At 37.3% G+C, this 72,089-nt stretch overlaps 2 protein-coding genes across 3 annotated transcripts; one reads left to right on the forward strand and one right to left on the reverse strand.

Annotated features, from left to right (window-relative positions):
- Positions 1-15,459: 15,459 nt before the first annotated feature.
- On the forward strand, positions 15,460-16,758 carry LOC307121255 (beta-1,3-galactosyl-O-glycosyl-glycoprotein beta-1,6-N-acetylglucosaminyltransferase 3-like; the record flags this gene model as incomplete). The annotated part of the gene is made up of 1 exon (XM_079808787.1): positions 15,460-16,758. The coding sequence occupies one exon, from the start codon at positions 15,460-15,462 to the stop codon at positions 16,756-16,758; it is 1,299 nt and encodes a 432-aa protein (XP_079664913.1).
- A 1,467-nt stretch (positions 16,759-18,225) lies between these two features.
- On the reverse strand, positions 18,226-50,832 carry bnip2 (BCL2 interacting protein 2). Of its 2 annotated transcripts, XM_079809475.1 has the most exons (11): positions 49,922-50,832; positions 33,504-33,599; positions 31,637-31,710; positions 31,369-31,554; positions 29,665-29,847; positions 29,139-29,241; positions 26,522-26,653; positions 26,081-26,167; positions 25,869-25,967; positions 25,584-25,619; positions 18,226-19,387 (listed from the first exon to the last, which is right to left on the reverse strand). In XM_079809475.1, exons 1-11 carry the CDS (start codon positions 50,287-50,289, stop codon positions 19,330-19,332), a joined length of 1,422 nt encoding a protein of 473 aa, XP_079665601.1. In that variant the 5' UTR covers positions 50,290-50,832; the 3' UTR covers positions 18,226-19,329. The 2 variants fall into 2 exon arrangements, with proteins under 2 accessions (XP_079665601.1, XP_079665602.1); XM_079809476.1 differs by lacking the exon at positions 25,584-25,619.
- Positions 50,833-72,089: the final 21,257 nt, after the last annotated feature.

Genomic DNA, 72,089 nt, shown 5'->3' on the forward strand with positions numbered 1-72,089 from the left:
GAGACTTCCGCTTTTCTCCTTTGTGAAGAGACTCTTCACAAATTTGAAAGGATCTTTGTAGAAGCGTGATCTTGTTTGCACCTTCCTTCTGCGCATCCTCAGAAGGTTTTCAGCTCTCCTCAGTGTTGCTAGCCTGCTCTGAATCTCTTGCTGCAGAAGGTTTATACCTCTGTAAGAGTCGGTTTTGGTGCTAAGACAAAAGCTGAGAAACACACCCCAGCAATTGAACAATAAAAGTCACTAATCTTGAGAGAAAGATCTCACAGAAACTGTGTGACAATACCCTGACAAACATTCCTCCCCCCTCCCCATTTTGCCCTCTCCTTGTCCTGGTTTCAAGTCACCAAATCCAGATATACCAGTGATGATGTATCTTGTAAATCTATTGTTTTATCCCTTTCATGTTTGATGTCTTTTTAAAGGTCTCAGTGCGAATGGTAAAATGGTCTCAGTTTCACTGCAGTCACTGGTAGTATTAGAAAGATTGGAAAACTAATGAGAATTCAATCCTCCTTTTGAGGAATTTCTTCAAATATATCTGATCCACTCTCCCAAAACCAGGTGGGTGTGTTGCAAATATTTACAACCCTTTTGTTCTAGTTGAAGTATTTAAGGCTGGATAATCTAACTCTCAGGGGGAATATTCTGTAGTCAGAACCCCCGTGTGGTGCAAACTGCATGTAGTGTGCCAGACATGATGACTCTTTTAAATTATTTTCATATTGTTTTGCAATTGTGTTTTATGTTTTTACGCTGATCAGTTGTGTACCATGGATTCTTGTTTACTTATTTACTTTTCCTGTCTGGCCAAAATAAATGTTAATCTTGATTTATCTTGTATGATTCTGAAATCATTATTCTAGTATGGATCGAAGTATACTCCTTTCTTACCGCAAAATCTAGGGTTATGATAGATCACACCGATGACGCCACGACTGAAGCATGGGGCGCAGCGTGCGCGATATTCCGATTCCTGACTATCGCTGGATTAGCAAGTTGTAGTCCGTGAATATTACTAAAATTACACTTTTTGTTGAGTGAGCATATGCAACCATTTAAAGGTAAAATATTCACTCTGCACCCTCTGACTAATTACAGAAGTAACCATTTTGTGCCCGTGAGCGCGCGTCCAGAAGCGTCTGTCTCTCTGCGATATTGGGTCTCTCGATGAACGAATATGAAAACTAGGAAGATACAAAGAAAATAAATGATCTAAATTAAATCGCAACTAATCGTAAAATCAGCTGATAAACTCTAAATGTAGCACACTTTATGAAGTCACATAGAATTGGAGTCAGATAAAATTATTAATGGAGTCAGATTTAAAATGAGATATCAATAAATTAAGAGAACTTCACCGAAAGGCTGAAAAGGCTTACACGCAGAATTCCTTTTGACCAAGTCATTAGTATCCGGTTTTTGGGCTAATGGATGGAAATTTACACCTCCCTTCTCCTCCTCTGTGGCTTTCCTCCATTGCTTCTTCAGCTGCCTCCTCTCCTTGACTAGGCGGCCTATTTCTATCTGCCTTCTGGATTTGGTGGGGATTGATGGAGTAACTCGTTTGCCTTCGACCGTTCCGAACCGTTCCACCCCGTAGGCATAGATAAGATCCCCCATTCTTTCCAACTTCTTCATGGTTGTACCTCTGATCCCTTCCAGCATGTTGCAGAGATCAGTGTTTACCTCCTTCCACAGTGTCTTGTCACAGGCCTTTGGCCACTTGACTAATGGCCTTCTCCCCTGGATCTTCTTCTCTGCTGTTGGTCGCAATGGGTTGGGTTCAGGTTGCTCTCCTGTGCCTTGTTCTTCCTCCTCTGGGGCAGGGATGTTGATGTCCTGCAGACTGTGGTGTGTGTCCTGCTGCTGAACTTCTGTCGACTGACTCGGTCGCAACAGTATCAGCCACTATTTATAAGTATAAATAGCATCTAACTACTATTTACACTTATTGCAAAGAAAATACTGCTATATTTACATAGTGTAAATAGAATCTATCGCTATTTTCACTAAGTTTAAATAGCATAGCAAAAATGTTGCTATTTTTTCGCTTAGTGTAAATCGAATCTATTACTTCCTTCCCAGTCTCTAAGGGGCCAGCAACCTCAGCTAGTCTACAACATTTACATTACATTTACAATTAATCATCTTTTAGTCAAAGCGACAAATGAAGAGAGCAATACAAGCAATCAAACCAAAAATAGGGCAACAATATAACAAACAAAACATCTTTTTTACTTTAAAATAATGGACCAGATCACTAGTTGTCCTTGAAGAGTGACTAGGTACTTGAGTAATTAGTGATGCATTTTATGACTATATTCAGAGTAAAGAAAGACAATCTTCAAGAACTACTAGAGATCTGGACCATTATTTTAAATGTTTTTCGCTAGGTGAGTTGACTAGGCAACACTTGAGTTAGCCTATGCATTTTATGACCACGTTGAGAGTAAAAAAAGACAACTGCTCACATCTCAGACACGTTACTGTTGTGATTAGTAATTCATTTGTCATAGTTACCTATTAGTTCTTAGTGATGCCAATCTCATTCAGTAATTATTGATTACCAAATAAGGTATTATCTTAGTCCTAAATTCGATATTACTTACTGATTAGTTCAGCTTGTTTCCATATTAGTTAATAGTAGTAGCTGAAGTGTTAATGTAGTACCACCAGTCCTGCATTACTTCCTACATAGTTACCTATTAACGATGGACCATTATTCTGATACCGGATTTTGTTTTTGGATGAGCGAGGAAGATTTTACTTGAAACCCTCCCAAACAATTTGCGGTGATGTTGGTGCCGTTTGATCTGTTTGGTTTTGTGTGGGGTTTTTTTAGGATTTCTGACCCCAAGACTCAACTAATCTCTACAATTCTCCATCTGTGATCCTTGGAGAGTCTTTGGCCACTCAAACTCTCCTCCTCAACATCCATTAGGACGAAATAGACACACGTCCTCTTCCAGGCAGATTCGTAACATCTTAAGTTGATTTGAACTTCATAAATTATTGCCCTGATGGTGGAAATGGGGATATTCAATACTTAACGGACATCAAGTAAACAACATGAACGTTAGCTCCGCCCACCCGATACGCCTCCAGCCGATTGGTTTTATTCTGAAAGACTCTGTACAGCGTATCTGTCTTTTATAAATATGATAAAACTAAAGACTTTTCGGAGATATGAAGGATGCAATACTACTCTATAGGTACTCGAGATTGACAGAAACTGTGTGTGGACACCTCCCTCCCCCCCTCCTCCTTTAACAATCTTTGGGCTATATTCTTAGGTCTCATTGTGATTAATGACTACGGGAATTTGGCCTTTGTTTCCTCATATTTATACTCCTGTTAATATAAATGAGGAAACAAAGGCCAAATTCCCTTAATCATTAACCACAATGAGTAATGGCTGGAGAGTTGCATGCTCCTAGTCACCCTGGTGTGCTAAAAAATAAACTTAAATATTTCTAAGGTTAGTTTCTAGGGGTGCCAATAATTGTAGCCAACATGCATTGGTTTTATCCAAGATGGCGGCGCGAGTAGTTCGCGAGGCTCTGGGTCTCTCCAGATTCTGCAATTTTGCTGTATTTTTCCTGCTCATCTCGGGTCTGTTCGTTCAGAATAGTTGTGCCTTAACATCGTACACCCGTGGTGAGATTTTGGATATTGGTTTGCAAATTTCCGACAGTTTTATGGACAATCTTCGACTCCTTCCTGAGATCGCTAGAACACCCGAGGCTATGCACTCTGCCCGGCCGGGCGGAAGTGCTCGCAGGCGGCGCCGAGATCGTAAACAAAGGCGGGGAATACGCGGTGGTCTGAGAGCTAAGCTAAGGCTAAAGCTAAGGCTTACCCCACATCGGCTCTCTTTACCCAGTATTTTCCTTGCCAATGTACGGTCGCTAGTGAACAAAATGGAGGAGATTCGACTCAGCATCACACACAGCAAGAAACTTTTGAACTGTAACGTCCTAATCTTCACGGAAACCTGGCTAAACGGCGGAATACCGGACACCGCTATTGAGCTAGCGGGATGCCACACGCTCCGGGCGGATAGAACATTAGATGGCTCCGGTAAGACCAGAGGTGGTGGATTGTGCATTTACATTAACAAAGCCTGGTGCACAAACTCTGCTATTGTTGGGAGTCATTGTTCAGCTAACCTCGAGTTTCTCATGGTTAAATGTAGACCGTTTTATCTGCCGCGAGAGTTCACTTCCACCATTATAACTGCAGCCTATATTCCCCCGGATGCTGATGCCAAGCTTGCTATGAAAGAACTTCATGCAGCCATCAGTAAACAACAGACTGATCACCCGGAAGCTGCTTTTATTGTTGCAGGTGACTTTAATCATTCAAACTTAAAGTCAGTGCTACCCAAGTTTCACCAGCATGTTTCCTGCCACACCAGAGGAAACAAAACCTTAGACCACGTGTACACAAACATGGCGGGAGCTTACGTTGCGACACCCCTCCCCCACCTGGGACAGTCAGACCACATCTCTTTGTTCCTCATCCCCAAATATTCACCCCTCATCAACCATGTGAAGCCATCAGTGAAGACCATCAAGGTGTGGCCTGCGGGGGCAGACTCCACACTCCAGGAAAGGTTTCTACACACAGACTGGAGTGTGTTTGCTTCTCAAGCCACCAGTGGCGCTCACACGGACATTGACTCCTACACCTCCTCTGTATTGGATCATATCAATACCACCATTGACAGTGTTACAACCCAGAAACAGATCACCACATACCCAAATCAGAAGCCATGGATGAACAGGGAAGTGCGACTCCTGCTGAAGTCACGCAATACTGCCTTCAGATCAGGAGATGCACAAGCCTACAGCGCATCCAGAGCAAACCTGAAGAGGGGCATCAAAAAGGCCAAGCACTGCTACAAGCTAAAGATAGAGGGTCACTTTTCCAACTCTGACCCTCGACGCATGTGGCAGGGCATCCAGGCCATCAGTGACTACAAACCCCCCCACTCCACCCCCGCAGCCACTGATGTCAACTTCCTGAACGAGCTAAATCACTTTTATGCTCGTTTTGAAAGAGACAACAGAGAAACTGCCACCAAGCTCAAACCCTCAGCTGACCCACCAATCACACTCTCCACCACAGATGTCTGCAAGTCACTGAGCCGGATCAGCGCGCACAAGGCTGCTGGACCAGACAACATCCCTGGTCGTGTTCTCAGGGCATGTGCGGAGCAGCTCGCTGAGGTTTTTACAGACATTTTCAACCTGTCTCTTGCCCAAGCAGCTGTACCTTCATGCTTTAAACGCACGTCCATTGTGCCAGTGCCAAAACACTCTAACCCGAGGTGCCCTAATGACTACCGCCCTGTAGCACTCACACCCATCGTCATGAAGTGCTTTGAGCGGCTGGTCCTGGAACACCTAAAAGACTCTCTACCATCCACATTGGACTCACACCAGTTTGCCTACCGCAGCAATAGGAGCACAGAGGATGCAGTTTCCATGGCACTGCACTCTGTGCTCACTCACCTAGACAATAAGAACACTTACGCACGCATGCTGTTTGTTGACTTCAGCTCAGCATTCAACACTGTCATCCCAACCAAGTTAATAGCCAAACTTGGAGACCTGGGCATCAATACCTCAATGTGCAACTGGATTTTGGACTTCCTAACTGACAGACCCCAGAATGTTCGTTCAGGATCCACCTGCTCCACATCCATCACACTCAACACTGGTGTACCACAGGGCTGTGTGCTAAGTCCGTTTCTCTACTCCCTCTTCACCTCCGACTGCAAGCCTGTGTATGGATCTAATTCTATCGTCAAGTTTGCGGACGACACAACGGTGATTGGGCTCATCAGCAACAACGATGAGACTGCCTATAGGGAGGAGATCCAGCACCTGGCCACATGGTGCACCGAAAATAACCTGCTCCTCAACACCACCAAAACGAAGGAGCTCATCGTGGACTTCAGGAAGGAGTCAAGAGGCACACACGACACCATCCACATCAATGGAATGGCTGTTGAACGTGTCTCCAGTTTCAAGTTCCTGGGGATCCACATCTCGGCGGACATGTCGTGGACGACCAACACCTCCAGCCTGGTCAAGAAGGCTCACCAGCGCCTCTTCTTCCTGAGGACACTGAGGAAGAATCAGCTCTCCTCGGCTATCCTGGTGAACTTCTATCGCTGCGCAATAGAAAGCATCCTGACCAACTGTGTGGCAGTGTGGTATGGGAGCTGCTCTGTTGCGGAGCGCAAGGCACTGCAGCGGGTGGTGAAAACTGCCCAGCGCATCACAGGGACTCCACTGCCTGCCATCGAGCACATCCAGAGGAAACGCTGCCTGCATCGAGCTCGCAGCATCCTCAAGGACTCCTCTCACCCAGCCCACAGACTGTTTTCTCTCCTGCCCTCCGGCAGGCGTTTCAGGATCCACCGGACCAGGACCAGCAAACTAAAGAACAGTTTTTTCCCCAGAGCTGTCTCTTTACTGAACTCAAACCCCCGCTGATCCACTTCCCTCATATACTGATAACTCTCCTACCTCACATCCACCTTCACTTTGTTATTTGCACTACCGACTGTTTATTACAGTAACAACTGTTTACTTATTCATTTTGCACTACCACACCGTAACTGGATTATGCTCATCTGCACTGCCGACTGTATTTACAGTACCTACTGTTTACATTTGTATTTTGCACCGTACTTCTAACTGTAATATGCAATCACTTCCACTGCACTTTTACACTTTTTTTCGGATAGCTTCTGTCCATAATTTATTGCACTACCTTAATCCACTGCCATATTCCTAATTTTAGCCTAACATATCATTGTATACCTCTATCTGTAAAATTCTGTTTATAGTAATAGCCATCTGTATATTATATTATATTCATAGTACATATCCACCTGTAAATTCTGTTTATAGTATTAACCATCTGTATATTATTCACTGTACATATTCACCTGTAAATTCTGTTTATAGTAATAACCATCTCTCTATTTATAGACATATTTATATATACTCAGTACATATCCATGTCCTGCACTTATGCCACCGTTGTATATCCTGCACTTACTGCTATTGCACTTCTGGTTAGACCTAAACTGCATTTCGTTGCCTTGTACTTGTACTTGTACTTGTGTAATGACAATAAAGTTGAATCTAATCTAATCTAATCTAATTGGAGAAAAACATTTATTTCATTCAAGTGTTTTACTTCAACGAAAGGTTCGAATTTTGTGATTTTTTTTTAATGAAAGATCAAAAGGATAACCAATGCAGATTGCAGTTTTGCTCATATTTACCAAGGGTGCCAATATTAGTGGAAGACACTGTAGGTCTGAATCCTGACCTGTGAGGCCTGCCAGTTTGTCATTGTTGGCAAAAAAAAAGTTGTATTCCATTGGAAGTTAAGAGCCTAACCTCTTCATAGGAAATGATGCTCAAGTTCTGCTGTTATCCCATATGTAAAATGTCAGTTGTGTGTTAGGGTTTTGTAGGGACTGTTAAAGTTAATTATTTTGATGATTACTTTTACTCATATGCTGTGGAAAAGATGGAGGAGTACAGACATGTAAAAAATCCTTCTTGTCTATCAGAGTCCTGACCGATAGTTATCTTTTTGGATGATCAGAACTGCATTAATCCAAGATACCAAGTTATGTGTCACGTCTATGACGTATTGTATGCTCTGTATATGTTTCTGTGCCTCTTCTCTGACAGGATTAGCCCAAGGCTTAATGAGAGACTGTCGATGGTTGGACCAGAGATGAGGCCTGGGCTATAAATTCCTCCAAGTCTCACTGGAGGGCGCTCTCACTTTTTGCTCTCGTTATTTTACTTGATTGTACTTTTTGTTACTTGCCATAATCTCTTCTGTGTAACTCTCTCTTAGATCATTATTGCACATGTGTTAGTTTTGGTGTTACGCTTTAGTGACAATGCTGTTAAACCCAGTTACATTCTAACAGAGTACTGTTAACCCTTGTGAGAGCCTTATGTCCGGAACTTCAATGTCTCATGCACATGTTTGTAAACCACGAGTGAAGCTGTAGGGGGTGAGTGCCGTATTTATTTTTGTAGGTCACTTGACCACTACCCTTTTCTCCTGTTTACTTGAACAGATAATGAGTGAGGTAAGATTGCTGTATTTTGGTTTCTTTATTGTGATGCACAGGGAAGTTAGTTTATTAATGGGAAGTTAGAGTGTTGTTTGTTTATTATTTTGGCATTTGCTCACCCCTGATCACTTGCTTCAGTTCTTTTGTTTCTTTCTTTCTTTTGATTTTGTTAGTATTCTCCAATGGCTCTAAGAAAATAAAAATGAGTATGTTAACAGCCAATCCGTGTTGTGTCATTTATGTTGCGGTCCGGACCTCGACCGGGCCGTAACATATGTGATTGAAATTATGTAAAGGATTATCTACCTAATGGAATTGGAAAAATAACTGTTTCTGCAGTTTGAGTTTTGTGAATTTTATTGTTAATATTCAATGACAATTCATGTGTTGGGCTTAAAAAAAAAAGGTTTATTTTATTTTATTGTCTAAATTAATTTTGTTGTCAAAATATAGTGTGTGTGTGTGTGTGTGTGTGTGTGTGTGTGTGTGTGTGTGTGTGTGTGTGTGTGTGTGTGTGTGTGTGTGTGTGTGTGTGTGTGGCGCATATTTAAACAGTTTAGCCAAGGACGTGATATTATTGCAAATTTACACATCTTTGCTTTAACCTTCCTGACACATTCACTGTTAAAATTATTGACTCATAATTAACACAAGCATTGTCCCAAAACTCACCCATTGATGAGTCAGTTAACACATTCTTTCTATGAGTGTAAAATAAACTGAAAATGTCACATTTTAAGTGGTTAATCCTGAATGACCCTGCTTGTAGATGCATTTACACACTCTATTAGAAAGTGCACCTATGTCTACTGACAGTCATTCGAAAGTAACTGTGTTGTGACTGGTTTTCTTTTACAAAGAGCATAATCATTTAGAGATTTTCAACATATCATTGTAGATGTTTTACCAGTGCCCAAATATGTGCTGAGAGATCTTAAAAGCCTGAAATGGACCTCTGCTAAACTCCATGTACTGAAATAATTAAAAAGCTTGTTTGATAATCTGATATTATGGCGCCCTCATCTGGAGACTCGTTAAAGTAGAATCTAATTGAATAACCTAGAGCTGTAGGCTATGAGAACAAATTCTTCTACAGAATGCCTTTATGTTGAAGTTACTTTTTTTCCAAACCAAATGTGAACTCAAAGCAGCTATGTTAGTCTGTAGCCTAATTTCTTTCAACAACAATGACGGTAGCCCACACCGAGTTATGGAATTGCTTAAGTGTTACGTCCTTAGAACAGACTATAGGAATAAAATAATGACGGAATGTTGATTTTACTCACCAGTTTCTTTTAATTTCTTTCTTTCTTTAGTGAAAAAAGGTGGCCCAGTAGTGCACAACACAACAAAATTTAAAAAGCATACATAAGTTCACAACACAACAAAATAAATCCTCAACACAACGGAATGAAACCACAACACAACGAAATCAAGACACAACACAACGAAATATCCACAACACAACGAAATCAAGCCAGAACACAACGAAAAATCCACAACACAACGAAATCAAGCCAGAACACAACGAAAAATCCACAACACAACGAAATCAAGCCAGAACACAACGAAAAATCCACAACACAACGAAATAGCCACAACACAACGGAAATGCTCCCGACCACTCGGGGGCACTCGGAGCGCTGTAAAGTTGCCACTGTTCTATAGAGTCGGCAATCTTACAAAGAAATCAATACCACAATTAGTTTTAACAGTATGTAGGCTAACCATTGTTTATCTATATGAAATATTAATTTAAAATCACATCACCTACATGCATTATAGCTGCATATTTATGCTCGAGAATGCTTTGACCCGATCCCACGGCGCTAAGGGAACGTCTGCCAATTCCACCAATTGGTTGAAATGTATAATTTGTATGAATTAAAATTACTTTTAACATTTAAAAACAGACATGTTAAAATTCCACAGCTTGATTGTGTTGGTAAAATTGACTTAATAATGCACAACACAACATTGGAATTTGAAAATTAAAAAAAAAGTTAATTTAATTCATACAAATTATTTCAACTTGGTGGAATTGGCAGACGCTCCCTTAGCGCCGAGGCAGCGGGTCAAAGCGTTCTCGAGTATAATCATGCAGCTATTATGCACGTAAGTGATTTTTAATTGATATTTCATGTCGATATACAACTGTACACTTAAAACTGATCATAGTGTTTAAATATTTGTAAGATTGGCAAATCTATATAGAACATTGCAAGGAAAACTAACTTTACCGCACTCCGAGTGCCCTCTAGTGGTCGGGAGCATTTCCGTTGTGTTGTGGCTATTTCATTGTGTTGTGGCTATTTCGTTGTGTTGTGGACTTTTCGTTGTGTTGTGGACTTTTCGTTGTGTTGTGGATTTTTCGTTGTGTTGTGGATTGATTTCGTTGTGTTGTGGATTTTTCTTTGTGTTGCGGCTTGACTTCGTTGTGTTGTGTCTTGATTTCGTTGTGTTGTGGTTTCATTCCGTTGTGTTGTGGATTTATTTCGTTGTGTTGTGAACTTATGTATGCTTTTTAAATTTCGTTGTGTTGTGCACTACTGGGCCACCGTAAAAAAGGCTGTGATGTTAAGCAGATTTTCTGTAGCTACAATACAAGCGCACGATTTAAACACCAAGCATGAAAACAAGTCACAAAAGTAGTCAGTAGCCTAACCTACCTCTGGTGTGTAATGTTCTATGTCTTCTGAAGCCATAATGATTTTAGAGGGATACCCCCTCCTGAGTCTTTATTCAAGTTGTGACTGTCGCCTTCAAAATAACATTCCATTGAAAATGGCGCCTTCTTGCAGGTCACTTGACCAATGATCTCAACTGCATGTTATTTCATTCAGAGCAATGACAAAACGGACCAAATGTCAAAAACCGGACATTCATATCATTGTTAACTACTTATAGAGTAGCCTCTATTAGCCTGGGAAAACCCAGACAACTTCCGGCAAATTTAGATTTGCTCTGCAAGTAGTCTGGCAAAGAGTCCATTCAAACCCATTTCTAAACCCTAGAAATCGCGGCACCAATTAGAAACGTTGGGGCGGGCTATACACGATGACGACAGCGCAGCGACGTTGAAGCAGATTTGCAGCTGCTGTGGAGCATCACTCGTTCGAATCAGCTATCGCGTCTGTTTTAAGCGATTTAAACTTCTCCTTTTCGTTAAAACCCGAGCAAAGAACAACACTCGAAGCCTTTATATCTAAAAAAGATGTTATCGCTGTTTTACCGACTGGATTCGGCAAAAGTCGTGTGGAAAAACGAATGGGTCTTAGCAAGAGTCCTCTGGTAGTGTTAATGTTTTACAAAATATAGTTTTAAGTCCTTTTCAGGAGTGAATGAAGTTGTTTAAAGCTCAAATCTGTGGTTTATTTATAAAGAGAGCGCCTTTTTTTTAAATTTGATCTGCCGTTTTCGGAGTTGTGAGCTCCAGTGGTTCAGCGGCGCTCAAACGATTATTGAGCCCGCCGAGAGGCGCCTTTCCTCGGCCAGTCCTTCTGCCGTCTGCCGCTGGCTCTGATGTCTCTGTAGTGGTTAAACCGTCTCTTCTTGTGTAGATCTAACGGCTGATCTTTGCTCTCATTAATCTATAATTTGTTCCTAGACAGATCGTTTTATCTGAGGGCAAAGTGAAGTTTCATAACTTTATATTTTTAAGATATTAAACTTAACCGTTGTAGTCTCCTGGCGCTGACTTTGACTGAATTGCTTTATTTATTGTATAGCTTCTTATACCTTTTACTTATACTTGTATAATTGCTATTGATGATCACACATAAACTGACATTTAACAAAAAGAGACTGGGTTGTGTTTTGTGTCATATTTAATTTATTACAGTGATAATCATAGCCTATATTATGTGTGTGTGTTTTTTTTAATGTAAACGAAAAGAGGCTGGGTTTTTTATATTTCGTTTTGTTATAAACATGCATTGAAGATAATATGCATTGCGTGCACTACATATACAAATATATACTGAGTGATGCTGTCAAGAGCATAGTAGGCGGACTAGTGTCCTCCCGTCCTCGGGAGTTCGTTCTCCGGAGTCAAACTTGGTAAGTCACGGACGCAGGTCAGAAGTTCGCGTACGAATTATGTCATAAAACACCACTGCCTCATGTCATAAAAAAATAAAAATTAAACATAATAATAATAGCCACACGAATGTGGTTCAGGCAACGCGTAGCTAGGCCTACATTGATTATCTTATATATTTATAATAAAACGAAGTATAAAACACCCTGCCTCTTTTTGTTTACATTTTAAAAATAATATATTAAACATTAATATGTTGTTTAGGTAAGGTGACCAGATTTCTGAAATGGAAACCGGGGACATTTCCTATTTGAGAACACAAGTACAGAAAAGAACGCGAGAAACGGCCAGTCAGATGTTTCTCCGTCGCTCTGCATACGTCATCTCCCTCATCGCTCTGATTGGTTTTAGGTCTATCCAATTGCGCCGAGAGGCATTTGAGCGACGCCCGTTGGTGACGCCCCTTTGGAAATGATTTGTCTATGAAGCTTTGCCAGACCATAACTCAGTTACTACTGAGAATGTTCTGGTTTTAACCAGGCTAAGCCTCTATGGCATATAGTGTACTATATGGGAGGAAAAAGGGTTTGCAAATTCGAGCGATGACATAATTACAGTGTACCAAAGGGCGCGTTCGAAAATGTATGAAAACATGAGTCGTTCCTGTTATACAGTGACTTATCTGTTTCTATGATTTACTTACTCATATTTTCTATGCAAGGAGTCGCATATTTATAAGAAATTGATTAAATTATATATTTAGGTTTATCCCTTAAAAAAAGAGACATTAAAAATATGTTTTTGTATTTTACACACCTTTTTTATTGTTATATGCATTACATTTTATCATGTCCTCAGGCCAAAGTAATCAACTTCCACAAGAACTATAAACCATGACATGATTAAAAAAACCTCAAAATATATTTTTTTTATTAGGCTATGTTATAGACTATGCTAAACTACCTCTAATCACACATATCAATCATGTGAAACTATAGGCCTAGTTTTATATATTTTTTTGTTGTTGATTTTTTAGATTTTCTTAATTTACAGAGTCCTTGAAGTCATCTTCCACATATTAGCATGTACTTTCTCGACTTCCAACATAATCTATTTTTCCCGCTGGAATTCAACTGTACAAACTGAAGTAAGCTTCAACTCACATTCCTACCCTTTTTCCAAATTTAAAAAAAAAAATGTTATCCTGCTTGTCACACTCTTAAAGTTAGACTATGTTATGGAGAATGTTTGTCCGGTCAAAAAAAATTAAAAAACATATCTGACATTGTTATAAAAGTTCTGTTTATCTGTAGAAGGTTGCTAAATGTTGATCACTCAAAGAGCAATAGCTAACTTAGCTAAAAATTGTCCACCCTGTTAGGTCTATAAACCTAACAGGGTGGAAATTCTAATAGAATAAATTGTATTTAGTGTATATTGCAAATCCTATATACATATATCTATATATATAGCCTATATATGTGTGTATATATACATATTACATACATAAAACAATATTATTTAGGTGCAGCTCCACACATTACTGATGGCAAACCATGCAGGACAATGACGGAAAACTCATCCACTTAGAACCTGTTAACATTGGTGTTCCACCCGGTTATGCTCTGTTCCACCCTGTTAGTCATTTTTAAATAATAATTTAACAGCAATGTTAAATGTTTTGCATACTTATGTCTTATTTTGGGAGGTGAGGAGCATTAACAGCATGTACAGTATATGTTTTTGAGCAAATTTCTTTAATTATTTACCATCCTGTTGGCAAAAACGGGTAAGTACAGGTCTGTTCTTAATAATCAAGACATTCTATTCATCAATAATTGCTTTGCTATTGTTTCAAGAATTTAAAAATACCATGATGGCAAAAGGGACATATACTATCCAAGAAAAGCTCATTATTATTTAACATTTACATAATTAACATCTTGTGATAACTATTGTAACAGACTCAGGCCTGTTACTATGTTAACTCCTACTGAGGGTACTACTACTACAGACCACCAGAGGCACCAGTTTGGTTAGTTAAGGCAGTTATACTATGTAGGTCCCTAACATGGTGGAATACCTTCACAGCCAGTGTCTGAACAATCTACCCATAATTATTTTTTGAGTCCCTGAGCTTGACCAATATGCATTCCTAATAGTTAAACATGTCACTATTTTGGTAAAATGCTAAAATTAAAAACATGATTTTCTTTTTTTATTTTAGAATTTAAATTCCAAAATGTTACTGGATTACAGGAATGACCTAATTGTATATTTTAAATAATAATAATTATGATATTTTACTTTGTAGCCATGCATACGCCCTTTTCAGATTTGTTGTTTAATGTGTTCTGTCAAATTTAACTTGAGCAAATAAAAAGGGAACGTTCTGGGAAGGTTAAAATAAAACCTAAAAATAACCTAAAGGGAAGGGAACATTCTGGTAACGCTCTCTTTAGGTTATAAAATGTAACCTGCAGGACATTTTTAAAGGTTCTATTAGGATATAAAATGACCTGCAGGGAACTTTCTGGAAAGGTTCTCTGTATAGGTTAAAACATATAATTAACCAACAGGGAACATTCTGAGAAGGTTTTCTTGGTTTAAAAAAAATAAAAAGAACCTTCTTATCATAGAATTGTATAAAATAACCAAATGGGAACCATATGGGGACGTTCTGTGTTTGTTGGGTTGGCACATTTTAAAAGTAAAAAACAAAAAGTGGTTGATATTTTTTGTTATCTTTCCAATTTTTGTGGTTTTGTTAATAATTTTGTGATTCACTTAGTTTTCTTAGCGACTTTGTTTATAAGCCTATTCAATGACGGATTTCTTTGTAACAACTTACGTAATTTAGCTAGGCTAAAACATGTCTAACTGTTTGGGCATATGCTTTTGCCACAAAATTGGACAATAATGGTAAGATTTAAGTAGCTTTTTGTAGCTTGTGTGTGTATACAAAATTGTAATTCACAATTCTATTACAGTACTCTTTATCTTCACTTATACAATTAATCTGCATTTGACTGTATACAGACAAAATCTTATATGCATGTTTTCCCACTAATATAGTTAATAAAACGACATGTCACTTAATTTTCCCCACAGAAATGAATCAGTGGCTGGTAACCAGGGCTTCCTCCAGGGATGAGCGTTCCCTACCTTGCCTACTGTTTCCACCAGCCTTATTGCCACATCTCTGTGGTATATAAACCCGAGAAGCTGTTTCATACCTCAGTGGCACATTGGCAATACTTTCTGGAAGGTTTGGTTTTTAAATGATTCAAAAACTGAAATGGCATTTAACAAACATAGGATTCTAAAAATTATTACAATTTGTTCACTGAGTACAACGCTGTACCTCTATTTGATTAACTATTTAAGGAAGAATTGCCCTTCTAAGGGGAAACTGGAATTTAATCACTTACTAAAGCAGGATGTTGGAGAACTACAGGCTTGTTCTGCTGTAATCCAAGGAGACATTGACGGAGTGGACAAGGACATTTTCAGGAAGCTTCTGGCCTCAAAAAAAAGAGCATCCCTGCTATCCGAGTCATTCTATCTCAACGCAACAAAGGACTGTCCATCCTACATCCGAGACAGAGGGTTTCTGACGCTTTCTCTCAGTAAAGAGGAGAAAGATTTCCCCATTGCTTACTCCATGGTGGTCCATGAGAAGATTGAGATGTTTGAAAGGCTCCTAAGAGCCATTTACACTCCTGACAATGTGTACTGTGTTCATGAGGACCAGAGGTCTCCTGAGGTCTTTAAAGAAGCAGTTAGGGCCATTGTGTCCTGCCTGACCAACGTGTTTGTGGCCAGCAAACTGGAGAATGTGATCTATGCCTCCTGGTCTCGAGTTCAAGCGGACATCAACTGCATGCAGGATCTGCTCAAGTCACCTGTCCAGTGGAGGTATCTGCTCAACACCTGTGGCACGGATTTCCCCATTAAAACCAATGCAGAAATGGTTGAGTCTCTAAAACACCTGAATGGAAAGAACAGTTTGGAGTCTGAGGCCCAAGAGTATAAAAAGGTGCGTTGGCAGTATCATCACAATGTTACAAATGTTGTGATTCAGACCGATGTTAGAAAGTCACCCCCACCAATACAGAGCCTTATGTTCTCAGGAAATGCTTACTTTGTGGTTTCAAGAGAGTTTGTGGATCACATCTTCAAAAGTAAAGAGACTCAAGATTTCATGGAATGGGAGAAAGACACATACAGTCCAGATGAGCACATGTGGGCTACGTTACAACGGATGTCTTCTGTACCAGGATCCAACCCTCCAAACATAAAGTATGATCAATCGGACATGAACGCAATTGCTCGTCTGGTGAAGTGGAGCTACCATGAAGGAAATCTAAAGAGTGGGGCTTCCTACCCACCATGCACTGGGATACACAGACGGGCGGTGTGTGTATATGGAGCTGGGGACTTGAAATGGATTGTGAGGCAACACCATCTTTTAGCAAACAAGTTTGATCCAGAAGTAGATGATGTAGCAATCAAATGTATGGAGGCTTTTTTAAGGTACAAAGCTATTTATGGTCGATCATTACTAACAGTTAAAATATCTGACATTATTTTGTGATGCCAGTAATAATGTGTTCAACTGTCTTTTAAAATTTTTCTAAATAGTGTCTTTTTTTTTTTTGGGAGAGTGGGCGGATAGAAATGACGTAAGAAAGAATATCATAAATGTTTATTATTTAGTTTTTAAACTATGTAATTAATAGGATAAAAATTGATCTAAACTACTATATATTTTTTATATTAGGCTATATAAAATTGTCTAAATGTGTCACATAACAGGTGAATAACAATGATTATTCTCTTCATCACGGCACCTGTTAGTGGGTGGGATATATTAGACAGCAATTGAACGCGTGAGGATGTGAGCGAGTTTGACAAGGGCCAAATTGTGGTTGCTTGAGTAGATGATTGGGTCAAAACATCTCCAAAACTGCAGCTCCTAGGAAGGAACAGTGGTGAACCGGCGACAGGGCCATGCACGGCCAAGGCTCACTGATGCACAAGGGGAGTGAATGCTGGCCTGCGTGGTCCGATCAAACAGACGACCTACTGTAGCTCAAATTGCTCAAGAAGTTAATGCTGGTTCTGATAGAACGGTGTCAGAATTCATTGCGTATTGGGGCTGAATAGCCGCAGACCAGTCAGGGTGCCCATGCTGACCCCTGTCCACTGCCGAAAGCGCCAACTGGGCACGTGAGCATCAGAACTGGACCACAGAGCAATAGAAGGTGGCCTGGTCTGATTATTGGCGTTTTCTTTTACATCACGTGGATGGCCGGGGGAGTGTGCATCGCTTACCTGGGGAACACATGGCACCAGGATGCACTATGGGAAGAAGGCAAACCAGTGAAGGCCGTGTGATGCTTTGGGCAATGTTCTGCTGGGAAACCTTGGGTCCTGCCATCCATATGGATGTTACTTTGACACGTACCACCTACCTAATCAATGTTGCAGACCATGTACACCCTTCCATGGAAACCGTATTCTGTGGTGGCTGTGGGCTCTTTCAGCAGTATAATGCGCCCTGCCACAAAGCAAAAATGGTTCAGGAAGGGTTTGAGGAGCACAACGATTTTGAGGTGTTGACTTGGCCTCCAAATGTCCTAGATCTCAATCCAATCAAGCATCTGTGGGATGTGCTGAACAAACAAGTCCGATCCATGGAGGCCCCACCATGCAACTTACAGGACTTAAAGGATCTGCTGCTAACATCTTGGTGCCAGATACCACTGCAAACCTACAGGGGTCTAGTGGAGTCCATGCCTCGATGGGTCAGGGCTGTTTTGGAAGCAAAAGGGGGCCAACAAAATATTAGGACATAATGTTATGCCTGATCGGTGTGTGTAGATAGATAGATAGATAGATAGATAGATAGATAGATAGATAGATAGATAGATAGATAGATAGATAGATAGATAGATAGATAGATAGATAGATAGCGAGAGCACCATTTACAGTAAAAATGTATGTGTTGAATCTTCGTCATTGCGAAGTCAGTACTGTGGAATATGAAGGACAAGCAAATATAATTAGCAGTTTTCTATTTCGTTCTAAAGGAACTCATAATAGAAATACAGATACTGCCATGTGAAAAAGAAAAACACTTCATATCCTGTTCTCTGTAAGGGAAATGCTGACATAATATTGAATAACAATTGGAGCGTTGTATAGTATTCACAATGACAATGTGATTTTTGTGTGGAAGTTTACTCGCAAGAACAGAACATACAAGAACCCCACCCTCCCAAACCATTAATGAATGTGAATTGGTGAATTGTTACTGGTTCAATACATTTTGGATTGTTTCCTTATTGTCTCCTTTCCACATTTCTCCACCTTCTCAAATCAAACAAGACATTCAGCAGTAAACAATATGTGGTATAACTACGAGATGTTCAGTGAGCAGATGACAAACACTGCCAGATTGTGGCCCTAAAAAAAAACATTTCAATCATAAAAATATATTAATCTTCCTCCTTTAACACCTTTTGATATAAATATAGATATTTAAATGTAATGTAATGAAGAACATGCATCGAGTAGTTCGAAAACAGAGTGCCTTAACTAAGGGCAAGATATAAGAACTAGAACATGTTGACAGTATCTACTTATTGAAATTATACATAAAAGGTTATTAAAATGTTTAACGCACAGAAACCAGATGCCATCTGACAGGGGTTTGGCACACAAATGCAACCGGGAGAAAACGTATCACACAAAGTAACAGGCATTCGAAGCTTTCAAGGAATAGTTCACACAAAAATAAAAAATCTGACATTTACTCATGCTCATGTCATTCCAAACCTATTAAACTCTTGTGTGGAATATAAAACGAGATATTTAGCAGAATGTCCAAGTTGCTCTAATCCATTCAATGAACATGAATGGAGACCACGGCTATCGAAAAGAGCAGCTTGGAGATTCTTCTAAATATCTTCTTTTGTTGTTCCACAGGGGGAAAAAAGTCATATGGGTTTGGAATGACATGAGGGTGAGTAAATGAGTTTTCATTTTAGGTTGAAATAGTCCTTTAAAAGGCACTTTTGTGACATCAAGACTTGCGTTCTCCAGTTAAAAGAAACCCAATACATTCTTTTATTCTTCCAGCTTCTTCAACTCTTCTTCTAGCTCACTCTGGCACTGCAGCAGTTGCTATCTCCACTTTTCCATGCATGTCCTTGTCAATCCTACGAACAAGAAGAAGAAAAAATGATAACAGTATAAGGGATAAGAATAAAACCATACCAACACTTCAGTGTGATTTGAAAAGAACAGCTTTGGATTTTTTCACACAAAACAATACAGAGACAACAAAAAGATGGTCTCATAACTTCACACTCAAAGGTTTAGTTTGATCACTAATGCTGCGTTCACACCAAACACGAATAGAGCGTCAAAATCGCGTTTAAAAACATTTTGAATCCATTCGCGAATTGGTCGCGCGTATAAATTGAGCGTTTGAAGCGAAATAGACGCGCGTTCAATGCGCTCCAGGAGAAATATGTCATAAAACATCACTCTGCCTCTTTTCATTTTCATTAAAAATATATATTAAACATTAATAGCCACACAAATGTGGTCCAGGCAATGCACTGCATTATCTTCACTGCATGTATATTTAAATATCCTTAAAAAATAAAGTTATGAAACTTCTCTTTGCCCTCAGTCAAAACGATTTGCCAGACAACAAATTATAGATTCATGACACCAAAGATCGCCCGTTAGATCCACACAAGACGAACCACTACAGGACATCAGAGCCAGCGGCAAATGTCAGAAGGACTGGCCGAGGAAAGGCTGCTCTCGCCAGGGTTATGAGCTCTGAGCGCCAGGTGATCGCCTGGATCTCACAACTCCAAAAACGCAAGATCATTTTTTTAAATAGGCGCTCTCTTTATAAATAAACCACATATTTGAGATTTAAACAACTACATCACCTGAAAAAGTCTTAAAACTACCTTTTGTGACACAATAGTAGTATTTTTAAATTATGCAGGGTTTCTCATCACGTCACTTTACCACGTGACAGCAGCAAGCAGGCTCCTGATTGGTTAACGCGGCACGAATTGACGCCAAAGTTAAACATTTTCAGCTTGGGCGCCAGACGCGCATTCGCTTCAAAAGCGTGAATGCACAAAAAGCAAAATTTTTGTGTATTGCGCAAGACGCTCAATTCGCGTCATTCGCGCAAACTGGACTCGTGAATGAGGCGGAATCGTGTCCATCGCGCCGCAGGACCTCCAGACACGTGTCAACGCGCCTTTCCATTGACTTAACATCACTCAATTCGCGTTTGGTGTGAACGCAGCATAAGACAACTTTCCGATTAAAAACATTGTTATACAAACACAACAAGCAAATCAATCCATGTGAAACTTAAAGGTGCTGTATGCAAGTTTTTCACTTTACTAAAGCATAAAAATACCATAATATGCTTGCAGATATGTAGGAAACATGCTTAATTCACTTACTTGTTTATCAGAAAAACAATGCTTTGAAATATGCGTTTCGTGTCGTAATGTCTGTTTTTGTTTTGGTCAGTGCGATACTGCACGTTGCCAGTTTACCCAATAGTATTTTTCGACACCACAGGTTGGCAGTTGCCACACAGCCCCTATTGCAACCATATAGCCAGCAAACAAACTGGGTCAGAAATCGCAGATTTCCGGACCTAAAAAACCTCAGCATCCGTCTAAATATCTCTATGAACGAAAGCACATTATAACACGGATAAATTAACTTACAGTGTGGCTTTCATTATCAATTGCACTCGCTCCTGTTTCCTGTCCTCAAGCTGGCAACCCGAGTCTGGGGAGGAGGGGGCGGGGGAAAACAACGCTCTCCAATATTTTGAATTTGGACTGCAGTACACCTTTCAACCAATCCTGCATACCGCACCTTTAAGTTGATTTTGCATTGTTCATTGTACAAACTGGCTAAAAATCATTTTAGGAAGAAAATTTGAAGCTTGAGCACGTCAAGTTGGACTGGGTGGTTTTCAAGGTGTTGCTATGAAGTTCTGAGTGTTTTTAGCACGTTACGATAAAGGAAAACAATGTATATGAAGTGTATTCTGACTCTCAGTCTTGAGTTTCATACAATGCATTCTGCAATAAGTTCAGTGGGACATGCAGTGAGAATGTGCATCAGCCAGGCATGCATTAAAAAAAAAATATATATATATATATAAACCACCCGTGACTTAACTGTTCGAATCCTTCACCATAAAGTCTGATTTACTGGCATGGTCATACATACCATACTAACAGTGGCAGAACTGAGAGGACAGAACTTCAGAATCTAAATCTGCGAGACGTTCATTGCAAACACAAGCAAGTTAGTGCATTTGGCCAAAAACCTGAATGAAACTTAAAAATAGGAGTTATTGAATGACTCAGATTTGGGTATCACTAGCCTACAATGTTCCATCTAAACCACACTTCTGTTCAAAAATACATCACTGCTAACTCAAATGTAGTGAAAAAACCCAACAGAAATATTGAATCGGAGCTAAATAAGTGTTCCAATTGGATATGGCCACTTTATTAGGTACACCTTGCTAGTTCCCTTTTGCCTTCAGAAATGCCTTATTTCTTCGTGGCATAGATTCAACAAAGTGCTGAAAACATATTTTGGTCCATATTTGTCGGCTGCACATCCATGATGTGAATCTCCTGTTCCAACAAATCCCAAAGGTGCTCTATTGGATTGGTGAATGCGTCACCAGATGCGTACATCACCTAGTTTAATGCGACTATGGTTACTACGAGTATGAGCTTAAATCGCATTAGTTTGATCGAAGTATTGCGTTTACATGAGGTAAAGTTTAATCGCAATATTGTCAAAATCCTATTATAATCGCATTATGAGGGAGCATGTAAACGTAGTCATTGTCATGTTCAAAACCAGTTTGAGATGATTTGAGCTTTTGAGACATGGCATGGAAGAAGCCATCAGAAGATGATACACTCTGGTCATAAAGGGATGGACATGGTCTGCAACAATATAGCCTGTGGCGTTTAAACGGGGCTCTATCTGTACTAAGGGGCTCAAAGTGTGCCAAGAAAATATCCAACACACCATTACACTACCACCACCAGTCTAAACCCTTTAACCCTCTGAGGTTCTTCTTTTTCCAGTCACACTCAGGACCTTCGGGTCAAAAGTGACCCGACCCCTGCGATAATTATATATATATATATATATATATATATATATATATATATATATATATATATATATATATATTTTTTTTTATTTTTTTTATTAATGCTGTATTTCAGGTTAAAGTAGAGACTAGGCCTTTAGAAAACAATTTTTGAAATCAGATTGGTGCCATCTGGAGGAAGCAGTGAGCATTATCATCATGCAATATCATATTTTAACCACTAGATGGATTTACAGCTCTCTGTAGAAAGGCTTGTGAATTCTATTTGTTTTTGCACATATTTGCCTATTTTTTTTCAGGTTGTGGATTTTAATATTAATTAAAAGATGATCAAAAACTATTTTTGTCAAGTTTTTTGTTTGTTTGGTTGGTTTAAATGGTAATTTGAAGTGCCAGTTTCACTTTATAATACAGTCAAACCTGAACATTGCATTAGAAAGAGAACAAATGGAAAGCATTTTGTTACCCATTGTTTTAATTGTAACGTAGTAAAAATGCAATTCTTTCAGTCATAAAATTTTTTATGAACCTTTTATAATAAACATTTTCATCAAAATAATCTTTTGTACAATTTAATGAACAGTAACTCTTTAAAAAATTCGCTTTTGCAATGACACGTTCATTTGTGTGTGCGTGTGTTTTTATGTGTATAAGTGTGTGTGTGTGTGTGTGTGTATTTGTCTGTTTTGCACTCTTGATGTTTCAGAAATTCACCCCTTCACTGTTGTGTGCTTTTTTTCTGCATCGGGCTAATTTGTAGATTGTATGCACAAAAAAACTCTTCATTAATTTCCTCTGGGGGTCATTTTTAACCCGAAGTGACATTTACTGCAATTCATCGACTGGCCACTAGGGCTCCAGAAGGGAGCAGAATCTTATTGAGCCCCATGTTAAAATGCCAAACTTTACAGCAGAAAAAAACATGTTTACAGCTTGGTACAAATTGTGGTTTTGGTCTATACAGCAAATTTTTCCCTTCATGACAACTGTGAGGGGAGGGAATTTTTTTTATAACTCATTCGTTTACATTATATAAAGGAATAAAGTTCTGCATAATTAAGGGCGTGGCCAATTTGAGTGACAGGTGGATAGCCATTTATCTGCTGTCTGTTAGTCATCGCGTCACCTCAGCTCCGCCCACATCCCGCCTTTTTGCCCATTTTCTGTTATCCGGGAGTGACGCGCGATGATGCGCTGCCAAGATAGCAACGGCCATCTCGTCCCTACTTTATGCTTCAAAACTGCTCATCGGAATCCTATGGGTGACGTCACGGACACTACGTCCATATTTATTGGCAGTCGATGCTCACTATGCTGCAGTAATTACATTTCTGAAGAGTCAAACAAAACCCACGAGCCAAATCAATAGATATAATGACATGCGATAGAAGATTTGAAATATTATATGTCAGCATAAAGGCATCGCTATACAGGTAGTGAACACGTCTAATTAACATTTATAATTATTATTCGGCTGAAATGTTGTAAGGATATGTAACAGAACAATGCATTTAAACCGCATAAAAAATAATATAAAAAAGATATAGGTCTTGCCTGTTGTTGATTAATACCAGCGGATACATTTTACCATATTGTAGGTAGTCATGTCGCCAGAAATTGAGTAATCTCTGTCCTAATGTCTACTGAACCAGGGTCCCCACTAGTGCCCAGATCCATGTACACAATATACTGTGAGCTCGGGAACTGATTGAGACGCACCCCATGTCTACATGCCTGAATGCATTGAGTTGCTGTAATGTGATTGGCTGATTAGATATCAGCGTTAACGAGTAGTTGAAAAGGTGCACCTGATAAAGTGGCCAGTTGGGTGTATATTATCTGCATAATTTAAATCAAGAGCTTAGTAAAAAAGAAAGAAAGAAAGCAGAATTTTGTTCTTCTTCGTTTTACGTCATACCTTGACCAGTGACATTTTTTCTCCTAAAAATTTAATTAAATGTACTTTTTTATTTTTATATTAGTTGATGTGTTTTAGTTCAAAATTAAAAGGAACACGCCACTATTTTTGAAAATAGGCTCATTTTCCAACTCCCCTAGAGTTAAACAGTTGAGTTTTACCGTTTTCGAATCCATTCAGCCGATCTCTGGGTCTGGCGGTAGCACTTTTAGCAACTTTGAGCCGTACCATGGGTGCAGCAGCACAATGATACTACGCAGCGCCTGAAAATAGGCTAATTTCCGTCAACATAACCAACGTGCTTGCACAGGGAGCGTGCTGGGGACTATTTTTAGGCGCTGCGTAATATCACTGCGCCTGCTTCACCCATGGTACAACAGCAAATTTCCTTGATTATTACGCAGGAATGAGAGTATAGTTCCTAGACATAAACTATTAGCCTAAATTCAGTTGCTATTTATTTATAGATATAATAATAATAATTTTTAGTCTAGAAAATCACAACTTTTCATGTTCCGTTGGTCTTAGTACACAATGTAACTACAGAAGAGTCCAGTTTGGTGTTTGGTCATTTTTTGAGCGAGATGCTAACGGTCTAATCAGATTCAATGATCTATGCTAAGCTATGCTAAAAGGGCTACCGCCAGACCCGGAGATCGGCTGAATGGATTCGAAAATGGTAAAACTCAACTGTTTAACTCTGGGGGAGTTGGAAAATGGAAAATACTATTTTCAAAAATAGTGGCGTGTTCCTTTAAGTCAAACAAAAAAAGAAATAAACTAATAAAAATGTAGTTGTTTTTAGTATAAAATGAAGTGGAGTCTACCAAAATGAAATAAAGAAAACACATATTCTAATAAATAAACAAATAACCTTATTAAGAAATTAACTGCCTCTTGTTTGTTTTTGTTTTTTTATGGTGAACACTGGAAGGAATCTGAAACCGCAACAGGGACAGGACAAAAACTACAGGAAATATTCCTTGCCTCTGTGGATTTTATAATGAAAGGTCAATGCCAGAGCAAGTCAAAACGTTTTGCTTAGGAAATGTGACATTGTGCTCAATGTAAAGTTAAAAAGTGCAAAACAAATAATTATAGTTAGAGGGCACACAGAAGAAATGAAGCATCTTGCTGACAATCAAGGATGAAAAAAAGCTCAAAAAGCAACTTTTGGGTCAATAACCAAGTTTAGGTGGACACTTAATAAAGCCAAACGCTTAATTGTTAGTTTCGTGCAATTCAGATAAAGTCTACAGAGATCTGGCATGGATCTCTGGAATGAAAATACAGATACCTTTTACGTTTTTTCCTATTTTTTTCTTCGTCAAACCTTAGAGGAAAGGCAGGGAGAAGGGGTTAGGGCATAGAGAGTTTCTGAAGATACCACAGCCAACAGCAACTAGTACTTGCAGCAGATCAAACTTTCAATAAAATAAATATGAAGCTGGAATACTGCTGAGAGAAGAAAACAGTATGGAAGGTAATTTAGGTATTTAGCATTGTTCAGTTCAAATGTTTGCACAGTACCTATAAAAAAGGAAGTAGTGCTCTAACAGGAAGATGCATACTAAATACTTACTCTTTAATGCATTCTGGTATGGAAACATACTCCATCGGGACAAGCTCAGCTAGGTCTGTCAGGCTGTACACATACTTGATTTTCTGGCTAAATTTTGAGCTGTAATTAAAGGTTTTGCATTGAGTAAGGCTGCATTAAGATATAAGGTCATTTCAGAAAATCAATTCATATTAAAACATACAGTATCTGAAGATAACTAGAAAAGGACTGACCTTATAAAAGGTTTTGTGAGGGCCAAGAGGGTGCGAATAAACCAGGACGGGTGCACGATTATCAAAGACTTCAAATTCTTCCTTAACCTTTGACAGAACAATGTTGTGCAAACATAAAATTAGAAAAATGCATAAAGTGTATATAATAATTAATATTATGAATTTATGTATTTAAATATATAACTCAATTTAAATGATAAATTTAATTAAATACATTATTTTTTTACATTTATTCAAATGATCATCATTACTATTAAGAAATGTTTTACACATTAGTGATATTTTAAAAGCTTTAAAGTTTAAACATCTTTATGGGTCATCCATTTTTGGAACAAAATGAGGGTGAGGATAAAGACAGAATGTAATTTATCACGAGTGAACTTTTAAGTTACTCAAATGAAATTAAACTCTGTTAATAAATACTGTCAAAGAGCTTCTCACCTTCGATCTATTTGCTGATAGCACTTCCTGAGCCAGCCTACGCTGGGCATCTTTCGGCGCGAGGTTGCCCCGTTCAGGTATACAATCATATAGTTTTCAGCTACAAGCAGTTCTAGAGTTCCTATGACATACCTGGAATGATAAACAAAATGTTAGTTACAAAACTACCTTTTTGAGATTAGACATTGGGTGAGGACTTGTCTACATCAGAGAACGACGCGCTCAGCACTTATATATCACAACTATTTAAAAATACTTAAGTACTAGCAAATCAATACATTTATAGTTTGTAAAATACATACTGATGTCTATGGAAGTGGCAATAACAATCCATTCATATAAAAATTAAAGAGGTGTTATATCAGACAGAAATTATGTAGTAACTATAAAGTTAACTACAGTTTTTGGGAGAAGTGGGTGAAGATCTGATTCTCTGAACTGCAGCACAAACTAACATGACGGCGCCCATCGCCCTTTATAGATCAACATATTATAAATCTAATCATCAAGTTTTTTCAACATAAAAAAAAAACATTCACTACACAGGCCTACATGTATTTGAGAATCGGAATATCAGGTAGTTAATGACATAGCCAACAAGTTTGCCGACAACACCGATTATAGCAGCAATCCTACTGTCAACATTATCAACCAGCATATCGAAATTAAGAGAAAGATTCATCAACATGTAAGGTCATTATGATAAATATAAAAAAGGGTCAGTGACCAACTGAGAAAGCACCCGAGCGACCAGTGGGAAGAAGGAGTCTAGAGCCCTGAATGGTATGCGTATTTGGTGTGCTGTCCGAGGAGAGGGCTCCGGGCTCGGTATTTGGCCCGAACCCGAGTACTCCCCCTGTATTCCTGGATGTGGTAGAAACCAGCCAAGAGTGAGGAGTCGGGGGCCGGAGGGATGCTGAAAACTGTCAAGGAACGTAGTTGACTGTACGTAGCGAGTTGACTGTGTATACACTGTGTTCCAAATTATTATCATTTGAACGTGCTCCTCTCAAACGTTGTTAATGAAACATTATTTCGACTGTAGGTGCAGTCACATTAGCGAAATTTCAGCAAATTTTCAAATAGGTACATAGTATATTGTCAATTGTGTATTGATCAATGGTTTGAAAGCAACTTTTAAACCAAGCAGCTTTCTGTTGGTCAACAAGCCGAATCAACGTAACCCACTTGAATATTTTCCAATTGTGCGAGGATAAACATTTTGCCCTCACGCAAACTTCCAGAGTGTGTGTGGATTCCGATTGAAATGACTGGTTTTCGGATGTGAAAATTCGCCACACAATGGTAAATGTGACCGCACCTTCAAATATGTCTAGACATGTACATGTTTCAACAGAAAAGCTTGAATCATTGGTCTCCAAAACGAAAAAGAGCCTCAGGTGGCACAAGTTACGCACCATTGTATCATGTATGAGTTACTTAAAGGGTCTCCTCTCAACATCAGAAGGCATCTTCACTGGCTGCAATTTATTTTCAAATGTATACATTTTAATTACCCCAATTATTTGAGACAGTATTTGATACCATATTCTTCATCATATAATTTAAGACATTTGTCACATTACTTTTTTTTTTTACCCCTTTAGTTAAGAAAACTTCTGGACAGAAAGCATTCAGGTTTAAGGCTCCCACAGATTGGAATAACTTACCTTTAAAAGTACGATCGTTGACTTCATTTAATATGTTTAAAAAAGGTTTATTCTGTTGTTTCGAAACTTGTTGTAATTGTTTTAGATGAACGAGTTTAATTATTAATGTTTGGCAACAATTCTTATTCTTATTTTTTTGGTTAACGGAGTAGTGGTATGTCTGCTGATTAGATGACTGTTGTTATTGCTTTGTCTTGTGTTTTATTTATTTATTTTTTTTATTTTTTGTTCAGTGTTTTTTTATTGTCTTGTTTTGTGTGTTATTTAACGCTTTGTATTAGGACCCCCTTGAAAACGAGATGATGCATCTCAAGGGGTTTATCCTTAAAGAATAAATTTGTATATATACTGTATATGTATGGACTATGGGAAAAATCATGATGGATATTGTTGTGGGAAAAGGGCATTACTGCAAAAGGAAAAGGCTGCATTTAATTATCCAACAAAAAAAAAGCAACCCAAGAATTGGTTTTTTTACCAAACGCATATGAAAATGGCAGGAGTTATTGAAAACCGTAAGATCCAATCTGATTGGCTGACTTCTATGTCATGTTATATTTATTACTTCTAGGCAGTCATATTCTGAATAAAAAGGCATCTAATTTTAGTCGATGGAAATAACATTGATTGTAGTTGATAAATTACTCATGTCATTTTGTACAGATTAAAACTATACAGGTTTTTATCAGTTCAAAGGGGGACTAGGTTGCAGAGAAAAAAACAGTGGCTCAATTCGCCCAAGTTTCACAGTCCTTAAAATACATTCACAAATTGCAATTAGTGGCAACACATATTTGCCTTAATTTCATCAGTGTTGTCAGTCCAATATTTTGCAGAGACTACTGGAGAACTATTTGGCTGTAATTGGATGCTTTAAATTTCTTACTATTTTAAAGGGTTCTTAACAAGAATAAGTCATGTCACTAGAAACAACATGTAGAACTTACTTGAAAAGATTGTCCATGATATATCTGTAATTTGGTTGATTGCTCTCAGGCATAAAGCAAACAGCAAACACGATGATGGCATTCAATCCATCGCCATAGTAACCTGTGAAAAGGGGAACCATGTTTGAAAGTGTCCACTGGCAAACGTTTGAACGTTAGTTTGCACTTTTACAGCTATTAAACAAGTTGACTAATACAATCTATCTGAATCAACAGCTCAATGTGGAGTCTGTGTAATGGCTCATTATATAACAGCATGCAAAAGAGACATTTAGAATGAAAGCAACAGCTGTTGGTTTGCAAAAGGGAGGAAGTGGAAAAAGAGGAGTGACAGATGGTGACAGGCACTGGCTGAAAAGGTGATCTAGAAAAGTGAGAATGCAGCTAAATGCCACCAACATGCTTTGAATATATTCGGTTTCACCCACTGACAGTTTTGAATTAAATGGAATTCACTTCCTGAATGATGCAAAAAGAATATCACATGCACAGGACACACTGGCATTGAAAATGTGTGGTCACTGACCTCCATGGCTGATAACCCTCTTGTAGGGCTCAATGGCCTTCATGTCCACTCGGTGCTCCTGATCTCCGAAGCGGAAAACTCTCCAGCGACGGCCCTCCTCCCGTTCCTCTGTGCTGGCGTACTCCTGCACCGACTCCACTCCTTTACGCAGCAGGTCTGTGTTTTTGGGTTTTGGGAGATCATCTGACAAGGGAAATAATGGGGTGTTGTCTATTTAATATTTGTTCGGGGTTTTTTTGTGTATGTACGGCGCTTTATTTCAGGCTTCAGTTAGTTTTGACTGTATGATTGGGAATGATGCTTTACAGATTTACAATTCAGATGGAAAAAAACCCAAAAACGTTCATATAAGTAAAACCGAGAAAAATATATATCTCTCAATTATGATTTTATAACTCACAATTGCGAGTTTAGAATTGCAATTGCGAGAATTAAAAGGTCGCAATTATATATTTTTTTTATTCAGTGGCGGAAACAAGCTTCTATATAAACTTCCTAGGAACACAAAACAAGGTACAAATGAAGACTCACTTACTAGATTCCAGGCAAATGAATGAATATGAAATAAAAACCACAACTCTTATATGTGTACATGTTTCTGATATTCTTAAAAATCGCAGAAAGTCTGTCATACAAACGTTGGCCAAAAATTGCAGGTGGCATTGTCGCATAACAAATCTTTCTTCAACTGGGAATAATCCACAATCCATTTCAAGAAGCTCAATGAAAATGTTCCAAGATGGCAGACTCAAGGGAATATACATGCATTTTACTCAAGTTTGACAGAAACGACAAGGATTATTTGTGTGTGCAATGTTTTTTCTAAGCTTTTTAAAATTATGTAAGTATGTTCAACTATAATCATCACTTATTTGAACTTTTTTTCGAACATTCAGTGCAAATGCAATGATACGATGTCCTACCTGCCTGTCAACATATGTATTTCCATACCTCTGCGGACCCTTCTCCGATTTAATACAAATTTAAACTAGAATACATTTAAATTTAACTGTAAATAACAAGCAATTACGTGTCTAAAACATTCAGTTTGCACTTCTTTAAAAACATTTATTATTTTTGTAATAAGTACGCTTTTTAAAAGTATGCATGTACTTTTTTACGAGGGAAATCTGCAATGTTTTTGCCTTTAAAGTCAAAAAGTGATTTAACAAAAACTGATCAGGACACCAAAATAAGGCTGATTAACAGAATCACATCTGATGAGATTGGTGGAAAAATCATGCACAAATCAAAATCCAACCGTCAAAATTTTCCAACACAAAAACAATGGATAACCTCTGATTTGTAGTGCCATTTCATACCGTAGCAAAAGGGTGATATATCAAAAATAAAATTAAATCAATGCTTTAGGACTTGATCAGGGAGTAAACATCCAGTCAGGTAACCTTACCACAAACCGCAGGCCTGCGGCCTGTCTCAAACCAATGAGAAGAAACAATCCTTCCAGGATAGAGAGAAGAGAGCAGCGGGACAGAAAAACAAGAACATATAACACTGTTTAACTACGAGTTATTGCACAAAAGCCGGTCCATGAAAAGATCTCTGTACTGTTAGTAAGGAACATTTCTACAGGATCAGAAAGACACGAGTTTGAATGGCTGCAAAATGACTTGTCGATTAGTCGCAGTTAGGGATTATGTAATGTCAAACCACTAACATTTAAAGGTTAAACCACCATCATACCTTCCCACTCAAACTCGTTGCTGTTGTCTGAAGGGGTGTCTATATCATCCAGGTCCAGTTCTGTACTCTCATCCAGCTCATCTGACAGGACCGAGCCTTCACTGTGGTCTAGGTTTAGGCTGATGTCTGGAGCCAAAAGTTTCTTTTTAGTTTTCTTTGCGCTGTTTAGTCCGTAAGACTGCGGAGCTGCAATTTAAAATCAAAAGAACAAAAGCCATCACAATGTTTCTACATATTAAGTATATTGGAGTATATCATTATGGCTTACCAGGTGCTCCTTCACCAGAAGACCCAGTGAAAAGCTCCTCGTCAAGCTGAATATCTTCCTCCTCTGGGAGTGGCCTGGCAACCCAAATAAAACACACTCAAATTTATTGTAATACAACTTAGATGTTAGGCTTGGGCAGTATAACTGTATATACACTGCCCGTCCCAAAAAAAAAAAAGAAAAGAGTTGCTGTTTGGATTTAAATAGGCAAATGCTTAAATGTCTATGACTGAATCATTATTGCAGTGATTAGCATGTTATATGTTTGGCAACAGTTCTTCTAACCCTATTTGATGGGTTTTAATTCCTTAAACAACCATGTAGGAAGACACATCATGGCCATATTCCATGATGGCAATGTCAAGGTTCATCAGGCTCGAATTGTGAAAGAACGGTTGGGAGGGAGCATGAAGAATCATTTTCACACATAAATTGGCCTCTGAGTCCAGAATTTCACAACATTTATTTCCATCAAGAGTTGCATCAATTTTTGGTCAAGAGCTTGTATTGACAATGCAAGAGTCCAGCACTCTGTCAAGTCTCCTCCAGCACATCCCAAAGACTTTCAATTAAATTAAGGTCTGGCCGATTCATGAGTGAAAATGATTCTTCATGTCCGCTCTCAACTATTCTGTGTTTGTTTACATTGTTTCGGTATTAAAAGGTATTGTATCAATCTTATATGAACTCTTTTTAGGTTATGGGAATCTGTAGGGAGAGGGTTCCACCTTTTCTTTTTGTAATACGTTTATCCCTGTTTTTGGTTAGTCAGGGAGTGGGGGAAGCTTATGTTGTTTACTTCTTTTACCTGTACATGTCATTTAGTTCTCCTTCCAAAGGTTAGGCTAGACCCTTTCCTGAAGATTTTGTTACCTGAAATAAAAGAATTGTAATTTTGCCTAATCTAGTGGTTGACTCACATTTCTGGGACAGAGGACTGAAGGGAATCCTCCACATTTATGTTTCTCCTTTTGTATTTCATTTAGTCCTGTTACCCTCTCCCAACCCTAGACTGGTAGAGCTTGTAGCAGTTACCTTCATATTAATTATCTTAACATTGTAGTTTCAAATAAAACATTATCTTTATTCCCCAGCTATGAATTAAACATCTAAAAAAAGACATTTAGAGTGCCGTTCAAATGGGGAAAAAAAGAAAATAAATTAAGATTAAGGATCTTTCATTTGTAAATTGTATAGTCTGCAATACTAGCAATAATTGTATTCATAATATATGAATATATATTATACTAAATGATTATAATAATAATAGTTTGGTTAAGCAATATAAAAAGATGGGTGAATTTCCAGCACAAGCAAGATAACATTTTACCGAAAGATTTTTTTATGCTTCTAAAAAAGTATCTTATGCAAAACTCAAGACTGCATTTATTTGATAAAAAAAATACAGCTTAAAAATCTTTAAAAAAATATATTGTAGTAAAAAAAAAAAAACATATTTTAGTAACTAAAATGTCATTTATTCCTGTGACGCAAAGCTGAATTTTCAGCATCATTACTCCAGTCTTCAGTGTCACATGATTCTTCAGATATCATTCTAATATGCTGATTTTGTGCTCAAAAAACACTTCTTATTATCAATAGTTGTGCTGCTTCATATTTTTGTGGAAACTGTAATTTACAGGTTTTCAGAATTCTTTGATAAAGATAAATTATATATTTTTTTAAATAGACATTTGTAACAACGTGAAAGTCTTCAGCCTTGTCACTTTTGATAAATTGAATGTGTCCTTGCTAAATAAAAGTAATAATTTCTTTCAAAACTCTTAGTGACCCCAAACTTTTGAAGGATAATGAATATTGCAATACATATCATGAAAAAAAAACCCATACACACATAACAGCCTACCTGGGGAAATCCTCATCTTGCCACTCCTCCTTTAGCTCCACCCCTTCCATTCTCAGCCGCGCTTCTGTGGTCGCCACTGACTCCTGGTGCTCAAAACTGAAGGAAATAAAAATTTAAAAAAATGAATCCATTAGGCAATTGTTTTGACTTTAAAACAACTGTAGTTCATAGTGTTATTCACTCACTAAAAAAACCAATACGTCCGAGTTAAAAGAGTCCAGAAGTCAAAATCTGACTGATAGTCATTCATCACAGAGCTCAAACTGCTGCAGTTACTGAGAAATGGTTGAAAAGAGTTTTGAACTGCCTAATAAGACCACTGCACATTAAGAAGCAGTGTATAACAGCTTACAGCATTAAAAAAAAATCCATACAGGCCTCTTTGGTCCGTTAATCTCAAATACAAAGGCATGTAAACTCTTGAGGACTTCACACAACGAATTCTGTTACATACGAGATAAGCTCTTTTACAAATGGATGTAGGCGAAAGAGTTTCACCTTCTTTGGGAAAAGATTTGGGTGTTGACTCTAAAAAGGCCTGAAATTATTGGACTGCGTTCAAAGTTCAATGTTTTGCCGTAAAGAACAAACCCGCTCTAATTTCTTGGAAAAGGAGCAGATTAAGATGCCCTTCTTGCAAGAACTAAAGACATTTCACAGTGAGTTCATTGGTAGAGCGGGGCTGATTTTTTAAATATTTAAATACCAAACACTAGATCCAATGTTTGAATACATTTATGATTTAGACTGTAACAGAAGAGCAAAAACCACAGAAAAACAAATTCATCCTCATGAGATGTGTTCAGGCTGAAGCTAAAACTAAACCATCCAAAAAATACATACAACTTTTTGTTATTTAACTAGATGCAAAGGCAAAATTTACCATTTTCATTTATTTTAAATTAATTAACAAAAAAAACTAAAACTGAAATAAAAATGTATACAAACTATTTAGAAATACATAGAAAAACTTTTTTTTACATTTTTTTAAAATAAAATCTAATTCAATATATTAATAAAACTATAATGGTATCTCAATAATACTAAAATAACACTGGGCTGGAATACTAGCGCACTTCCTAGCATGCAAAAAAATGCAAAACAGTATACAGTACGCCATTTCAAACAGTAGTAGGCCAATAATATAGTAACATTATAGTTACAAAAAATAGGAATATGCTCATTTTCTATGGGATTTTCAACCCTGTTACCATAATTTGGTATGTGTCTAATAGTTTAAAACTCTTATTTCAGTGATTTTGCCCAATCGCGATCAATCGCCCAATCGTGATTTTGCCCAATCGTGATTTTGCCCAATCGCGTCTCCCCACTCTCTAGGGCGCAGCCTCCACAGCAGCTGAAGCTCATCCAGGTCCTAGTGCCCGCCCGGTAGCATGTTATATATAGCCTATTTAGTGGGGGTGCTGTTGTTATAGTAATAAAATGAAAAGTAGAATACACTAATAAATAGAAGTTTTTTCTGAATAAATAAAGCAGTAATGATGTCAAAGCACAAGCATGACACTTGTAAATTAAATACTTTTATATACAGCTTAATAATCTGAAATAAAATTATGAAATGGATGATGAAAAATAATCCAAGGAGCACTAAAATAATTGTATTTTTTTATTTATTTGAAGCTAAATACAGCATCAACTGATGCCACGCCACCCCCACTTCATGTGCACAAACATTAAAACCAAAAATAAAATATTTATAACTGCATCTGTCTGAGATGAAAAATCACTGACTTTATTATTGTTATTTTCAGCGCTATTAATATACTCTTATTATAAAAATAACTTTATTAACATTTATTTATCTTTAACAAGTATCCTTTTAGTAAGGAGACCTCAGAAATCTGAAAACAGAATGGAAAAAAAAAGTTTTTGCTCAAAATGGTGGTTTCCAAACAAAGGGAAAAAATAAACATATATCGGTATCGATATCAGCAATGGCCAAAATGAGTTGAAAAATATATGCATATCGGCAAAAATCCAATATCGTGCATCCCTAATTAAATTAACATCCAATTGAAAAAAAAGTTGTGTTATTTTAGTATTATTTATATACTATTGTGGCATTTAGCTTTTTTCATATTTTAAGTTTAATTTTAGTTTGTCATTTTTATTTATCTATTTAGCTTTAATTGGTTTTTATTTCAGTTTTAGTTATTTAAAGATGCAGTCCGTAACTTTTTGCGCTCTAGTGGTTAATAAACAGAACTCAAGAACTTTGCAGCCGGAGCTACTTCTCTCTGTTTACATCTATGCGCTCCTCCGCAGCGGTTCCTACCAGTCCGGTCTGAAATAGTGCCAATATAAACACGTATTATAAGTGTACCATAATGATTCAGGGTAAGACAAAAACACGGTTTGGAAAATGGATTCTTGTTGTACATTCTCATTAAATAATTTTTGTAAATCTTGAACACAAAAAAGTTACGGACAGCAGCTTTAAGTAGTTCAACTTTCACTTATGTTAGAAAAACGTAGAAATGCTGTCTTGGCAACTAACAAAAATAAAATGTCTAATCTGAAGTTAAGTTCAGGTTTTTCGTGTAATACTTACATTTTAGTTTCATTTGTAAAAATGAATATGATTAACTACATTTTTAAAGCATTTATTAATCTAGGTTTGATAATAGATTATATTTTTTTATGTTAAATTTTAACTTTAAAAAATGTATTAATATATGTATTTTTAACATTAAACATTTAAAATAACAATAGTAATGTATATAACCTTGTTGTAAAGTGTCACCATACTTTTTTTTTTTAAGCATAATAGTCGGACATCAGGAGACATTAAACATTTCTGCTGGTGTTCCTTCCAGTTCATTAGTCACACAGGAAATAGAGATCAGATTGATATTGCATACTGCATATTTTGGTGAATACATACATTATCCAGATATTCTATGCATTTAGAAAATATGCATACAACAAACAATATTCAGACTGCAGAAAAACAGCAGTTTACAAGTATACTGCGAACAGTCAAATGTCCTGCGTCATGTTCAATCAAAAATACGTTTTTCATAACCTAAAATATCTCATTTCCATCAACTTTGCCCTGTTATTTGTCTGCGTCTGTGTGTGTTTTGTGAGTCCAGGCTGTTATGTCTTCCGATTTTAATGAATGAGGCACGGCAAAGGAGTCATTCATCCACCAGCTGTTTAGTCATTTCAAAGAGAGGCTGGTGCTCAGATGTGAGGGGGAGACGTGGACACTGGTTAACTGTGGACCGGAGCTAATTGCCATGCCATCCATGTGGTAGCCGTCATACTCCTCCAGGGGGAATGGAGTCTTTATGCCACCCTCCCTAGAAGAGATCTGCAATGGTTCACAGTGTTGTCATGGGACACAACGCTGCATGTCTTCCCATGTCTCTTCGCTAAAACTAGTATTATGTAATTGACTTTCTTCTTTGGAACACACAAAAGAGATATTTTTCAAGGATGTTGGATGTTTTTGACCATACAATGCAAGTCAAAGGGGTCCAAAACAACTTTGAACTCTAATGACTTTCACTGTATGGACTAGGGATGCAGAATCGGCTGATAAAGGCTTAAATTTTTTTTTTTTTAAACGCCATTAGCTAATAGGAATAAAATATGTAGATATGCCTTGCCGAAATGATAACGTTTTGAAAAGCGCCTGCAATAACTCACATGTGCAAGGAGTGCTAGTGATAAGATCACAGCTGTGTGGTCATTCTTGAAGAGAACGTTTGCATGTATGATGATTATAGTCACAGTTTTCGATTGCTTCTGAATAAATAAAGCAGTAATTGATGTCATAAATCACAAGCATGACACTTATAATTTATGACACTTGCAAATTATTTTATATACAGTTTATTGATCTGTAATCAAATGATCAAATGGATGATGAAAATAACTTGAATCCAAGCAGTTTTAAAATACTTAGCAAAAGACACTATCAACTGAAGTCATGCCACCTGCACTTCAAGGGCCCTATTTTAATGATCTAAGCGCATGGTTTAAGGCGCAAGTGCACCTATGGCGTGTCCAGCGGTTAAAGTGGGATTTGGCAGGTGGGGGAACCCCCAAATTTTGTGTAGGTAAAACAGGGAAAAATGACTCACCGTGGGACAACATATTGAGTATCGTAGTATAGCAATACTTTTTGGGACAAGAGTGTCACTGTGGCACCAAGTATCACAATACTTATTTACTTGATATTTTAATGGTTTTATTTTGGTCCATCTACATCTACACTGATACGATGATGATACTACGTTAAAATAATATGCGATACAACCTTGTTTTGCACAATGTAAATTTGAAGTATAAAAATTATTAAAACCTGAATTAAGAACACATATAACCATTTGTTTTTGCTATAACAACCCCAAGGGCCCCCATAGTAGCCGATCTTGGTGCAACAAAGTTATCTACCACAGAAATAATTAGTTTTTTTAATTTTTTATTTTTTATCTTCAAAGCACAGAGATATATGAGTATATTCTGACTGAATATTCCATTTTAATATCAAGTAGGCCTATATATAAATATTCCAGGCTGCAACACATTATCAGCATAAATGCATTAACTCCAGATATGAGGTCAAAGCAAACAGGTTTTCAGAAACAACCACAACTTTTTAATATACTGCCTTAAGGAGTTTTAAAACCAGCGAGGTCCCAAATTTGAGCTATTTTGGAGGACTTGGGAAAATTTGGATTTCTTTGATCAACATATGTGCATTTTAAGATGTTTGAAGGCTAAAAAAATTATCATAAATAGCTTTCAAAACCATGTTAGTGGGCAGTAGATTATCTTGTCATATCGACTCTCCTCATTTCATCACTCTTTCTTTTTCTCTCAGTCTCCTTCTCTTCCCCTCCTAAAGCTGAACTCTGGCTGAAAGTCTATTCATTTTCGTCTGTGTCAGTGAAGAAAATAAACATAGGGTTGACTGATATTTAGCCTATATTTTATTAAAGGGGTGGTAAACCACGATTTCACTATTCTAACTTTAGTTAGCGTGTAATGTTGCTGCTTGAGCATAAACAACATCTGCAAAGTTACAACGTTCAAAGTTTAAAGCAAAGGGAGATATTTGCTTTTAAAGAAATCAGTTTCTAAGAACTACAGCAAACGGCCAGCAGGCGACTACACACATTCCTCCAGGCTTGGTGACATCAACAGGTTCAATATTTACATAAACCCCTCCTCCGAGAATATTAAATAAGGGGGGGGGGTGAGGCCATTTTGTATATCGGCGCTGTTGTGGTATAGTTAGGCTGGAGTGTTGTTGCCGTGATGCCGAGGAAATGCTGTTATTTTCATCCGGATTGCAGGTCTGGGGTACTTGCTCTGTTCAGCCTTCCTTGGGACGGGGGTGCGTTGCAGAGCGTTTAACATACAGCATGTTATATGCACATGTGTATGAGACAGCGGGGAACAGGCGCGCGGGGCTCCCTGCAGCACATCTCACGGAGGAAAACATCCACCGTCTTCGCGATTTCAATGCCTGATTTGCACAACGTCAGCTGCGTGAAAAAACACTGCCGGTGCGTGGATGCATGACGTGCGCGCTGCACATTTCACGGAGGACAACTTCCACAAACTTCGCGAGTTCAATACAGGATATGCTCAACGGCTTGTCCTGAAAGCTGGATTTACAAACAGAAGCTGTTTACGGGCCACAACCTGTAAGTCTGATTTATTTTTCATCGATGTGTTTTCCTGTAATAGGTTGTAGCAAGGAAGTAAACAGATGACAACACTGTTCTGCAAACCAGTCTGTTAAATGCTCATTCATACTTAACGTTATCCGACGAACACCTAACGTTACAAACACTAACGTTAAAATCTCAACAGCGAACCTGACATTAGTGTAAATGATTCTTTGAGTAGAGCTTTTATGTATTGTTTATCTACAGGCATGCTAAACATGGTTCTGTGTGTGATTTGGCTACTAGTAAAGCCAGTGCTTAGTGTTCGTTTTGGGTTAGTTCTTGCGACAGATATTTGGCTATAATCGTTCTAAAAATACAAAAGTTAAAGTGCCATTCAGTAGCGATTATAGATCCGCAGTCTTTACTCTTGAGGACTGAACAGGTTCTGCTCGATCATCTTCACTCAAATGTTCTGGGTCTGATTCGGGCTCATATGGTTTTATTGACGCCGTTGTTTCTAATACTGACCAAAGCACAGCCTCCGGTAAAGGTAAGGGGCATGACGTTTCCGACAAACGTGCACTAGGCGGTTAGCGAATCACAACACACTGGGCCAGCTAACCAATCAGAGCCCATCGCGTATTTTTGAGGGACTGGCTTCATACAACCCGGAAAGCATCAGACCGTTTTACAAGGAGGGACAGAGCAGTGTAGAATAAAGGTCAAATATATGAAAAATAAGGCAATTTTTTTTTAAACGAAGCATGAACACATGTTACAGTGCACCCCACAAACACAGTCAAGCCTTCAAAAGAATGTGTTTTACCACCCCTTTAAGCATTTTCTTAGACAAGTTAATTCACTGAAGGATACGAACACTATAAATACGTTTAATAAATGTATTCACAATATGTACACACACATTAATAATTTTATGCCTAATCTGGTTGAAATTATTTTACAACATTTATTATAGCTATACACCTCGGAAAAATACAGATGTCCGGAGGTCTGGACGTGGAGCTATTCAGTCTGGTTCAGCTAGTTCCGCCACAGAGCCTTTACTGTACACTTGATGTTGCGCTTGTATTCAAACGGATAGCGACTGCCTAATGCAAAATGCTGGCATATTGGATATTTGCAAGAATCCAAAATCGTGCAACTACGAGACATTTTTTAATATATCTGCTTTTTTGTTCATGACATGAGGGCAGTAGTGGCTCCTGACCGTAAATGTAGGTAGGGCAGATTCTGGGTCTTACGCTAGATTATGTTTAACATTTTCTACCTTTATTTTATAATTGCTGAACACATGCAGACACACTTTTGACAGAGGTCTAACGTCCTTGCGTTATTCAGCGCACAAACTGACCTCTGCAAAAAACTGAACATTATTTACAACATTACTAACTGTAATCCACAGCCTCGGCAAACCGTCCTGAGCGTGTTCACGACAGGCATTATTACCGTAATAATGTTGTAAATAATGTTGTTTCTTGCACAGACTGATCGCTTAATAGACCTCAATATATCGTCAGAAGCCACAGACAGGTATTCATTTTGTTTTGCCTATTTATACAAAAAAAAATTACTCTCAAAGTGATGTTAGTCATTGACTTGCATTATACGAATCACCAAGGACCAGGTTTACAGCTAAAAGTCTGTTACTGTTCTACTGAAAAATAAAAAAAAGACTTGGATGGCCTGAGGGTGAGTAAATTAACAGCAAGTTTTCATTTTTGGGTGAACGATCCCTCTAAATCAAACATGTCATTATAAATGTAGAATCACAGACTTGTAGACTGATTAATGTACTCTCTGCACACAGAGAATTACTTACGGAAAACAGACAAAGTACATGATTGAATAGACTGTACACACCTGGAGATTGTTCCAAATATAACCTGCAGGCGTACCTTTTGCATGTGACCGCACCCTTAAGTAAGTGACAATAACAGCACAGAAACAAAAGGCACTCCATGAAGAATACAGGCAGGGTGCAAAATAAAGTCTGAAAATGTTTTTTTAACCTTCAGAAAATGCTGATCATCATCTTTTTCCTATCGGGTTTTCAACACTGTGACCACAATTTGGTGTGAGTTTAAATAGTTTAAAACCCTGATTTGGGGGGCTTTTGCAATGTTCTAACAATAAACATTAAATAAGCATGGACAAAAAGGTACAAAAATGTTTAATAAAAACTACTTCAGAATTGGTAATGGGTTTGCAAATAACCAAGAATAACTAGATTGGAGCAAATGTTTGTTTGTAGTAGTGTTGTTTTAGAATTATTTTCAATGCATTACTATTGTTGAATTGGATTAGATTTTTATTTGAGTTTAAGTCTGTTATGTGCTTTTGTCTGTTATAGTTTTTTCCTAACTCCATTTAGATTTAATTTATTTTTATTTCAGTTTTAGTCATTTTAGTCATATTAGTACAGCCTATTTCAGTTAATTACAAGACAACATTTCTATTTTTGTTTTTCATCTAATACTTGTTTTAGTATACTTTAAATATTTTGTTATTTCAGCTTTATTTTAATTTCAGCTTTATTGAAATTAATGAAAATATTCTAGCTGAGCCCCCAGCAGAGTTTAAGACGACTATTATTTTAGAAAAACATCACCTTATTATTTCATTGGCGTGTCACGTGACACACCACAGCCACAATAGTGCTGTATGACAGATGTATCACTTTTATTTCGTTTTTCTTTTTTGTTCAAAATATTCACAAACTTGTGAACTTAAGATTGTTTTGTTGTTTAAACACCTTTATAATGATCGTGTTAGCTGATCTATAAAGTGCAATGGGTGATGACATGTTAGCTGTAATGTAGGAAGCCATGTTTGTTTAATTTTCTGTATAGTAATATGCAGCCATGTGCCTGTGAACACTGTTTGAGTGAATGAGAATGACAGCCGCTCAGCCACCTAATGAAACCAAACATGGCTATGTGCATCAGATGACAATGTTGATATATTCATTGTGCTTATATGCCCTATAAACTTTTGTTGTGGTACTTCTGTGACAATTTAAAAGTCTGTGATATAAAAAAAACACATTATGTGCCTGTAAACACTGTTTGAGTAATTAGTTATGTGAAGATGACAGCCGCTTATTCAGCTCGCCTCTCTCTGTGTTGGCGCGAAAGCAGTATGTGACGTCCCTGTACATTCTAAAATCCCATATGTTGGACTGTACTCCCAAGGGCAGAGAAATAACATCCCACATGTGGGACCGTACCGCTCAAGCGGTTAATAGTTTTAGTTAGGGCTGCGCGATTAATCAAAAAATTAAACCGCATGCCAGTTGGAAAAGACTGAGATTTTTTTTTATGCGCAGCTTGTCAGTGAAGCACAGCTCAGTGATCAATAGTAAATGTTGCTCCATCTGAAACCCAGAGGGCGCTCTCAAGCAGAAACTCCAAATATTCCCTGCAGAAGTACGATAAAGCACAATCTAGGGATGAAACGGTATGGAAATTTCACATCACGATTATAGTGACCCAAATTATCACGGTTATCATTATCATCACGGTTTTCTTCAAATGAGATGAAAGTGTTCAAAAAGAACTGATGCACACACTTAAAACATTTCAACAAGTTTTATATTTGAAAATCAACAAACAACAAATAAATCAAGCAGCTCTATGCACTTTTTTAAGATAGATTCTGTGGGATTTCCTTCCAGTGGCCGTCGTCAATAGCAACACATAACGCATAAATGATAATTTGGTGTAAATATAATATCTAATATTATCTCTGTAAAGATATTCTCATCAGTGTTCTATCAGCTATGGCACATTTAAATCTAGCATATTTTGTGTGAAATAAACTCAAATCATATGAAAATATGGATATGCATTATTTTATTAAATATCAAAAATACCTGACACCTAGATGAACACTTTACAGCTGGTTTTATGACTGCAAGTCATTTTCTTCAAATGCTATAGAAGTTAGAAACGTAGATACCAATCTTGTATGCAACTTTAGAGACAGTCCCTAAATTCTCGAATCTTGAACGTAAAGCCAGTGTTATGCCAGTATATCAGATGCGCTGTGGTTCTGCTGTGTTTGTTTGAAACTATTTTCGCTGCTGAAATAGAACAAAAACAGTCAACCACTGTATGATGAGTGATTCTCCTGCGTACATTGCACGTTTTCAGTGAGTGAGAGCGCTCTCTGAACAAAACTCTGGCTAATCTGAACGCCTCTGATTATTAGAAACAAGTGTGGTTAGTTATAATGTGCAACGCGATTATAACAGATATCTTTTGAGAAGACTATAATAAGTTCAACCGCCAAAGAGGCTAGTGTGAGTGTTAGTAATACCAGATGTAGTTTTGGTATTGAGGTCCAAGTCCACTTGCCTTGCGTTCGTAGTTTTGAAGTGTTTCCCCTATTACAGCGACTTTATTCTGGAATGTTCTACAGACAGGGTGACCATCTTCGATTAAGTTTCCCTCAGGACTTTTGTAAAAGCCAAAATATGACCACACCTCACATTTGGTCCTTTTAGAAGGCTGAACAATCTCCCGAGTGTTGTCACTGCCTTCTGCCATTTCTTCTCATTCAAAAAACAGCGTTGCGCCTGGACCAGACTGATGCTGACTGGACAGGATTTACCGTGCGTTTTCAAAATCGTTTTTTAAACAATATTACTAACCGTCAGTACATTTTATCGTGAAACCGGTAATCGTTCCATCCCGAGCACAATCTAGGAAATCCCTATGGCCATCATATTATCGCTGGAGCTAATTAAAGAGAAGATTGAAACGCTTTGATTAAACATGACTAATAAACACACGACTGCAACAATATATGGTTTATCTTTATTCTTCAAGCCTTCTCAGATATTTTCATGATAATAAAGTATATTTATACTTCAATGCTAATCGACATAGCCTTTGTCACTGTATAGAACACTATGAAATAAGACTCACAGAAGGACGCTTTACTGTTATGAAGTGAGTTTGGAGTAAAAACATGTTATTAGATGTTGTCTTTTGTTGGACAAGAGGTTCATAAATGCTTCTCATGTTTGGAAAGATGTTTGACGTGTGTTGCTTTTTCAAATGCACATTATAAGTGCCTAAAACTCGCAGTGCTTTCAGATGGAGCAGCATTTACTACTGATCACAGAGCCGTGCTTCACTGACAAGCTGCGCATAAAAAAATTCTTGCAGCCTTTGTGATTTCATAAACGCAATAAGCCACATTTGTTTAAGCACAATTCTAGGTTAATTGCGATTAATCGTGCTGCCCTAGTTTTAGTTTTGGTTACAATTCAGATGTACCGATGTACCGGCCGACAGAGCAATTATCAGCACAATCAGACATCGGCCGATTGATTAAAAGCTGTAGCAACTCATAATAAATAACTGTACATAATGTAAAATCTACACATAATGTAATAAGTATTACATTATTATTGTAATAAAATGTTCATAATGTATTAATTTTCTCAAAACGTAATACAATCTTGAGATCATAATGTAATAATGTAATTATAATAACAATGTAATACTGTGTGTGAAGAAAACATCTCTTGAATTTTTGTTTTTTTAATAGCGCCATTATTAATGCAGGTTCTATTTGACCATACTGTATGAATCATCCATAGTTCAAGCCAGGGTTGCCAAATCCATGGTTTTCCCCTTCACCTAACATTACTTGTAGAGCACTCCATCCAATAATTGTAAAGTGAGCTATATTTGAGTGTGATTATTATATCTTAAAATAAAAAACAGAAACTTCAAACAGTACAGCACAAAAGCTTGACATTACCACCAAACTAACATTATAGCATTGGCAAATGTCATTCTGAAAAATTGGATATCGATAATTGGTAACCCTTGTTACAATAACTACAGTCAACTCTACAATGTGCAAAAAATAGAGAAAATGTACAGATTTGTCCAAATTATGTAACCTTTGGTGTGGAGAAATTTAAGCGAAACTTCTTATTAATAGGAGGAAAATTATACAGTAATAGGGTGGAGTACAAAATGTGCACTCACTAAATATATTCGCCACATTACACATTCATTATAATTTTTTATGTTCTTCAATATTAATGCAAGTTTGAATAAATCTGTCAAGTTTTTATGACTGCCACTATTTAAATGTGTATATATCAAAAACAAATTAGAGTAGAAATATGATCGCGTAATTGTAAAGTTAGAGTTATAACTTTATTATTATAAAAACATCATTGAGTGTAGCTTGTGTATATTCTAAGACAAAGATTGTTTTAGTGACACAGTATGTTTTTAGTAATGTTTAAATGGTGTAATATATGTGAATTTGATTATGTACTTATCCATTGCGAGTGCCGTCAAGATGAATCTCTGGTGCAGTGCACTTGCTGCGAGAGCCCGCCCACACGCTGTTCTGATTGGCTGTGGTTTTTGATTGATTTTTCGCATCTCGCAGTCGCGTCTCGTCTGGTGTGGACAGCCAAGTTGCTTGTCGCTGAAATCTTTTAGGACACGGTGTAACCCTAGTACCCTACCCATAACCCTATCTCTCCACCCATTAAACAGGTTAAAGTCGGTGTGAAACGGAAGTTGAGATTGTCTTTTTCTCCTTATTGTGACGTATATCCGAGTGAAACGGCTTCTGAAATTTGAAAAAATGTAGGGCGAGGCTTGATTTCGTTCTTCGGGAACTGATTGGATCGTTGGAAGTTGGGCGTTGCTAACAAAATGGAGGCAGATTTGAATGCCAGTTTGCACTCAGTTGTGGAGAAAAACTCGATCTATCTCTTAAATAAATGTATTTTCTCTCTAAATCTTTTCTACATATGTTACTGAGCATATTTCCTCAGTTTTTGCTGGTTTATGCTACAGATTTAACTTATTTTAAGCCTTTTATGTAAAACTTTATTTCTGTAAAACTTTTTTCTAGGGATGCACCGGTTGACCGGCCAAAAACCGGAACCGGCCGGTTTTTGCTTCTAGCGCGCGATCGGCAACCGGACGGTTTTCTTTGTATTTTTCTGCCGATTTTTCCAGAAGTGCGCCCGCGTGCATATACGCCTATATTGCAATCATTCGAACATGTCACTTGTGTGTTACAAACGGAAACTGGAGAACTGAGGGAAGAGACGAGATACGCTGAAGGGAATGAAGAGCCGCTTTCCTGCGCAAGCTGAAGTTGCGCGAGCTTACCTCTCCGCGCCCTGCACAAGCGTAGAGAGTGAGCGTTTGTTCAGCTCAGCTTCTCACGTGTTGGATCGGATGAGAACGAAACAGACTAACTTGTGACAAAGCCGAAATACTTATTTTTGTAGCCTAAAGAAGAACATGCATGCACTTTTGAAATGAAATACTATCAGTTCTGTAGCCTATAGGATGATCCTTTTTATTTTACCTTAAAATAACATTGACTTAATTTGATTTAAAAAGCACCTGCTGTAGCATCTTAGTTTTTTTCGTTGCACTAAACATAATTTGATTTAGCATTTTGGAACAATTATATACTTTGGTTTAATTTATTTTCACTGGTAAAGACTTTTATTCTTTACACTGAATTTAAAAACAATTGTTGATTTAAGTAACATCTTTGTTTGGATTGCAGAATATGCAGTTGTTGCCTTTAAAGCTACACTATGTAACTTTTCCGTCCACTAGAGGTCGCCTGTTCAAAACAAAGGCGTAGTTTGATGACGCCACGTTTGAGCGCAGAATCTTGGGACATGTGGTCTTCACCTCACAGCCGGTGGAAAAGAGTCAGGATAGGACTCAGAAATCAGAAATCATGTTCATGGATGTGATTATTAACATTACTGTAGTATGAAGCAGAGCAGGACCGAGTGTTGTGGATAGGGTTGGGAATCGTGAGGAATTTTCCGGTTCCGGTTCCGGTTCTGGTTCTGCCTAACGATTCCGGTTCCGATTCCGGTTCCATTAAAATTATTAAACAAATAGTGGTAAAGGAAAAAGGCACAATACGCAACTCAAACAATCCTTTTTGTGTTTTTACTTGCTCTAAAATTAATTTACAGGTTGGCAATGTCAAAAAAGTCCTGTACTGTACATATATTACAGTATTAATTAAGCCATTCTTGCAACACATTTTATTTCAAATGAACACCTCTGAAATTGTCTTATTACATTTTATCTCTCTGTCTCTGAATAAAACCAAGTTATAAATGATATTTATTAGTTATATTTATTAATTAGTTGTATATTAATTTAATAGTAGGCTAATTCAGTTATTCAGTGAACTTGTAAATGATAAATTGCAATTCAGCATTACAAACGTAATTGTGCCTAAACGCTTACCTAAACCATGGTGACTCAACGGTTGACAAATATATATATATATATATATATATATATATTCACTATAAATCTGGTATAAGCCCTGTGGCACTCTGTGCTGTAGCAAATGTTTTGTCAAATTGCTAGTGCAGCCTCCTTTGCATGTTATTAACTTTTCACATGTTACATTTTGCTTCATTATCATTCATTCTTTGGAAATGAATCCATACTTGTGACTTTCTCTTCGCCATGCTGATGGTTAAGGAGAAAATATCTGACGCAAAACCGTAAATGTGTAGCGCGAGGGCTTTCAGTGCTGAACTGCTGCACTCCTGGAAGCGGCAGGCAACGTAATTAATATTCATGATGAGGTGAGCCAGGGTTGCCAGGTTTTTACAAAAAAAACCCCACACAATTGCACAATCGCTTCAACCCGCGGACATGAAACACAGCCCGCGGCAACAGTGGAAAGCAGGAAAGCGGGAAAACCACGGACTTGGCAACACTGGCTGTCACTCGCTATGAAAGGATACGCTTCCAGCGCTTCGCACACACATTGCACCAGAACCGTTTTCGGAACCGAAACTTAGGAATTTCGCGCGGTTCTGGTATTTTTCAAAAATCAGTTTCGGTTCTGCATAAGAACCGGTTCTCGGTTCCCAACCCTAGTTGTGGAGCTGAGCAAGGCCGCAGGAGCGATTGAAGAGCGGGACTGTTATTATGGCATAGTCACCGGCGGGACTTTTATTATGACACGGTCGCCGGCTCCACTTCCTCTTTTCCAGTCATGAGTATTAGGTAACGCAACTCTGTTTATCGTATTAGATATATGAGTGTGTTGAAAAGGAAGTTATGACGTTCGCTCTGCGGCTGCTATGACACTTGTTCACACTGCAGTGAGAACTGCATTTTTATTTGCATTATTTGTCTTCTAAATAAAACCGGAAACCGAGGGTAACGCAGATATGACGCAATCGACAGGCGACCCTCAAACGCATAGCTCACACGTCCCGGTTCCTTGGTTAAAATTGCAATTTCTCACGATTTACAAATAGTTGGAAACATTTGGGATATTCTAAGTACTCAACTAAACAAAATATATAACACTGGCCTAGTGGTTTTTGGATATTTTACTGCAAAAATCTTACATAGTTCACCTTTAATTTCACCTTTCAGCCTTTTAATTTCCAATTCAATTTCCCGTTAATTTCGGGATTTCGTTGATTGCGGACTTGTTTTCATTAGCCAAAAGCCAATTTAGCCTGTTAAATACCAAATAAACATCTTGTTTATGTATACTTTAGTTATTTTATTGTGTAAAAAAAAAAAAATGGAAATCGGAATCGGACAGTTTTCTTGAAAAAAAATCGGTATCGGAATCGGCCATGTAAAATCATGATCGGTGCATCACTACTTTTTTCTCAGCTCTCCCTTATAAGGGGGGCACACACGCTGCATTCCTAAGTGCGAGCCGTCACGACAAGCTGTTCGTCCGACTATATTGAGTAATTTTTACATAAAAAAAGCTTTTATTTCTCATATATTTCTCTCTTTTTGCTTCAAGTCCTTCCTGAAGAAGGTATTGTGTACACCAGGGGTGTCCAATCCTGATCCTGGAGGACCACTGTCCTGCAAAGTTTAGCTCCAACCCCAATTAAACACACCTGAACCAGCTAATCAAGGTCTTATTAGGCATACTAGAAACTTCCAGACAGGTGTTGAGGCAAGTAAGAGCTTAACTTTGCAGGACAGTGGCCCTCCAGGACCGAGTTTGGACACTCCTGGTGTACACCAAGAAAAATGCACCGAACCACCATATAGCTACTATCAGTGACAGGTTTCTGAGAGGCGTTGCAGAAACAAAACAGGGGGCGCCCTCGCGCCATAGCACATGACCAGGACAGAGGAGAAGTCGTTTCGATGGGGGAGGGAAAGTTAACGTATTTGATTAAAGATTATAAGGGTAAATTAATTTTTACAAATTAATGAAGTGCACAGGTAAATCAGTTATAGTAAACACTACAATATTATATATAAAAATACAATTTGTAAAATTTTATTTCATGCCGACTTTAAGCTCCACCCTTGAGCTCCAGTATGCTCCGCAGCGAGCACTACTTGGAATTGGTACGCAGCGAGAGAATGTTAAATTCGGCATGAAACGTAAGTTACAGTAGTCTTTTCTTCCCTAATGTGATGTATATGTGTCAAACGACTTCTCGAAAAATAATAAATGTTGGGCAGGACTTGATTTTGGTCATGGGGATTGGATGGTTGTGGTTTGCTATTTTCGCGTGAGTGACAGGTTGTCCCGCCCTCACGGCAGTAAACACGTCATCATCATAGATCAGATGTAGTTACAAGAGGGAGAGGAAGTTATTTTGATTAAAGATTACGATGGCACGTGAATTAAAAAAAAGTGCAGATAAACCATGTAGAACAAAACACTGCTGTATTCCACATTTTGTCAATTTCACAGTGACTTTAAAATTACCTTCCATTGTGTTCAGGTGGTGAAGAGAGTGCGTGCGGCGGTCGCACGGGAGTTGAAGTCCTCACGCCTTGTTTTTGTCTATTGTCTGGAGTCGCTGCTTCCTGCGGCGGATCTCCTGTTCGGATCCCACGGTTTCCATTCGACAGTGAATTCCCTGTTATGGAGTCATCAGGTAGTTCTTCCGCACAATGAACTGCCAATGGTGATGACGATAGTGATGTTGGGCTACTTATATTTCTGTTTTCTTGGGTCTCAGATGTCCAGTTGGGTGTGCCTGATTCGGGATTAACGTTACTTTTGTTAGCGTTCATATCACTCGAGTCTCTCTGATTTGAGACTTCTTCAGTCGCTATTACATCTGTGGCCATGATCGATGACGACGGGGGTATGTGATCGATTATTATCGATCAGCAAAACACAAGAAAAACAATCCTTTGCACAACAAAAACAAACCGTAATATTTTAACCAATCAGGACTTTACATAGTCTTATATATCTCTGATTAATAGTAATACTTATAATAGATTATGTTTAAAATACGAGCATTTATGAGGCTATCAAGTAACGTTACGTAGAAAAACAATCTTGCCCTTTTAAGTTAAACTCCCCGATGAGTGTGGAGTTAGTGCGCAGTCAGTCCCTTTTCCTCTCCTGCTTCCTTCCTACAGCACAACTGCTGTCAGTTTAACGGTTTTACCGGTGAGTTCATATCAAAACACATGCATATAACGCTTAAAATGGTCGATAACGGTCTAGGGGACAGTTTTAGTTGTTGACAAACTCTGCAGACTCATCTCATCTGTTGCTTTAACCGGCCGTCATTCTTCTTTTAGAAGTGTCGGGTAAATTAAGTTGAAGTCTGACTCAATAATACCAAAACGTCCGGTCCATATTTTGGCTTCATTCAAAGTAAAAGTCTTCCGGTTTCTTAACTAAAAGTCACGAATGAGCTCAGAAATAAACATATTTATTTCTCTAGATTTTTTAAAGTGGATTTTTTTAAATGTATTTAGTGTTTATTAGATTAATGCGGGATGTGATATTGTGTTGGCATTTATTTAAACACTTTTTACTAGAAATCACATTAAAGGTAGTTCACCCGTAAAAGAAAAGTACCCCATGATTTACACACCCTCAAGTCATCCTAGATGTAACTCTTTCAGACGAACACAATCAGAGTTATATTAAAAAATGTCCTGGCTCTTCCAAGCAATGACAGCCCAAAATTTGACGCCCAAAAAAGTGCATCCATCCATTATAAAAGTAATAAACATGGCTCAGGGGGGTTAATAAAGGCTTTCTGAAGCAAATCAATGAGTTTGTGTAAGTAAAATATACATATTTAACACGTTATAAAATCAAATATCTAGCTTCCGGCAGACCGCCTTCCGTATTCAACTTACAAAAAAAGAGTAACTGGCACGACAATGACGTTGGAAGTAGCGTAAGCTTTTTAAATTAGGCTACAAGAGGCGTTACACTTTCTTCGTAAATTGAAGGCGGTCTGGTGGATATTTTAGTTTATAACGTTTTAAATGTGGATATTTTTCTTACACAAACCAATCGATTCACTTCAGAAGGCCTTTATTAACCTTCCGGAACCATATGGATTACTTTTATAATGGATGGATGCATTTTTTTTGGGCTTAACATTTTGGGCTGCCATTTACTGTCATTATAAAATATGGATTAGTAGTTTTCCATGGCATCATAATGTATTTTTCTGCTTTTAAATGTGTTTTTAAATGTTATTGTTTTACCCATATACTGTAAAAAACAACAACAAAAAAACAATATATATATATATATATATATATATATATATATATATATATATATATATATATATATATATATATATATATATATATAGATATATATATATATATATATATATAGATATATATATATATATATAGATATAGAAATAGATATTCGACTCATTACAGATTACAATTAAGATTACAATATATATATATATTGAGTAAAATGATCAGAAATCTTAATATTATTAACCTATTTTAATTTAAAATTTAAATAAACTATGAACATCATAAAAACTATGATAGTCTAATCGAAGAGTGATCACAACCATATTGCCACAATATATATTTGTTTCTTTTCAAAAGTTAGTTACCAAGGACTCGGAGTCAACAGCGTCAGTGAAGAGTTTGAGATGAAATAGGCTAGACATGATGTCCGAAGAAATTAAAGGTAACGTTAGGCTAAATATAACTTTTGAAAATGTATTCCAATCATTTTGTCAAATTATGCGAAAACTGCAAAACTTTCACTTAATTTCGTGTGTAGGCTAACGTTATATAGGATACATAGAATGCTAGCAATGAAATTAGCTTTAGCAAGACTTTCCATTACGGAGTTCTGATCAAATTATATATATCGTCGTGCAAATGACACTGGAGGAAATGTTTGTGTCGAAGTGCAGTAGTTAATGTATTTCGCATAGACTAGTTATTAAAACTCGATATGCAACCGCCAGTGGATTGGGAGAGCGGGGCAGAACCTAACGCTTTTTGACTGTCTCAGTGTGTGTAAATCCACTTGGAGTTCAGAGTATTTATTTTTTTCCCACATTCATTTCACACGTCTAGTACAATTATGTGGTTTTGTTTCATTGTGTATACTTTATTCTTGATTTACCCCGAAAGAATGGAAGTGAAATGTGACAACATAACATGTGAGGGGGTACATTATAATAATTAACTAAATAATGACATTTTTTTTTTGAGTTTGACAATAAACACAACAAAACACAGCTATACAGTTCAAAACATAATCATTTATCATTTCTGAACATTGACTCTCAGTCTTTATTCACCTCTTTTTCATGGTTTCTCAATAGAATTCATAAAAGTATATTGTGTAACGTTACATGCCCCACCTGTGCAACTGGGATTTAACACCGGCTTGTGTCTTCTGCTGGTTAGATCAGCATTAAAGAACTAACTCAACTGTTAAATAACATATACGATTACAATAATATCATATTTCTCTTTTAAATAAACACAAAAAAACCTGAGATTTTCCGTTAGAAATGTTGCTATGGTTAAATAAATGTTCAGTGATATCTTCCAAAGAAAAAAAAAATTGGCACAATTTTCTTAGTGTTGATATGGCAACTAGTAAGGTAAATACACTAAGTTTCGTCATGCTGGCATGTGTGGAACGTTTTAAACCATGTGTGTTACAACTAACCCCGCTCACCCCTATAGAGTTGTGAGTCTGACCTAATGAGTCGAATAGAGAACCAGGGCCTGGTTTCACAGACAGGGCTTTGACTAAACCAGGATTAGGCCTTAGTTCAACTAGGACGAGTGGCTTTTATAAACGTGCCTTAGAAAAAAAAAACATTACTGGTGTGAATCTTGAGACAAAACAATGGCACTTTCATATTTTAAGAATTCGTGCCAGTGCAAGTTGCATCGTTTAAAACAGCTCAAACATGCATTTTAATCTGGACTAGTTGTCTGTGAAACCGGGGGCTGATGTCATAACATAAGGCTTTCAAGTATTGATCTATTCAATAGTAACACACTAGATGGCGACAGAACATTATATTAGAAGGGGGTTTGAATGGAGGTTTAGTAAACAGAAAATATACAAGTTCATTTTTCTTTTTTGATGCCTTCAAAATCTGGACAAAATGTAATATTTAAAAGACTGTTGTCTTTTTTTATATACATATTTGACTACTACTACAATACAGCTGATTATAATTGAAGTCATGCAGAATCCATGTCTACAGAATCGTCTTCAATCATTATAGTTGTTAGCTTCAATCTTAAGACTATTTAAAAAATATGTTGTCTAAGTAAAAGTAAAATATGTATACACCTATATGTATGTGTGTATGTGGTGTGCAAATGAATACACAAATGACATTTCAAAACAATTTCAATCGTGTGTGTGCGTTTATCTCTGAAATTATTTTGAAATGTCAGAATGTTTTATGTCAATATAGAATATTATAAGAATATTTTCGAAACATAAAATAAAAACCACTGAAAATGTCCATTTTCAAAATGAGCAATTATTATGAGCAAAACCCCACTTTTATCATAAACTATAATTATGTAAATAATTCGAATAACTTATAGGTGGATAAATATTTTACTTGTACTTTTTTGACCATAACAAAAACAATTAGATAAAACAATCAATATTCCCCCAGGAAGTGATTCATTTAATGATGAAGTCCATGATTTATTGGTCTTGTCTTATTATCAAATGAGGTTACTTCACACTGCATGATGAGAACGAGCAATTAGCGTATGCAAATGAGAGAGGACTCGCTAATTTTGTGACAGAACAAAGAAAATTTACAGAGCTTATATCTAAAATGCAAAATAGTCACATAAAAAAAAAATCTCAGCTGTACCCAAGATATTTTCAGATTTTCATTGCAGCATCATATTAACATATATATATCCGGAGATGGATGCTGTATAACGTCTTGGTTGCTTCTGGCTATGGGAGACTGATAAACGTACCACAGATATCTGCGATGTGTGCTCAGGATCATTGAGTATAATCACTAATTAACATACTGCTATTTGCTCTGTCTGATCGAACGGTCTCATTAAGTAACAGATAATCCCACAATATTCAAAGTTTACAGTACCTTTTTGTTTCTGCTCGCTGAGATGTTTGCCGAGGCTCCTTGCAGGCGTCATACACAAATAAAGAGCAGATGCTGACTTTGATGTGTGAATTTGTGCACAAAAAGTGCATATCTGGACCATCGGAATTATCCTGGATGTGACGGTTAGTCCTGGATTTCTCATTAACCAAAGTCAATTTGCTTAACACATTAAATAGGTTGCAAACAAGATGTTTTAAAGTTTTACTCCTTTTTTAATTATCAATGTTTGTTGTCTGATATTAAAAATGTCTTCTTTTTCCCCATGCAGATGGACTGAGATATTTGTGGCTTAAATATTAACATCTATGGATGGTGATACAAGAGTAAACTCGTGGGAGGAATAAAATATTGATTTGCTTGTATGCAAATGAGCTCAAATATGCTCATTCCTCACAAATAACCTCTCCCCTCCTCAAACATTTGGAAACCTGTGTGTGATCAGGAGTGGGCTTGAGAAACAGATGTGTGTTTGACATCCGGGGTGAGTACCCGATTCCCTTTCTCTCCCGTCAGTGTTGTGAATGTTTCAAAAGCAAACTTTCTTTTTCCTGAGTCGGGGCGCGAGTTCCGCGCAGAGATGTTTGATGTTTTTCCTCTTGTGGAGCGCGACGAGATGAAGTGAGTTCTTAATTTATGAGGACATAACAAGGAAGCTATTAAGCAAACATATTTCCCTGCTCCGGCTGGCATGAAAGAGCCACTCAGGGCGAGAAAGCCAACGCTTTGGTTGTGCGAAAAGATAATTGCCTAAATGTTTACAAGTTAGCAAGAGTTTAAAGCGGTTGCACTAACAAAGCATCATTCAAGATGACCGCATGTGAAGGCAACAAAAGGAATTAAAAGTCGTCTTTCGCTGTAATACCAAGAGGCTATAACCAATTTAACCGATGATATTGAGGGATACGGCATCCAATTTCCACAAGTGGGGCAGTGGGAAGTGTTTAGGCTAGTTGAAGTACACGTCTTAATGAGAAAAGACAAAAAAAGAAGTCATGTGCATGATTTATGCAGTCTGTTTCTAGGAGCACATGCATAATTATTTATGATCGCTGAGCCCGAGAAAGTGGTAAAAAATTCAAAAGCAGAAGAAGTTAAATGAATATTTAAGGGACGATGAAATATTTAGGGGAAACAAATGAGAAAAACATTTAAAACAGCATGATAAATAATAGTGGGAGTTGTCGGGGTGGAAAAAAGGCGGCTGCCACGAGGCCTTAAACATGGTGTCTGATCCTGGCCTCGGCGATTTGTTTTCCATATGCCGGTCGTTATGGGGGCACCGTCAGCGGACGAGGGTTGGCGCGTTGCAGGGGGATATTAGCTTTTTGTTGAGAGCGGTTGGATGGATGCCATGGGCTAGACACAATTTAATGTGTCGACTGGTCTGGTACAAGTGGAGGGCAGGACACTGGCATTGACGAGAGGGAGGAATTATGTTTTATGCCAGAGGACCGGCGTTCTGACGAGTAGTCCGACAAGGAGAAATGCTACCCATCAGATTGTGCTACCAGCATCACATTCATGTGGTGTGATGTGGTTTAAGGCTTTATTGGCATCCTAGCCCTTCCCTACCCTTAAAACAATGCAAATAGTGTCGGTAACACAATTTGGTGTACACTCTAAAAAATGTGGGTCAAATATGGACAAACCCAACTGCTGGGTTCAATTTAACAAAAAAATGTAACCCAACGATTGGGTTTGTCCATATTTGAAACAAATTAGGGTTGAAACAACCCAGCATTTTAAGAGTATACCTATTCAGAATTTCAGGATTCAAGTAACTTGTGTACTGCAACGACAATTTTTGTATGTTGTCCAATATTTCCATATAAAAGTCAAAATTTTAAACAAAATCAGTGTAAGAATTCAGATTTAGGCCTATTTCAAGTATTTTGCAGTGACTGAAATGGTAATGGTAAACTTATCATACAAGAGTGATCAAAAATATTGTTTTAATATTACAATAAATATTGACCAAATCATATGCAAAATTATCAACGTGACGCAGGCTGAATTGGGTAATTGACCTATTTTAATGTTTTGAAGATCATTTGATGTCATGGCCAATATGTGATCATGGACCATGAAATCAGCTATAAGGTTTTTTTTTTTTTAAATTGGGATTTATACATCATCTGAAAGCTGAATAAATAAGCTTACCGTTGATGTATGGTTTGTTAGAACAATATTTGGATGAGATACAACTATTAAAAGCTGGAATCTAAAAAAAAGCTGGAGAATATTGGGAAAATCGCCTTTAAAGGTTGGCCTTAGCAATGCATATTACTACCCATAATACGTGTTTGATATATATGGTAGAACATTTACAAAATATCTTCATGGAACATGATCTTCACTTAATATCCTAATGATTTTTGGCATAAAAGAAAAATCGATAATTTTGACCCATACAATGTATTGTTGACTATTGACACAAATATACCCGTACGACTTATGACTGGTTTTGTGCTCCAGGGTCACATATGTGGAAGCATATTCACATCCTTTTTAAAGTTTATATACCCATTTATTTGTATGATTATATGGTTTGTAGCATTTTATTATTTGCATTTAGCATCGATTTTTTTTTAAACAGAACATGGACCTGTTACCCAATGTTGCATTTCAGTGTAATATACATTATATACACTGAATATACAATATACTCAATATAGAATATTGTAAAGAGTGTAACTGGAATAAGCAGAATAAAGAATAAAAATAAGAAAGCATTTTTTTCATTGACCAAGTACTTTAGTCAAATATTTCCTGTATACATCACAAATAAAAAAATTCTTTCCTATTCTTTTAGTCAAGTAAAGTCACCTTAATTTATGAAGCGCTTTTTACAGTACAGATTGTTTCTGCTTTTAACCCAAAGATTGATGTGGCACCATATTATGCATCTTAAAATTCAAGATATTGGCTAGGTAATCAAATTTGAGAGATCTATAGATGTTTTAATGTTGACTTTTTTTCTTTTTAGAAAGAGTTGGTAAGTACATCATTCGTATGGTTCTGTTTTTTTTTTTGTTTTTTTTATTGGCCGTCATTGGCCTCTTGTTTAATTTCCAGTTTTCCAGATCTGAAAATAATTAAATCAGCAAACAAATAATTAATTGAGTCAATGAGAACAATTAGTTCAAAGACGCCTTTGAGAATTGGCCGTGCATAGTGAATTGGTTAATTATCATACTAGAAAATAATTGAGTGGAGGAGCTCTATGCGTGTGTGATGCTGCGTGTGAGTAGTATTGACTTGTTTTGCAAATGAGAAGAAATGGAAAGGTTCTGTGGATGTCAAAGGCTCTTCATTGAACCATTGAAGAGTATGTGCAGCTTTTTTTCCCCATTTCTTTAAGCTTTACAGTCCCCATCCACTTTAATTACATGGAAAAGAGCAGCATGAACATTTGTCAAAACATCTTCATTTGTGTTCCACAGAAAAAAGAAGGTTATACAGGTTTGGACCAACATAAGGGTGAGTAAATTATAACTGAATATTCATTTTTGTGTAGTTACATTTTTGTAACTATTTATACAGTAATTGGCATTCTAGAAGCTGATCATTATTTTAAAGGGATGATAGTTCACCCAAAAATTCAGTCATTAATTACTCACCCTCCTGTTGTTCCAAATCCACAAGACATTCATTCATCTTCAGAACACAAATTAAATCTTTTTGATGAAATTTGAGAGATTTCCCTCCATTGATAGCTATGCAACTACCACTTTGACGCTTTAAAAAATTCATAAAGAGATTGTAAAACAAATTTAGGTTTAGTCCAAATTGTCTGACGAGACATGTTCGCTTTATATGATGAACAGATTTAATTTAGGCTTTTATTCACATTCAACCTCATTGGTTCTTGCTGAATCTCAAACGTGATGCGTAAAAGGAGAATGAACCTCATTGGTTCTTATGGAAGCTCAAACGTGATGCATAACACAAGAATGAAACTCATTGGTTCTCGCAGAAGCTCAAATGTGCTGCGTAACACAAGAATGAACCTCATTGGTTCTCGCAGAAGCTCAAACGTGCTGCGTAATACACGAGAATGAACCTCATTGGTTCTCGCAGAAGCTCAAACGTGCTGCGTAACACAAGAATGAGCCTCATTGGTTCTCGCAGAAGCTCAAACGTGCTGCGTAACACGAGTGAACCTCATTGGTTCTCGCAGAAGCTCAAATGTGCTGCGTAACACAAGAATGAACCTCATTGGTTCTCGCAGAAGCTCAAACGTGCTGCGTAATACACGAGAATGAACCTCATTGGTTCTCGCAGAAGCTCAAACGTGCTGCGTAACACAAGAATGAGCCTCATTGGTTCTCGCAGAAGCTCAAACGTGCTGCGTAACACGAGTGAACCTCATTGGTTCTCGCAGAAGCTCAAACGTGCTGCGTAACACGAGTGAACCTCATTGGTTCTCGCAGAAGCTCAAACGTGCTGCGTAACACAAGAATGAGCCTCATTGGTTCTCGCAGAAGCTCAAACGTGCTGCGTAACACGAGTGAACCTCATTGGTTCTCACAGAAGCTCAAACGTGCTGCGTAACACAAGAATGAACCTCATTGGTTCTCGCAGAAGCTCAAACGTGCTGCGTAACACAAGAATGAACCTCATTGGTTCTCGCAGAAGCTCAAACGTGCTGCGTAACACAAGAATGAACCTCATTGGTTCTCACAGAAGCTCAAACGTGATACATAACAGGAGAATGAACTTCATTGGTTCTTCCAGAAGCTCAAACGTGCTGCGTAACACAAGAATGAACCTCATTGGTTCTCGCAGAAGCTCAAACGTGCTGCGTAACACAAGAATGAACCTCATTGGTTCTCACAGAAGCTCAAACGTGATACATAACAGGAGAATGAACTTCATTGGTTCTTCCAGAAGCTCAAACGTGCTGCGTAACACAAGAATGAGCCTCATTGGTTCTCGCAGAAGCTCAAACGTGCTGCGTAACACGAGTGAACCTCATTGGTTCTCGCAGAAGCTCAAACGTGCTGCGTAACACAAGAATGAGCCTCATTGGTTCTCGCAGAAGCTCAAACGTGCTGCGTAACACGAGTGAACCTCATTGGTTCTCGCAGAAGCTCAAACGTGCTGCGTAACACGAGTGAACATCATTGGTTCTCACAGAAGCTCAAACGTGCTGCGTAACACAAGAATGAACCTCATTGGTTCTCGCAGAAGCTCAAACGTGCTGCGTAACACAAGAATGAACCTCATTGGTTCTCTCAGAAGCTCAAACGTGATACATAACAGGAGAATGAACCTCATTGGTTCTTCCAGAAGCTCAAACGTGCTGTGTAACACGAGAATTAACCTCATTGGTTCTCACTGAATCTCAAACGTGCTGCGTAACACAAGAATGAACTTCATTGGTTCTCGCAGAAGCTCAAACGTGCTGCGTAACACAAGAATGAACCTCATTGGTTCTCGCAGAAGCTCAAACGTGCTGCGTAACACAAGAATGAACCTCATTGGTTCTCGCAGAAGCTCAAACGTGCTGCGTAACACAAGAGTGAACCTCATTGGTTCTCGCAGAAGCTCAAACGTGCTGCGTAACACGAGTGAACCTCATTGGTTCTCACAGAAGCTCAAACGTGCTGCGTAACACAAGAATGAACCTCATTGGTTCTCGCAGAAGCTCAAACGTGCTGCGTAACACAAGAATGAACCTCATTGGTTCTCTCAGAAGCTCAAACGTGATACATAACAGGAGAATGAACCTCATTGGTTCTTCCAGAAGCTCAAACGTGCTGTGTAACACGAGAATTAACCTCATTGGTTCTCACTGAATCTCAAACGTGCTGCGTAACACAAGAATGAACTTCATTGGTTCTCGCAGAAGCTCAAACGTGCTGCGTAACACAAGAATGAACCTCATTGGTTCTCGCAGAAGCTCAAACGTGCTGTGTAACACAAGAATGAACTTCATTGGTTCGTATGGAAGCTCAAACGTGATGCATAACACAAGAATGAACCTCATTGGTTCTCACTGAATCTCAAACGTGCTGTGTAACACAAGAATGAACTTCATTGGTTCTCGCAGAAGCTCAAACGTGCTGCGTAACACAAGAATGAACCTCATTGGTTCTTCCAGAAGCTCAAACGTGCTGCGTAACACAAGAATGAACCTCATTGGTTCTTCCAGAAGCTCAAACGTGCTGCGTAACACAAGAATGAACCTCATTGGTTCTCACAGAAGCTCAAACGTGATACATAACAGGAGAATGAACTTCATTGGTTCTTCCAGAAGCTCAAACGTGCTGTGTAACACGAGAATTAACCTCATTGGTTCTCACTGAATCTCAAACGTGCTGCGTAACACAAGAATGAACTTCATTGGTTCTCGCAGAAGCTCAAACGTGCTGTGTAACACGAGTGAACCTCATTGGTTCGTATGGAAGCTCAAACGTGATGCATAACACAAGAATGAACCTCATTGGTTCTTCCAGAAGCTCAAACGTGCTGTCTAACACAAGAGTGAACCTCATTGGTTCTTGCTGAATCTCAAACGTGCTGCGTAACAGTAACACGCAAGTCTTACGGGTTTGGAACTACATGAGGGTGAGTAATTAATGACAGAATTTTCATTTTTGGGACAACTATCCCTTTAATGGCTGAAACCATCTCTTTTACAGGTCATCAAAACCTGGATTGATTTTTTATTTACTCTAATCATTGCTCATAACTGTCCTGCACTGGCCCTTGACAAAAGTAATGCAATGACACCCATGTTAAACTCCATTATAATGCGTACTGAAGGTTGTGACACTAATCTCAGTGACCTACACGGCCCATACATCAAAGTGTGTCTATCTGCTGACAGCGTGCTGTATCTGGGGGCCTGTGCTGCCGGTGGGGCCGCGAGGCAGAGCGATCGGAGCCGTTGCTGTAACCCTGTCCGCAGTCGGAGATCATTACCTCCGTGACTGATGTGCGGGGCGGGCCCGGAGTGAGCACGTTTATTTCCCTATGCAGTGGTGGGTATCTCGGCCCCATGAGGAGGACAGCCCTTCACGTTTTGTTAGCGTGGTCATGGCTCTCGCGTACAATCGAGGCCCTCTAGCGCACATACGCCTCGGCTTATCCTCCATCCTTATTTCAAGAATCAGCCGTCTAGATGCTGTGCTTAATTTTATGAAAGAACAGAAATATTGCTGTCATTTTGACTCATAATAGCTGCTAAGTATAAAGGAAAATGTAAAGTTAGCTGGTCATGATTGCAAAATAAAGTTTATTTTGTTCGAATTACCAGCTGACTGTATGTTAGTCTGCTTATTACAGCATTTTTAATACATTAAGTGAATAAATATACATGTAGTATTGACTTAATAATAATATATATATATATATATATATATGTATGTATGTATGTATGTATGTATATATATATATATATATATATATATATATATATATATATATATATATATATATATATATATATATATATATATATAGACTTTTTAATATAATATATTTTAATAATATATATACTTTTTAATATAGCTGTCCATTACACTGTAAAATATTATGATCAATAAGTTATGACGAATGTTTTTACATTGCTTTAAATCATCAAAATAAGTTAAGCAATTTTCAACTATACTTGTATAACTAATTATAAAAGATTCAACAAATTTTTTTAAGTCAGTTGAAATTACTAAAACATCTAAGTTGATTGTACTTAACTTTTTTTACAGTAAGCATTTTTATAAAGTTATGTTTTATATTATAATATTAATAGTAATATTATTAATACAATTATATTATATTTTAAAGTATTATAATATTTATATTTTCAATAATAATATTTTATATTTTTATATATAGTAGCATGTTGTACATAGTTAAAAAAGGTAAGAAAAATTAGACAAAAAAAGAGTTTAATGAATTTAATTAATTCTCAAAACAGTATCAAAACAAGGCAGGTTTATAGCTATATTTGTTATACTTTATTTGGTAAACCATAATATTAACTACTATTGTAACTGTTCTGAAATTAAATTAATTGTTTCCTTAATATGTCAAGTGCTGCTGTTCTACGGTGGCTGCATAGGATCAAGTGATTGTTCTTTTTACCATAACAGTGAATCTCACTGTAATTTACAGCCCAGGCTGGATATAAACCTTAAGTCAGATTTTACTACTAAGGTGAAGTGTGGCATTGCACGTTACAGTGTGGTATTTTCAGACAAGCTCATAAAGCAGAATAATAGTAGTGTTTGCGTCTTGAAGACGGCTGCGCATGGCCCAGATAGATGACCTGGCTTCACTTTTACAAAACTAACGACCAGAGCAGACCGCTGCAGCTTTGCCATCCAAAAACTTCATTTCACACATTCAGCGTTTTATAAATGCACTCTTTAATATTTCCATTTATGGCCCCGTGATTAAAATCTCTGGCCCTGTGACCTAAGGGATCGTTCTGAGGGATAATGAATGGGATCAGGGCAGAAGCCTGGAAAAGATGGCATCTCGACACATCTTCAAGGTTAACAATGGAGAACAATGGACTGTGTCTTGTACCCTAAAGTGATGAATGAACTGTTTCAAGCATTTCAATAAGTGCCATTATAGGACAGTAATATAACAACTAGCATTTCGCTTGAAAGCATACATTTTTGCTTATAAAAATGTTCTTTAAAAAAAGTGAAATTAGTCTGCATTACATTGTTACTTCAGTAGGCTACATGACGACAACAATCGACTCTTTGTAACCGTTTCATTGAATCATTCACTCAACCAATCCATTTAAGACTGCTGATTCATTCTGGAACAAAGCGAGTGAATGTATTATGAATGAACCACTGAATCATTCATCTAACAGATTTGTTAAAAAATACTGATTCATTCATGAACAAAACAAGAAGCATTGTTTGGACATTTCTAGCATATCGTGAACTTACTTGATATTATCATCACTTCAATTAAGCGCTGAAGGAAAACAATATCAGTCAAAATTATTTATTTAATTCAGTTTATGTCGGAAGTAATTATAGGCTACCTTTTTAAAATTGCACTGTAAACTCAAAAATAATGAATTGGTTTGAGTAGGGTAAACTTGAACTTTTATGGGCATTTAGAACTTTCTTTTTCACAAAAATGACACAATGTAAGTCATTTCATTGTTTCATTGTTTTGAGTTTTATGAACTTTAACTTTAAACTGAACTTTAATTCAGACTAACTTAATTTCCCAGCATGCTTTGCCATGACATTCAAAAGGGACAGTAAATGCCTAAATGAAGTGCAAGATTAACGTTAAGTGAGAGATTTAGTAGTGTTTAATGTTTTGTTATGCTAGTTTAGAAGCTAGCATAACAAGTTTCTGTTATGTAGGGTTACCGTATCATAGTCTGAGAACAGATATGCGCTAAATGTATTATATTACTGTCCTCAAGCAATATAATAACAAGTGCTATGCTATGCTAATGCTACAAAAGCATTGTGTGATCAATTAGCAAGGTGGCATTTATTGAATTAGCTAGTTAAGCCAAGTCAAGTTTCCTCTACTTAAAAATGTGAAATGGCATGATATTCTTAAGTTAAATGTATGAATTAGCTTACTCAAATATTTCAAGTTCAGAGCAATTAAAATGTATGATTACAAAATAAAAATATGCAAGTTCTGCTGACTTTAACTTTAAATTTCTTAACAACTGATTGCCTAAATGTTTTTGAGTTTTGCCAACGTATTCAGGTTTACAGTGTTTATGTTGCCGTACTCATTCAGCAGTTGCTATGCTAATGCTATCAAAGCATTGTGTTACAAATGAGCAAGTTAGCATTTACTGAATTAGCTAAAGCTAGCCAAGTTTCCACTACTGAAAAGAGTTATTGAGATTACATGATCATTTTAAGCTTACTCAAATATTTCAAGTTAAGAGTCATTAAAATGTACAAAAACAGACAAAATTTTGCCAACTTATTTGGGTCTACAGTGTATACAGTTTTTTTCAAAAACTTTGAAAAGACTCGCTGATTAAATGTTTGCCGATACGAATGCTGCGAATTACTCTTTAGAACAATGTAATCCTCTTTGACAGTTATCGTCAATGGAATATTACCCTCAAAATATTAGTTCATCATAAATTGTAGTTATTTTAGGTGCTTGACATGGCAAATGCAAAGCAAAATTAAATATAAATTGGAATATAAATACGTAGAACATGAACAAAGCCCCTATGAACAAGATTTGGGGGAAAAAACAAGAAAAAAAGCAACGTTTGTTCCCATCGATCTCAGCGGTTTGTCTGTCTGTCAGAAACGCAACTCGGACGCGCGAGCTGTCAGTGCCTCCCGTTTGATGTTTCCTTGCTTTGACTTCAAAATTCTCCGGATATAAGCACGAGCTCTGTTTGAGCTGTGTGGGAAAGGCCTATTGACAACCGTCGATCCATTGATCTGTAGCAAGGGACAGAATCTGATGGTGCTGCAGCTAAACTTATAATTGCGTTCGCTATCATAAATGTTTAACCGATTACCGGTGCGTGGCGGCAAATAAACAACACCAGAGAATCCGCAAGTAACTACCTCACTATCCTGGTTTTCCTGTCCCATAAAGAATTTAGCATCTCCCTCACGACTACAAAAATACTTCCCCCTTTCTTTTCTTTTTTTAAAGAAAAGAGGAAAAAGATGAAATATTTTCTCTGTGGTTACTGAGACCTCTCTGTATTTCAAGTGATACTGACCTAAAAAGGTTGATCAAAGCCAGTTGGAACTGTGCAGCCTGCAGCAAGCAATAAATTGGACCATTCGATGTTTTTGCACCGACAAATTATTCTCCTGAGTCCTAACATTCTTGGTAGCAACTCAATTAGCTGGAGACAGATGTAGCAAGTATTCAACATTTAATGTTTAATAGATTTTTCAATATTTTAACATTGCTAGCCCTAGTTAGAATGGAAATGCTCCATTTCATGAAAATAATAACTATTTGCTTATAATCCCCACATAAACGGTGAGTTTGCGCGGTGTACGTGACAGCATCCATATCTGCCTGAGACGGTTCTCGCTCTGTTTAAATCCCCGCAGGCTATTCTGTCGTGTTGAAGTGGCTCACAGCATCTCTCCTTTCATGTGGCTGTTAAAAGACAATATTTCTCCTTTTTTGTGGAGGATAGACTTTCTCCAGACACCATCCCTCCTGCTTTAGATGATGCATATGATGGGGATGGGGGGGGGGGGGGGGGGGGGGGGGGGGGGGCATTTGACTGAGAGATGGATGGAACAAACTGTACGACCTCTGAAATCACATATTAACTCACATTTGCTGCACATTTATTCACCTCAGCATGATTATGTTCGCTGTTGTGCTTTAGTAACAGTTTCATATTAAATCTAAAAGGGGAATTTATTAGACTATGTCTGTCATAAGCTGTCAAATGCGGCTTTGCTGAGCTCAACGGCTCTCCCCGAGCTATATGATATAAACAAAACGCTATTGGCTATTTTAAAAAGGGGGGAGGGATCTGCTTGATATGCCCTGCCCTGTCAATGCTGTGTCTTTCAAAGCACTTCAGTGGGCCTTTAAAGAAATAGTTATCACAAAAAATGTATCTCCTGAAAGGACTCAAACCAAGCTAACACAATCTCAAAACTTTACGCCAAGGTTTTCTCAAAGTTATGACCAAACGTTCTTCCAGTAATGTTAGAATGCTTGATTAAAGTTATCTGGTCTTTAATAATGCTTTCAAATCTTTAGGCACAAACACGTTATTCGTGGAACTTTTTCTGAAATGTTTCAGTTCATCTAACGCTTCTTTAAACGTAGACCTACTACTTGTTTCAGAATGTTCAGAGAACATTTAAAAGTAACATTCCCATAATGTTTGCAAGATTATCAAATGGAATGTTCCCTTAACTATGGAAGCCCGTTTTCGCCACAGAAAAAAAAAACATTTAAAAAGATAATTGCAACTTTTTATCTCACAATTGCGAGTTTATATCTCGTAATTCTGAATTGCGAGATGTATAAACTGGCAATTGCATGTTATAAAGTCCGAATTGCGAGTTATAAAGTCATAATTGCGAGATATAAACATGTAATTTATATCACGCAATTCTGACTTTTTTCTCGCATTGTGAGATATATAAACTTGCAATTGCGTGTTATAAAGTCAGAATTGCAAGTTAAAAAGTCAGAATTGTGAGTTTATACAAGTCAAAATTGCGAGATATTTACATGTAATTTATATCAGGAAATTCTGAATTTTTTCCCGCAATTGCGAGATATATAAACTTGCAATTGCATGTTATAAAATCAGAATTGTGAGAAATAAAGTCAGAATTGCGAGATATAAAGTCAGAATTGCGAGATGTATAAACTCGCAATTGCATGTTATAAAGTCCGAATTGCGAGTTATAAAGTCATAATTGCGAGATATAAACATGTAATTTATATCACGCAATTCTGACTTTTTTCTCGCATTGTGAGATATATAAACTTGCAATTGCGTGTTATAAAGTCAGAATTGCAAGTTAAAAAGTCAGAATTGTGAGTTTATACAAGTCAAAATTGCGAGATATTTACATGTAATTTATATCAGGAAATTCTGAATTTTTTCCCGCAATTGCGAGATATATAAACTTGCAATTGCATGTTATAAAATCAGAATTGCGAGAAATAAAGTCAGAATTGTGAGAAATAAAGTCAGAATTGCGAGATATAAAGTCAGAATTGCGAGATGTATAAACTCGCAATTGCAAAATCAGAATTGTAAAATCAGCATTATAAAATCAGAATTGCGAGATATACAGTAAAGTCAGAATTGCGAGATATATAAACTTGCAATTGCATGTTATAAAATCATAATTGCGAGATATAAAGTCAGAATTGCGAGATGTATAAACTCGCAATTGCATACAAGTGTAATTTATATCACGCAATTCTGACTTTTTTCTCGCAATTGCAAGATATATAAACTTGCAATTGCATGTTATACAATCAGAATTGCGAGAAATAAAGTCAGAATTGCGATATAAAGTTAGAATTGCAAGATGTATAAACTCGCAATTGCATGTTATAAAATCAGAATTGTGAGATATAAAGTCAGAATTGCGATTGCATACAAGTGTAATTTATATCACGCAATTATGACTTTTTTCTCGCAATTGCAAGATATATAAACTTGCAATTGCATGTTATAAAGTCAGAATTGTGAGATATAAAGTCAGAATTGTGAGATGTATAAACTCGTAATTGCATGTTATAAAATCAGAATTGTGAATTATAAAGTCAGAATTGCGAGATGTATATACTCGCAATTGTATGTAATAAAATCAGAATTGCGAGATATAAAGTCAGAATTGCGAGATGTATAAACTCGCAATTGCATGTTATAAAGTCAGAATTGCGAGATGTATATACTCGCAATTGTATGTTATAAAATCAGAAATGCAAGATATAAAGTCAGAATTGCGAGATGTATAAACTCGCAATTGCATACAAGTGTAATTTATATAAAGTCAGAATTGCGAGATATATAAACTCGCAATTGCATGTTATGAAGTCAGAATTGCAAGTTATAAAGTCAGAATTGCGAGATATAAATTCAGAATTGCGAGATAAAAAGTCGCAATTACCTTTTTTATTTTTTATCCTGTGGCGGAAAAAAGCTTCTACATAAGCTCCCACACTTAACGACCATATAACCTGGAAAAACGTGGACATTTTGAACGTTCAGAGAACATCTTAATAGGAACATTAGCAAAACGTTCTTAGAACATGTTTCTGTTAGCTGGGAATGTACCGTAAAAAAATTATGACAATTTTACAACTCTTCTGAAGTCGTATATGACCACGAGGAACAGGCAGAAATATAAGTTCTTATTCACTGATAATCTCCCAATGGAACGACATGAGGGTGAATAAATGATTTTAGTTGTTCTAAACAGATAATGGCTTGTATTAGCAGCGACGCCGGGCCTGTCCTTTGTCATTAAATGGCTTGCTAGAGAGCGGTATCATGGGAAGACCTAAATATATGACATGCTCTCGCTGAATTATGGGGCCACAAAAATAATCACATCAAGATGTATGTGTCTGTATAACATATCTGCTTCAACCTGCCCCATCGATCACTTCATCAAAGAGCCAAGGTTCTGGAGTGACAGGAAAATGTGCTTAAACTCTCATTGTTTTGGAGAGGGCATGTCATATTAACCCTTGGAAATGAAGTTGTACCAGTGAGCTTGCAGCCAGATTTTTAACGGTGACTGATCTGAGTGCTTTTCAAGCATCATTTATCACAAATGGCTGGACGGCCATCAGTTATGACATGAAGATGTAACTGATCTTCATAACTAGACAACTGGAGCGATTCAGTTTTGGCCAGCCTAGTCTTGTCAGGACAGTGGCACCATTTAACATATAAATGTGGATCTAATTAGGTTTCGCTGATGTCATTTGAATTTAATTAGATTAATAAACAAGCTGTTCAAAGCATTCCATCAAATCTTTTCAAGGAAATGTTTAAATAGTGAATTGTTTTAAATAACAAAACGTATTAAAAATTAACAAGTTACATATTATTATATATTGTTTAAATATTTAACCAATATTTTAAATGGTAAACAGTTTTTGAAATAACATAAAAATAATATTAACATAATAATGTTATGGATAAATCATATTTAAATATGATTGATTATAAAAATGTTTATACAAATAATTTTTTTATTATTAACTTGTAATTTAAATAGTCAATAGTTCAAGTACTGTTTTTATTGCCTTGTTATGAATATGAATATTTAAATGTTGGGCATTATCAATAAGCATAATTTTTATTGCATTACTGACTAATTATAAAAAAATTATAAGCTGTCGGCTTAAAAATCAGCTCTGATGCCACTAAACATTGGCGCTGCTATTAATGTTCAATGTTGTGTTACAGATGAAAGCCAGGTTTTTATTGACAGAATTTATCTTTAATTACATTTTTTAATTAATTCTCATGGTTTATTTGTTTTAATGTCGGTACATTTCAAAAGTGGCACCGTCAATATAGATGTGTGCTTCTGGCGTAACGTCAAATTTAATATGCATCAACATTCAGTATATGTGTGGAAAATATTCAGTTTTTAGGATCACTAAAGCACCGAAACAGTCGATTGAATTAGCGAAGCACACACAGAGACATAAATAACATAAAATAGAGTCTGAGTGAGTGAACAACCCATTTACCACCATGAAACAACATTATAATCCCTCTGTCTCTGGGGTTAAGTGGAACGCCAATACAGTATTGACAAAATGTCAGTCTGGCGCACCGAGTCCTTGTTCACACACTGCTTTATTTGCGGATACAGCCTGTGCAGATAGACACGCAAGTTTATCACTCAAGGTCAAGCCATCCAACGGCGTGACAGGCTTACGTTTCATTGATTCATGTTTGATAGCTTTATACTGAGCGTCTTTGTTAGGTTTGTTGTAGGCGAGTTCTGTTGAAGTCATTCTTTAAAGGGTACACAAGAATGCTAATTCTCTTGCTGCCATTTGTTTTTAGCATTTCGCAAACCCACAGTGACCTAAAGTTGACCTTTTCGTTGAAAGAGTGCCATCTTCTATTCATTGTTCATTAAAAAAACGGACCTTTCCCTAACTCTCAGAGGTAGCAGCAGAATTGCATATCTCTATTTCTCTTCAGAGAGTGTCTGCCTGGCTTTAGCAAGCCGCTATCCATTGGTTTTAGAGCTGAATGCAGCTGTGAGTGGGAATTGGCAGCAGTATAACGGCTTTTATTGCTACACATTGGCTCAGTGGGTTCGAGACTACCACTGTGCATAATTAACTGCCAATGAAATGTTCCCTTGAGTCAATCTGTCTGCTTTATTAACAAAGTAATGTGGTTATGCTTTAATTGGCTCTTTTATTGTTAGCCAAATGAGATCAAATGATAGAACACATGGTTGCAAAGAGGAGACCATTAGTGGTCACAGGCATGTTAGGGACGGTGTAATCTCTCCATATCCTGCTTGTCATGATGGGTTTTTGTTTGTTTCCGTGGCTCAGGGTTGGTCCCTCAGAAAAGTGACATGTTTGGATACAGCTAGCAAACTGTGGTTTGTTTTAACGGATTTCTATGAGTTTAGTTTCAATTCAATCTATAGACCTTATTCAGAGCAGTGCCAGACCGTTTTTTTTTCAATGGCTTTTGCTGTAAAAAGATGTATAAAGCTCTTAGATCAGTTATAATTGTCAACAACTCATTTTTGTCTACTGAAAGTTATTTTTGCAGTGTTTCGTCAGCAGAACAATCCACATTACAAACACATTACATAACAGTTCAACCCACTGAAGAGATTCGTCACAGCTCTGAATAAGGAAGCTTGCTGTCATTTTTTGAATTGTGAAGTTATAGAAACATACTAGATGTTGATATGGCTGTTAGCACAAAACTTAGCAAGCTACATTATTCATGTTAGCAATAACAAAAGAATGCGGCTGTTTTCTTTCATTTTATCTTCGAGTTCTGCTGGAAAGCACTTTTGTACGAGTAATTTAAAAGTAAATCCTGATTACAACATGATTTTGGAGGCTTTTAGTAATAGTGCAACGAAATAGGTGCAAAGTTGCCCCCCTTGGTAAATATGAACAAAGAAGCATTGTTCTGCATTGTTAATCCTTTTGACCTTTTATTCCAAAAATTCCTTTCATTGAAGTCAAAGAATGGAACATTTGGGGAAAATCTCTTTATGAAATAAATTTTTTTCTCCAAAACATATTGGACATAATTATTGGCACTGCAGTCTGGCACTATTGGCACATTGAGTCTTGTTCTATAATGCCTGATGAGTTTGGAGAACACCTGAGAAGCGCTCAGAGACCATTCCTCCATACAGAATCTCTCCAGATCATTCAGAAGATTCCCAGCTCCATGTTGGTGCTTCTTCTCTTCAGTTCACCCCACTCATTTTCTAGGGTTCAGGTCAGGGGACTGGGATGGACATAGCTGAAGCTTCATTTGGTGTTCAGTGACACATTTGTGTGTTGATTTTGATGTTTGTTTTGGATCATTGTCCTGATGGAAGATCCAACCACGGCCCATAATAAGATTTTTAGCAGAGGCCGTCATGTTTAGATTTTTTGGTATTTGCTAGAATCCATGATACCATGTATCCTAACAAGATCATCCAGCAGAAAAATAGGCCCACAACACTAAAGATCCAGCAGTATATTTAACCGTGGACATTGGGTACTTTTTATCCCTGTTTGCACCAAACACATCTGACACATTTTTGTGTTGGATCTGTGATCCTTGGAGAGTCTTTGGCCACTCAAACTCTCCTCCTCACCGTGCATTAGGACAATATAGACACACGTCCTCTTCCAGGCAGATTCGTAACATCTTTATTTGATTGGAACTTCTTAATTATTGCCCTGATGGTGGAAATGGGGATTTTCAAATTCTTTAGCTATTTTCTTACCGCCACTTTCTATTTTGTGAAGCTCAACAATCTCTTGCTGCACATCAAAACTACATTGTTTGGT

This window comes from Gobio gobio, assembly GCF_949357685.1.
Source record: "Gobio gobio genome assembly, chromosome: 25".
Classification (NCBI taxonomy): domain Eukaryota; kingdom Metazoa; phylum Chordata; class Actinopteri; order Cypriniformes; family Gobionidae; genus Gobio; species Gobio gobio.

Excerpts from the sequence above, each read along its gene's own strand:
- bnip2 (XM_079809475.1), bottom strand. The coding sequence starts at position 50,289 with ATGGCCACAGATGTAATAGCGACTGAAGAAGTCTCAAATCAGAGAGAC. Across the intron at positions 25,968-26,080 it reads CTCACAAAACCTTTTATAAG|CTCAAAATTTAGCCAGAAAA; the intron begins GTCAGTCCTTTT and ends CTTTAATTACAG. Across the intron at positions 25,620-25,868 it reads ATACCAGAATGCATTAAAGA|GTTTGACGAAGAAAAAAATA; the intron begins GTAAGTATTTAG and ends CTTTCCTCTAAG.